The sequence below is a fragment of the Musca autumnalis genome, unplaced genomic scaffold, assembly GCF_047663935.1.
Source record: "Musca autumnalis isolate F117 unplaced genomic scaffold, ASM4766393v1 scaffold_4, whole genome shotgun sequence".
Classification (NCBI taxonomy): Eukaryota; Metazoa; Arthropoda; class Insecta; order Diptera; family Muscidae; genus Musca; species Musca autumnalis.
In genome coordinates, this window is record NW_027411977.1 from 221,746,981 (window position 1) to 221,819,069 (window position 72,089).

The following is a 72,089-nucleotide window of genomic DNA, read 5'->3' on the forward strand; positions in this document are numbered from 1 at the left end:
GAATCGGTTCATCCGTTCGAGAGTCATCGTGCGCTCCAGCCAGCCAGACAGACAGACGGACGGACATTGCTCATTCGACTCCAAATTGTCTGAAACACATTTCGTCCAAACATACTTGGGGTCTAAAACCGTTATTTCGATGAGGCAAATTTTGCCCGTATGAAAATGTATATACCCTCGTTAGCATAAATGCTGAGGGTATAAAAATGAGTCAACAGAGTTATTAGAAAACGGTAGAAACTTAATTATCTTGCCAATATTATCCAAGAGGGAATTCGGAAAGTTTCTTTTTCAGATGAAAATAAAATGTGGAGGATACAATGCTTATTTTTATCTAAATTTATGTTGTATAAGTGTATATTTTATAAATTACTATTTTTGTTGCATACGAACGATATTAAAACATGTACCGGAGAAAGAAAGGTTTGGGGAATTATTTCATTTTTAAATTGGGGAATTGTTTCATAATGAAATAAGTCCCCAACTTTGTTGAGTTATTTCATTTTCAGTTTGGGGACTTATTTCGTAACGCCGGCAAAACTACTTTACCCGTTACTAAGTAATGAGTACGGTGGCACAGAGCGAGTGTCCGACTACAAAACAGAGTGTTGTGTGGTCAACGCTAACCGCCAGCAGGGGAGTTGAAGCAACCACCAAATGCTTGACTGGGCGATAAAAATAGAATAGGGCTGTACGCTTTGATATGAAAGAAGTCACCCTTTGTCATAAGTTATGCATTGCTGATATACTCGAGAAAATTCAATGCTTAAAATACGAGGTTGTGTGTATTTGGAAGAACTATTCACTAATTCAGAATTTAAAGACCGATTGGGACTCTTCGGTCATTATGGCCACTTAAGTTCCCTTGAATACTTTTACTTCATTCATATTATCTTTAGCAATTTTATTATATACATGTTTTTAAAATTAAATAAATTACATCTGTTTGCTTATTTTTTTCTTTTCACAACAGATATAATTTCATACCCAACTTGTAAAGTTATGCTCTTACTCTAAAAAACCCAGCCGTGTTCATGGGCGTATAATGGTGTTGTCAACAAAGTAGAATTTATGGGATATCTGCATGTATGTAGGCAAACAAAGGATAACGCAATATCAACATCATTCGGCATAGATACACTGAACAATTCACGTTTACGCAATTGTTCCCAAACTACCTCTTATTGAGTCAATTTTTTCATTGGGTGCATTGGTTTTAGCTCTATGAATCTACGGGCGGGTGTAAAGCATTCATGTTAATGTGTGTGTTTTTGGAGGTAAAGTCAAAAGAAAAAAACACCTAAAATTTATCACAACCTATAGGCAAATCCCAGTAACTGTAGAACGATGAAAAAAAATTTGTTTTCTCTGTGTATGTTTTATAGGAACCGTTCTCAGTATATGGGCATATATCCGCTTTAAACAACATCGGACATGTTTAATGCATGTTCTGTCAAAATTGTAAATTAAAATTAACCACATATACCGCTACTAACAACAGCACCCCCACTAGTATCATTATGTACTGCAGACAGAAACATTTTCATACACCTTCCAGCTTTAGCAAATGACCAAAACCAGCCACGCGTTTGGCTGTTGCGGCAGAAAATGCATTTTGTAATTTTGTATTGGAAATATAGCATTGAGTGCTATGGATTATCTTTCTCTCTTTCCGGCAGTTGAACAAGAGGGTTGTAGTTGGCAAAGAAGTAAATCAACATGCAGTAGAAAATAAATTCAAAAAAATTTTGAGAGAATTTGAACATCAAATATATGCGACGAAATGACTAAAGATGCAACAATATTGCTATTATGCAGCACAAAATCAATATAGACAATTTCAATTTTCTTTCAAATGTCAAGTTGAGTAACAAAACCATAGAATCCTATTTTGTGCTATAAATACATGAAAAAAGCTGACCTAGAATAACAAATAAAAAATAAAATTGATAAAATGTATAAAATATGAACAGCATTTCTAAACATTGTTATAAAAAGAGAAGAGGTCAAGCCTTGATAAAGAAGACTTTTCACTGTAGATGTAGATTTTTCCTTGAAAGATGCAGAAAGGCCATACGAGGTATATTTTAAAAAAATTTTCTGTCTATAGAAACATCTTAAAAGCTCGTTGGTCTATCTGTTTGCAAAAGCTTTTTAAGTAAGGCTTTCTGACTGGCTGCCAGGAAAAACTTTTTAAAAGACATTGCAAGATTTTCAAATGTAAATAATTTTCTTCTATATATAACATTTCAAAGGTTTATCGGTAACTTTTAACAATTCTTCTGCACAAAGGAGACCTTCAAAAACTTTTAAAAATTATCTATCTATAGAAGATCTCCAAAAGATCCATTGATTATCTGTAAATAAATAAGGGTTTTCTTTATATAGAGGACCCTTAAACAGTTTCCTGTCTATAGATTACCTTTAATATTCTTTTGTCTTTGGTCAATATGTCTTTTGTCTTCAGAAGACCTTTAACAGTTCTTCCATTTATGGAAGACCGTAAAAAGGAAGCAGGTCTTTTGTCTAAAGAAGATATTCAAAGGCGTTAAAAAGGTTTTCTGTCTATAGAAGGGATTTAAAAAGTATTCTGTCTGTAGAAGATCTTTAAAAAGTTTTCTGTCTATAAACGATATTTAGGAAGCCTTAAAAAGGTCACGTGCCTTTAGAGTATATATAAAAAGAATTTTATCTCTTTTCTGTCCTTTATTAAATTGATCAATATTGAAAATGTGTAATCAAAATAATCTAATTTTAGTTAAGAACATAGTGTGTCTAACCGCCGTAGCCGGTCCCGGTTGAGAAAGGATGAGGGAACAACCGATGTCCTGAATAGATGGATACATCTACCAGGGAGTAGAGGGCACAAGACAGAAATAATTTATCATTATTTATTCTCCTCTCGTAGTTAGCGTTCCATGTTTGTGGGTATGAATCCGTGAGTAAGTTTTCATAACAATCCAAAACCTTTTTTACATATTATTTCAATATGGATGTTCTTTTTTCGTAAACTTTTCTCATACTGGGTTGTTACACAATATGTAGTTCACTCTACTGTCCATTGCTGTGAACTCATTGCCGTTTGTTTGAGTATCGTATTGCCGTTGTGTGAGTACTGTAATTGTTGCCGTTGTAAATTGCAATCGTTTTGTTAACAATGGCTATGAGATTTTTGCTTCGGTATTTTTTTGCTCCTGGTTGTGCCTTCGTCAAATATGGCTTTTTGTTTTTTTATTGATATTATCGTGGGGCTCAGTACTTTTTATGTTTACACTCAATTTTTGGGGAGATTCCAATAGTTTTTTGGTCCCCGACTCTTGTGCCGTTTTCGTTATTTTTTGGCATGCTATTAACAGATAAATTTGAGGTTTGTTTTTCCCTTTTCATTATTTTGAAAGGAAGTTTGAAAACCATTAAAATTCGTTAACAACCAAATAAATACGTGAAATAAACAACAAAAATGTTCATACACTACTTTGGAAAAAGAAAAAAAGAAAACAAATGGTGTCCAAGTGTTTTTATAGTAAAGAACTGGTAATAAATTATGTTATTTTTTTATTTGTTGGTGACACGTAGTGAGTGCCACCAAGCAAGCACTCGCTTTGTATGGAGGGTGTGCACGATGTGGTGATAACAAATGACCACAACGGGGATCACAAGAAGGAGGAATAAGAAGATGGGAAGATGTTGTACAAGGATAACACGAATAATAAAAGACAAGCTAATTAACAGTTTGAGTAATTTGTTACTCCTGAAATATATTTTAAAGAATTTGAAACCAAAAATTATAGCAATTTTATATGAAGAAAATTATAGGCAGGAAATATGTCAGTAAAAATGTTATTTTAAAAATCCACGTTTCGAAGTTTGCCTAAAAGCATATATATTTAAGAAAATGAATATTAAGTGCTCCCAAATTCTTACAAATCTTTCCAAAATCCAGTACATATTCGCGACCGCATTCACTTTCAAAATAATTCCCAAGGAATCCACCATTAGTTGTGCTAAAGACATTTTATATTTTTCCAAAACAATTACACGGTTAGCAAAGCGACAAACTTAAGAAACATATCCTTTGTTCCCCCTTTCCATCGCCACATTTCATTAGTACCCTTATATGTGTGTCTTCGTACTTGACATTGGCATTAATTTTGTTTGTTTGCATGACCAACTAGCGGTATTGCTGGCAGGACGAATAAATATTTAGTTGGTTGACTGACAGACTTTCTTTTCTCCCCTTACAAATGGTTGGTTCACGTATTTACCTTGTTCTTTTTTCATCTCTCCCTATATACATTGGTTTTTCTAGCTTCCCAGCAAACCAAATGTCGGATGTCCGACACATCTGAACAATTTCGGAAGCAACGTCGTACAGATTTCGTTCCGATTTCTAAACGATTTTTCGGTGCGGAAATAGTTCAGATTTTGTACCGATTTCGTTCCGATTTCGGAATGAATGTCGGAAAGAAATTTCCTTTCCGAATTTCCCAAGGATTTTCTTCAGATTTCGTTACGAAATCGGATCGAAATCGATACGATGTCGCTCCGACATTTCGTTCCGAAATTATGTCAACCACTTCATACAACTTTCGTTAAGATATCGTTACGATTTCGGATCAGACATCGGACGTATCGTCCGAATTTTGTTCCGATTTCGTTAAGATGTCGGTACGATTGGTTTGCTGGGTTGTTTAAAAATGTATTAAATTTCTGTCCAAATATTAGTGATTAAATGGTCGTAACAGTTACGTTCTTAGATTTTTGTTTATGTCATTGATCCACTGATTATTGGCTTCTCCTATGTGATTCTATGTTTATCTAACTGGTCTGTAAAGGATTTGTGCGCATAACAAATCTTGAACAAGTTCTACACCTTTGTCAGATGTAATTCGAAACATTTTAGTTGTAATTCGTAACATTTCATTTGTAATTCGAGAATTCTATTTGTAATTCGTAACTTTCCATTTGTAATTCGAATTATTCCATTTGTAATTCGAATTATTCTATTTGAAATTCGAATCATTCCATTTGTAATTTGAATTATTCCATTTGAAATTCGAATTATTCCATTTGTAATTCGAATTATTTCATTTGTAATTCGAATTATTCCATTTGTAATTCGAATTATTTTATTTAAAATTACAAAGGAAATCATTCGAATTACAAATGGAATAATTCGAATTACAAATGGAATAATTCGAATTTCAAATGGAATAATTCGAATTACAAATGGAATAATTCGAATTACAAATGGAATAATTCGAATTACATATGCAATAATTCAAATTTCAAATGGAATAATTCGAATTACAAATGGAATATTTCGAATTACAAATGGAATAATTCGAATTATAAATGGAATAATTCGAATTACAAATGGAATTCTCGAATTACAAATGAAATGTTACGAATTACTAATAGAATTCTCGAATTACAATTAAAATAATTCGAATTACATCTGAAAAAGGTGTAGTTACATGTTTGTATTTAAATTGAAATTCAATTAATTTTGCACTCCAGTTTCGTTTTTTTGTTTAATTTTATAAACGTTAGCTTGAAATGTCAGCGTGAACGACGACGACGTTGTTGACTTCTTATTATGACTTCAAAGAAATCTTTTACGGATTTTTTTTTTCTTTTCGTGTTTCGTACTGATGTCTTAACATGGTCTATTTTACCCCAGCAAAATGTTTGTAGCCAAAGAAGTAGTTAAATCATGAGTGCAAGTGATTCCGGACTACATCTTTTTATGTGAAAGAAGTCATGATTTTTACAAGGGCATGGTGCAGTGAGGATACTGTCTAATTTACTTCTTAAGCACACATTTTGCATTAGTTCTTTGTAGTGAATAAATCAGAACAACATATGATTCAACTACTTCTTTGGCTACAAACAAAGATATAGTTCGAAATCACTTTTATTATTTTTTGTATACAAATTACTTTTTATGGATGCAAACATATTGCTGTTATTATAATTAACAAGAAACAAATTATGTTCTTTGTCTTTTTAAGTTTTTTTTGAAAAATTTTGAAATTTTTAAAATGTGAAAATTTTATGAAATGGATTCAAATCGGACATTGTCATAATGTGAAGAACGGACTGCATTTTTCATGACTCTGCGTGGACTGCTTCAAAAAAAGCTATTCAATCACTACTTCAAAAGGAACAACTTCAAATAAATTTTGCTGGGACTTTATATCCTTCGCCATTTGAGTTGTATAGTTAATATAGTATTTTGTTTATTGTCAATTGGATTTCTACAAAAGTTTTTACAAGTCACCCTTTATGGTCGGTAACGGTCAGCCTGGATAGTTCTGTCAATCAAGTGTTTGACTTATTTTCCTGTAAGATGATGTGAAATAATCTTATTCGTTTTTTTTGTTTGTTTCACTAAGGTGTTTAACAAAAACAACAATCAAGAAATTACTAAACAAATATTAATTGAAGATTACTAAACAATTATTAAGCTGTTAATATTGGATGTAGTACAGAAAGGTTTAAGGGATTATGGCACGAAAAAATAAATTTCTCTAGACTTTTTTACATGAAATCCACCAAGCTTTTATGGAAAATTTTGTTTTCATCTGAAATGTCACACCTTAAGCTACTTTCGAAATTTTATTTGTTGACAAATATTGCACAGTGTTTTGACAAATAGCCGCCTACGAAATGTTGTTTTTACTAAAGCAGTTTGCGGTTCCTACTGTAGCTCGAAAACGAATAAACCGATCAGCATATATTTTTGTGGTATCATTTAAAATCGAACTATCTTGTTCTTAAGACTGTTAGCCAAATTTTTGTCCGTTCGACTCGAAATTTTCTACAACATATTCTCTTCCACCTATACTTTAAAATGAGCCAATAAACAATTTTTCGATTTTGTAAATTTTGCAAGAGGCCATAACCCTGTAATTTACAATTACTTGTTTCTACACTCTTAGAACTAACCACCACGTCTACCTGTTACTATTGGTCCTCAAGACATGGAAAAATTCTTATTAAACAAGTAAGAACGGCGTTTCGGCCGGGCCGAACTTGTTATACCCTCCACCACAAGTTGTATTGAAGTGAAATGGAATAATTAGTTTCCTTTCGTGTATGAAGAAGGCTTAATACTAAATTTCAGCAATTTCGGTAAAACAATGTGAGGCACCATTCTATGGGGGCTATTTCAAAACGTCGATCTATACCGACAAATTTCTGACGAAAAGTTTTTAAGCTCAAAGAAGACTAAATACTAAATTTCCTCTATTTCGGTAAGAGAATGTGGCTAAAACTTAAAAAATACCGAAAATCAAGATGTACGATTCTATGGGGATATAGGAAGACGTGAACATATACTGATAATACTCTTCTGGAATATTTTATAACTCTTGGAAGACGAAATAAGGAATTTCAGCCATTTCGGTTGGATATTGACGTCAAAATCTTCAGTATTACGAAAATCGGAAGGTACCTTTCTTTGGGGGCTATTTCGAAACGTGGACCTATACCGACGAATTTTAGTCAGAAATTGGGCAATATGAAAGCGTGGACCTGTACAGACATATTTCTGGCGAACAGTTTTATATCACATTGAAGACTAAATACCAAATTTCAGCCATTTTGGTGGAATATTGAAGACACAACCTTCAAAATACGAAAAATCGGGAGGTACCTTTCCATGGGGGCTATATGAAGGCGTGGACCTATACCGACAAATTTAAAGGGGAAGTTTGAGTACCCCCAACGAAGTCTAAATACCAAATTTCAGCCATTTCGGTGGAATATTGAGGCCACAACGTTCAAAATACCGAAAATCGGGAGGTACCGTTCTATGGGGGCTATATGAAGGCATGGACCGATACCGACAAAGTTCTGGGGGAAAGTTTTATACCACCAATGTAGACTAAGTACCAAATTTCAGCCATTTCGGTGCGATAATGAAGCTAAAACCTTCAAAATACCGAAAATCGGGAGGTGCCGTTCTATGGGGGCTATATGAAGGTGTGAACCGATACCAACAAAATTCTGGGGGAAAATTGTATACCCCTAAAGAAGACTACGTACCAAATTTCAGTCATTTTGGTAGGATAATGAAGCTAAAACCTTAAAAATACCGAAAATCGGGAGGTACCGTTCTATGGGGGCTATATGAAGGTGTGGACCGATACCAACAAAATTCTGGGGGAAAATTGTATACCCCTAAAGAAGACTACGTACCAAATTTCAGCCATTTTGGTAGGATAATGAAGCTAAAACCTTAAAAATACCGAAAATCGGAAGGTACGTTCTATGGGGGCTATATCAAAACGTGGACCGATATATCCCATTTTCAATACCAACCATCCTGCAAGTAATAAAAACTTCTGTACCAAATTTTGACTCTCTGTCTTTAAAATTGCGAGCTGTATCTTGATTTCAACAGACAGACGGACATGGTCAAATCGACATAGAATTCTATGCTGATCAAATATATATAGACTTTTAAGGGTCTCCGACGAATATTTCGATGTGTTACAAACGGAATGACAAATATAATTATACCCTCCATATGGTGGAGGGTATAAAAATCCCTGTTCAATGGTGTGATAATTCTTAAATATTTCCTTTCATAAGTCCCCATTTGTTTGTACAACCAACCTGGAAAATGTTTCTGTATAACTCCGAGATTAAAGCTTTTAGGCCTCATACACATAAGACAATATTTTCGCCGTTCTGGTAAAAAATAAGGGACTACAAGAACTGTAATTAAACTAGTCCGTACTTGTCCTTTCCTTCCCAAAAATATTCTTTAAATATTGGTGGTTTGATCTACTAGACTTTGGATAATATTATAATAATTTATTAGAAATCTCGATTAAGGCTATTTTACACCTCGAAAGTTAGGTAAACCAATTTTCCTTATTTAACGCAAAATCAGAAAGATTACATTGGTACATAATGGCTTAATAGCCTTCATTTAATTATACGGCAATCTGCTTATCATGTTGTTCATGGCTGTCCTATGCCATTGCACAGAATAAAATAGAGCAAAGAAGAAAATCTTCGCACCATAACATTGCCTGAAATTTTAGTTAAGCACTTGATTAGCAAACCTAACAAAGACGGCCTTTACGAGCCATAAAGGATGGACGACAAGTGAAGTATGGCCCTTCCGAAAAAATAAAGCAACTTGTTTAAAATAAATTAACAAAATAACTCAAACGGCGAAGGGTAGAAACGAAGAAAATATAGATACCTCTAAGAGGACTGACAAAAAATTAAATTCTTATAAGATTTCTTTGAATCGCTAAATGAGAAATCTACAACGTCGTTGCTGATGACGACGATTATATTTCTAGCTATTGCAACATGAACAAATTGAAACTTCCAATTTAATTGGATTTCAATTTAATTCCATAAATGTAATTGAAACTTGTTTGTGTTTCGTTTTTTTAAACTGTAGATTTTATGCATACAAATCCTTAAGCAGACCAGACGGATAAACAACCAAATATGTGAAGCCAGTGTAGACCTTCAGCGGATGAATAACAGAGGCAAACCCAAAAACTGCAACTTTTACGTTGCCTGTGTGTTCACAATATTTGGAAAGAAATTTAATACATTTTTTATGTAAGCAACAACAGCTAGAGGAGGACTGCAAAAAAAAACTAAATCATTCCAATCCAAGCAGAAACACATTGCGGAATGATTTACATTGAGGGGAGTAAGTAAAAACAAGTAAGGATATGCTCAAAAAACGAAAATAGGACAGTAGCTCTTGTTGACTGCAATGTCAGTCAGTCTGTGGGATTTGCAACCATTTATTCAGTTATGCCGCTTCCAGCCCCCTTTAGACAGTATGACAGCCAGTCAGCAAACAAATAAATAAAATTATACTTCCAAAGTCAAATATGCACACATTTTTTGGTTTCCAATGCAAGAGGGTGTACAGAAGGGGGGAGGGAACATCATATTACGGATTTTGTTTGGCCAGGGAATATGGAACATTCAGGTTACTATTGTTGTTAACTAGCTTTGCTGGCGATAAAAAGCAAAGCAATCCAAAACCAGACAATAAACTGAAGTATGTATTTTGCAATTTGTGGGGGAGTTTCCAGAAACAGTGACCTTAATTATTCTATTAAAAATCCCAATTATTCAAACAATTGCGCATAATCAATGTTTCATTCGTTTTTACAATTATTACTTTCGATAAAAATTCCAAAACGATAGTCGAACAGCACTGAACTTCTGCTACAGCAAAAATATTTGAACACATATGTATGGGAGAGCTACTCGAAGGTGTTGTACGATATAGACCTGCTAGGAACTTGATGTACGCTTGGAAAACATTTACAACGCGCAAGGTTTGGGGCAATATACGTGATTGTCCTTGTCATAAACTTCATTTGATACTGAATCGTTAGTTAAAGCCGAAAAATTGTCCTGTTTGACATCGAGACTTTGGGTTCGTTATCTAGGGAAGTAAGCCCTTCTCAATAAACATCAGCGGGGATTGACCCTAAATATTCATCTAACATATCGAACAGCGTTAATGTAGAAACCTTTTTTTTACATTTCGTTTCTTAGCATTACATATTTCGTCCTTTTGCTGCTGAAAATATGAAAACTTAAATAAAAAATTAACAAGTAAAAACATTAAGTTCGTCCTGGCCGAATTTTTTATACTCTCCACCATAAAATATTCTGAATTAAAATGGAATAATTCGTTTCTTGTTAGGTGCAAAAATCGTTCGATAACCCAAATACTTAATTTCTATCTAAAATTTGTTCAATCTGTTGGTACCTTTGTATGGGGGATATACCAAAAGATGGAGCGTTATGAACGATTTTTGGTCGAGGAGCTTCGAGAACTTCAAATGTCAAATTACAGCTAGTTCGTTTAAAAATTGTAGCTAAAATCCTCAAAATACGGAAAATTGAGAGGTTCTATAGGGGCTATACAAAAAATATAGATTTTGGGACGACTTTTGGTGGAGAAGTTGCGGGACAACTGGGAACCTCAAATGTCAATTTTCAGCTAGTTCTGTCAAAAATTGTTGCTAAAATCTTAAAAATACTGAAAATCTGGAAGTGCTGTTATATTGGGGTTATTCCAAAACATAGACCTATGAAAAACTCAAGTATCAAATGCAGCAAGTTCAGTAAAATTTGTACCTAAAAACCGCAAAATACCGAAAATTGGGATATTGTTACATGGGGGCTATACTAGAGTTGGGCAATCTCGTTCAATTGAACGATCCGGATCACTATCTCGTTAAATGGACACCAGTAATTTCTTTGGCAAAAGTGCGCATACTTAATTTCACACGTTGGTTTTTAAGATGTTACTCATCCGACTTTGAATGAGGACAGTGGCCCGGATCGTTCAATTGAACGAGATTGCCCAACTCTAGGCTATACCTACACGTGGTACTATGTTAACGATTGATTTTTGGTGGAGAAGTTTCGTGACCACTGAAAACTTCAAATGTCAGCTAGTTTGGTTAAAAATTTTAGCTAAAATCCTCAAAATACCGACAATTGGAAGGTACCCTTATATGAGAGCTACTCTAAAACGAGGTTTCTAAAAAGTGGACCTATCTTCGCAATTTTTAGTGTAGAAGTTTTTTGGTCATCGAGAACCTCAAATATAAAATTGCAGCTAATGTAGTCAAAAATGTAGCTAAAAGCCTCAAAATAATTTAAATCGGGGGCTATACCAAAACATAAACCTACCTTGATAATTTTTAGTGAATAAATTTCTTGGCAATTGGAAACCTCAAATGTAAAATTTCAGCTAGTTCGGTTTAAAAATATAGCTAAAATCCTCAAAATACCTTAAATCGGGTGGTACCGTTATATGGGGCACTATACCAAAACGTGGACCTATAAAGCTTATCTTCAAACTTGATTTGCCTATGAAAAAAAAACACGCGGGTTAAACATTTTAGCATTCTATCTCAATTATTGCGAACGCTAGAGTGATTACAACAGACGGACGGACAGATCATCTTAGAAGTTTACCCTGATCATGTATATATGGGGATTTCTGAGTGAAATCGTACACTTATTCAAAATGAGGTTTTTGATTTCTTTATTTTTGATTTTTTTCAGATTTTTTGACGAAAGGCTCCAGAGATATAGCGCCTTGAAAAAGTCGAATTCTGTAAAAGAATAACTTCTCTAATATTGATCCAATTTGAAAAATCTTTTTTGCATGTTTTGTTGTTTTATCAGCTATTTAATAAAAATTAAAAAAATGCACAATAAGCTTGGATGCAATTTTTGCGATTAATGGCATGTTTCTCTAAGACGATTCGAATTCAAATTCGTTCGAATTACTACCAAACTCGTGTTGTTGTAGAAAATATTTGTTTGATTGAAAATAAAAACAATTGAAATATTTTTCAAAAAACAGAAGTTTGGTAGCAGTTTGAACGAATTTGTATTCGTTTGAATCGTTTTAGAGAAACAGACCATAAATGTTTAAAATCAATTTTTAACAACGATTGACCCTGAAATTTTCCTGTGTTACAATTATTATCAATTACAAAAATTTTAAGTCCTATTTGGTAGTGGGATTCGAATGATTACTATTTTTGCTTAATTTTGTAAAATTTGTCAATACAATTTTTCTTTTAATAAATGTGAAACATTTGTTATTTTACCAAAAAAAAATTAAAAATGACTTTTTATACCCTCCACCATAGTATGGAGGGTATATTAAGTTTGTCATTCTGTTTGTAACGCATCGAACTAATTATTTGCGACCCTATAAAGTATATATATTCTTGATCAGGATAAAATTCTAAGACGATCTAGCCATGTCCGTCTGTCCGTCTGTCCGTCTGTTGTAATCAATCTAGCGTCCGCAATAATTGAGATAGAGTGCTGAAATTTTGCACCCGAGGGTCTTTTTTCCATAGGCAGGTCAAGTTCGAAGATGGGCTATATCGGTCCACTTTTTGGTATAGCCCCCATATAACGGTACCTCCGGATTTGAGGTATTTTGACGTTCTTCGCCACATTTTCAGACCGAATAGGGCATAGGATATGGGCATAGGTCCATTTTTTGGTATAGCTCCCATAAAACAGTACCTCCCGATCTTCGGTATTTTGAGAACTTTAGCCACAATTTGTAACCGAAATATCTGCAATTTGACATTTGAGGTTCTCAGTGGTCATGAAACATCTCCACCAAACATCGTCAACATAGGTCCATGTTTTGGTATAGCCCCCATATAACGGTACCTCCCGATTTTCGGTATTTTGAGAATTTTACTAAAATTTTTAACCGAACTAGCTGTAATTTGCCACTTGAGGTTCTCAGTGGTCATGAAATATATCCACCAAGCATTGTCAACATAGGTCCATGTTTTGGTATAGCCCCCATATAACGGTACCTCCCGATTTTCGGTATTTTGAGAATTTTAGCTAAAATTTTTAACCGAACTAGCTGTAATTTGCCACTTGAGGTTCTCAGTGGTCATGAAATATATCCACCAAGCATTGTCAACATAGGTCCATGTTTTCGTATAGCTCCCATATAACGGTACCTTCCGATTTTCGGTATTTTGAGAATTTTACCCACAATTTGTAACCGAAATAACTGCAATTTGACATTTGAGGTTCTCAGTGGTCATGAAATATCTCCACCAAACATCGTCAACATATGTTCATGTTTTGGTATAGCCCCCATATAACGGTACCTCCCGATTTTCGGTATTTTGTAAATTTTAGCTAAAATTTTAACCGAACTAGCTGTAATTTGCCACTTGAGGTTCTCAGTGGTCATGAAATATATCCACCAAGCATTGTCAACATAGGTCCATGTTTTGGTATAGCTCCCATATAACGGTACCTCCCGATTTTCGGTATTTTGAGAATTTTAGCCACAATTTGTAACCGAAATATGTGCAATTTGACATTTGAGGTTCTCAGTGGTCATGAAACATCTCCACCAAACATCGTCAACATAGGTCCATGTTTTGGTATAGCCCCCATATAACGGTACCTCCCGATTTTCGGTATTTTGAGAATTTTAGCTAAAATTTTTAACCGAACTAGCTGTAATTTGCCATTTGAGGTTCTCAGTAGTCATGAAATATCTCCACCAAGCATCGTCAACATAGGCAGCTGTAATGATCGGTATTTTGAGAATTTTAGCTACAATTTTGTCTATTCAAAAATAATCGTCAATATAGGTCCATGTTTTGGTATATCCCCCCATATAACGGTACCTCCCGTCAAGTTCGAAGATGGGCTATATCGGTCCACTTTTTGGTATAGCCCCCATATAACGGTACCTCCGGATTTGAGGTATTTTGACGTTCTTCGCCACATTTTCAGACCGAATTAGCTATAATTTGGCACTTAGGGTTCCTAGTGATCAACAAACTTATATCCCAAAGGATATGGGCATAGGTCCATCTTTTGGTATAGCTCCCATATAACGGTACCTCCCGATTTTCGGTATTTTGAGAATTTTAGCCACAATTTGTAACCGAAATATCTGCAATTTGACATTTGAGGTTCTCAGTGGTCATGAAATATATCCACCTAGCATTGTCAACATAGGTCCATGTTTTGGTATAGCTCCCATATAACGGTACCTCCCCATTTTCTGTATTTTGAGAATTTTAGCCACAATTTGTAACCGAAATATCTGCAATTTGACATTTGAGGTTCTCAGTGGTCATGAAACATCTCCACCAAACATCGTCAACATAGGTCCATGTTTTGGTATAGCCCCCATATAACGGTACCTCCCGATTTTCGGTATTTTGAGAATTTTAGCTAAAATTTTTAACCGAACTAGCTGTAATTTGCCATTTGAGGTTCTCAGTAGTCATGAAATATCTCCACCAAGCATCGTCAACATAAGTAGCTGTAATGATCGGTATTTTGAGAATTTTAGCTACAATTTTGTCTATTCAAAAATAATCGTCAATATAGGACCATGTTTTGGTATATCCCCCCATATAACTGTACCTCCCGTTTTTCGGGAATTTTCAGTGGTCACGAAATTTCTTCACTAAAATTCGTCAACATGGGTCCATTTTTGAGGGTCTACATTGTTTTGATGAAACTACCCTCTATTTGACTCTTGATGTTCCCTGCAGCTATAAAACTTTTCCGCCAAAAAATTTAATGATAGGTTGGCTCTTTGATATAGCCCCGTAGGTGGTGCCTTTCACCTAGCTGAACACATTTTTTTAGATTAGGTCAGACAACACTGTGCAACAAAATGGAGGTGAAAGGCTGGTGCACGGAAAATTCCTCTTGGGGAAGAAAGGCCTTGGTGAGTATATTATGAACCCCGAAGGACAGATCCGCCGTGAGTCGAACTTCCGCCTTATGGCGTGATGACATTTTTGTTAGAGACCCTGTGGGCCATCAGGAATTAGCGTTATATCTTTGTTTACTGTTGCTTAAGTGCTCTACAAAAACAACAAACAAAGATATAATGCTAATTCATGATAGCTTACAGGGTCTCTTGCAAAAACTTCATCACGCCATAACGCGGAAGTTCGAATCACGGCGCATTTGTCCTTCGGGGTTTTTAATATACACAAACCAAGGGCTTTCATCTCCAAAAGGAATTATCTCTGTCCCAACATTTGTGTTCACAGTGTAATTTAAGCAATAGCGGAGGCCCGGCCGAACTTAACGACTTTTTACTTGTTTAACATTTGTTTTGTTGTTTTATTTAGGAATTTATCTTAACATTGTAAAAGCGGAATTATTTTTCGATTTTGAAAATGAATTAGCAATTATTGTGGCAGCCGGACAATAAACTAACTAAACTGATGATCAAATAACTACATCTCGAGAATTGTATGACTGAGCATCCGAGCCAAATAATTTACCAAATATTAAAGGGATATTTTCGTCAGAAGATGATTATTTAAATACGAAAAAGGATTTGAATATGAAATATGTAATGTTTAAACCTATCGCGGTCACAAAAAAAAAACTTCATCGGTAATACAAACCAATGTTGGTACACTAATTTCTAAACCATTCTTAAAATCGCAAAATAAAGAAGTTTTTAAGACGATTAAGTTGAATTCATAAATGAAACAACAAAACAAATATAAATAAATTAAAAGTATTATGTTTTTGGTAAAATAACATATTTTGCACAGTGGTATATAGGAAAAACATTTTAAATTAACTTTAAAAAATTTTTAATTGTTCGTAGTTCATCAAAGAAAACTTTCAAGAAAATCGAAGGGGTCAATAATTGTTAAAAAATTGATTTTAAATATTTAATCGCGAAAACTGCATCCAAGCCCTCTGTTCAAAATTTTGTTTTATTTTTGATTAGATAGCTGATAAAACAACAAAACATACAAAAAAGTTTTTTTTTTTCAAATTGGACCAATATTAAAGAAGTTATTAGAATTTCTTTTCACATAATTTGTACAGAATTTGACTTTTTCAAGTCGCGATATCTCTGGAACCGTTAGTCAAAAAAAAAAAATCTGAAGATATACTAAAATGTTTTGCTGATGAGCAGCATCGCCAAAGCAAAAATAAAGGAAATCAAAAACCTAATTTTGAAAAATGTCCGATTTCACTCAGAAGTCCCCATATATACTTTACATGCTTTCAAATGATTAGTTCGATGTGTTACAAACAGGAAATCCAACTTAATTTCTTATCCATACTATGGTGAAAGGTATAAAAATTTAATGAGTCTTGGAACCGCTATACCCTGGACATATGGCGAAGTCAAACAAATCTGCCTAATGAAAGGACTTATCCTAATTTATTCAAAAAAACGAAAAAAAATATACTAACGTTCGCATAGTCTATGAAAAAAAAACTGAAAGAACATGTTGAAAACAACATGTCCTAACGGGCATACACTTAAGCTTTAGACATATTTCTGTGTGAAGGCTTCCTGGACATGGGGTGTATTTCCCTTGAAGTTGGTTTTAATATATCGGAGGTCTCTAAGTGGTGCTTACTTTTAATAGAACACTTAGTTGTCTTTTATACTCACTCTTTGAAGGAGTCATCGGTTTGTAGAGTATCTTTGGAAAGGATGTTCTGTCTAAAGCAATGTTTAATATAGGCAGGAGGCGTCTTTTACCATACGAATATCTCTTAAAAAGGTATTTTTTCAAAAGAAGACCTCTTCCAGGGGTTCATCTGTCCGCAAAACTCCATTTGAAGGGGTCTTCTGTCTAAAAGGTGGTCTTCTATAGATAAAAGATATTTTAAAAGTGTTCATATCTTGAAGGGGTCTTCTACATATTTATGATAGACCTCTTGATAGGGTCTTCGTATATAGAAAACCTTTTGAAGGGTTATCTGTTCTATATATAGAGGACTTCTTGAAGGTTGGTGTCTCCCATCTATAGAAGGCTTCTTGGAGAAGTATTCTATCCTCAGAAGATCACCTAAAGGGGTTTTTTATAAAAAATTTTTCTTTTCCGAGTCTTCTATCTGTTAAAGACCTCTTGAAGGTTGTCTTCCCTCTGTATGACATACTTTGAAGCGGTCTTCTGTCTATGGTTTAGATTTTTTTACATTTTCAAGTTTTTGTTTGTTGCTTTGTATATCTTGTGAAACTAAATCTCTTCATTTTGCTGCTGGCTGAGAACGGAAATTACTATAAAATTAATAAATAAAAAAGCTTGATAGAAAAAAAATACGGAAAATATCAACGGAAACAGCGGATGCTTGTGAAAAATTAAAATAATAAAATACAATCGTTGCGAATTCAATTTCCATTTTTTCTTTGGTTTTGTATGCTATGTGCATAGAAACATTTAATAAAAGGATATTTATTCCATTTTCCGCTTGTGCCAAAAACTGATGTTTTCCTCTTCTCTTCTACTTTGTTCTTTGCAGATATGATGCTGCGTTTTTTTGTGTGTTCAACTCGTTGACATGTTGCCGTAACATTTCCTGAATTAAATAAATAGCTCAGAACTGTCAAATGGAAACATGAGAAACAAACAACCAACCGAACGGAAACATAAAGAAATTCAATCGCTACAAATGCATTCGACCCAACAACCATTCAAGCACTTCAAAGCCATGCAATTGGACGTTAGTACCATGAGTTAAAATCACATTAACTCAGCTACCGAAAGACATAAAAAACAATGCCACAAAAAAGTTAAAGAATAAAAAACATAAAATCTTAAAATCATCCCACATTCTATGGAACGTTATTGTACTTTTAATGATTAAATGCAATTCGAATTGGAGAAGAAATTGACTAAAATACGAAATACTCCTAGAGCAAGTCCTTGAATGAGCGCGAGAGCGAACAACTGAAAGAAAAGATAGAGTGAGAGAAATATAATTAATATATTAATAAATATCCACGATGATTAAGAGAAAATCAACATCAAAATTGGAACAAGTTTGAGAATAGAAAACAGAGAACCACCTTGAACATTATCACTCTCACAAACACCCTAATAATAACAAAACAAAAACAAAGATAACACTTCCGGAAAAACACTGCCCTATACTTTAGGCAAAGACAATAGCCGGCCTTTAGTAGATTTTTGTTTTCTTAACAACAAGATTGGTTGGGTGCCACCGTAGTGCAATGGTATGCACACCCGCCTTGCACGCAGAAGGTCGTGGGTTCGATGCCCCGACCAGGCAACATCAAAAATTTTCAACGGTGACAAAATACCCCTCAGTAATGTTGGCGACATTTCCTGAGTATTTCAGCCATGTAAAACTTCTCTAAAAAGTGGTGTCGTAAGACACGCCGTTCGGACTCGGCAATAAAGAGTAGGTCCCCTATCATTGAGCTAATATGAATCGGGGTGCACTCATTGATATGAGAGAAGTCTCCCTTGGTGATCGAGAAAATGTGGAATAGCAACAAAAATAGCATAAATTTTGTTTTCAAATGTCACTAAAAGGTAAAATTGAAAGGCATATTGTTCCGAAAAGTACGCGCTGCGTTTTGAAATGTGCGATTATATGCTAAACAATAGCACATTCATCGCAATATTAAAAGCTTCTTCAATAAGAACAACAAAAGTAAAATCAGGACAATTATTATCAACGGCCTCAGTATCATCACAATCACCCAACTTATCAACTGCTGCTAACTATTACTGTAATGTGCCAACAATTCATCCTACACAGTTATCGACATCAAGTACATCATCAACAATAACAATAGTTTGTAATTGTTATCCTTCCACGGAATATAGTGCCACCTACCCACCAAAAACAACATCTCCTTCGCAGCCATGGCTTAAGGAGAATGTTTCAACTTAATCATCACCAGTGTTGTCGTTAATGCTTTTTGACAAGTGGCATATTGTTGTCGATTGGATAATTATTTTATTATCGAATGTCAATATTTACTAAAACTAATTGTTCTACAAACATCCCATGAGGGACAAGGGAGACTTCTCTCATATCAATGAGTGCACCCCGATTCATATTAGCTCAATGATATGGGACCTACAGTTTATCGCCGAGTCCGAACGGCGTGTCTAAGACACCACTTTTGTGGAGAAGTTTTACATGGCTGAAATACTCAGGAAATGTCGCCAACATTACTGAGGGGTATTTTGCCACCGTTGAAAAGTGTTTTGATGTTGCCTGGCCGGGGAATGGAACCCACGACCTTATGTGTGCAAGGAGGGTGTGCATACCATTGCACCACGGTGGTATAAATATTTATTTCTGTTAAATATAGTCACTGAAATGGAATTAAAATAGTACATCATGAGATAACTTCAACACTTTGCATAACGGCCATTAGAGAGTCAATATTTGGTACAGAAGTTTTTACTACTTGCAGGATGGTAGGTATTGAAAATGGGATATATCGGTCCACGTTTTGATATAGCCCCCATAGAATGGTGCCTCACATTGTTTTACCGAAATTGCTGAAATTTAGTATTAAGTCTTCTTCATACACGAAAGGAAACTAATTATTCCATTTTACTTCAATAGAACTCGTGGTGGAGGGCATAACAAGTTCGGCCCGGCCCGGTACCTTCCGATTTTCGGTATTTTTAAGGCTTTAGCTTCATTATCCTACCAAAATGGCTGAAATTTGGTACATAGTCTTCTTCGGTATCGGTTCACACCTTCATATAGCCCCCATAGAACGGTACCTCCCGATTTTCTGTATTTTGAAGGTTTTAGCTTCATTATCACACCGAAATGGCTGAAATTTGGTACTTAGTCTACGTTGGTCGTATAAAACTTTCCCCCAGAACTTTGTCGGTATTGGTCCATGCCTTCATATAGCCCCCATAGAACGGTACTTCCCGATTCTCGGTATTTTGAACGTTGTGGCCTCAACATTCCACCGAAATGGCTGAAATTTGGTATTTAGACTTAGTTGCGGGTACTCAAACTTCCCCTTTAAATTTGTCGGTATAGGTCCACGCCTTCATATAGCCCCCCATGGAAAGGTACCTCCCGATTTTCCGTATTTTGAAGGTTATGGCTTCAATATTCCACCAAAATGGCTGAAATTTGGTATTTAGTCTTCAATGTCATATAAAACTGTTCGCCAGAAATTTGTCTGTACAAGTCCACGCTTTCATATTGCCCCATTTCCGACTAAAATTCGTCGGTATAGGTCCACGTTTCGATATAGCCCCCTTAGAACGGTACCTCCCGATTTTCATAATACTGAAGATTGTGACTTCAATATCCCACCGAAATGGCTGAAATTCGTTATTTAGTCTTCCAAGAGTTATAAAATATTCCAGAAGAGTATTATCAGTATAGGTCCACGTCTTCCTATATCCCCATAGAAGCGTACTTCTTGATTTTGATTATTTTTTAAGTTTAAGCCACATTCTCTTACCGAAATATAGGAAATTTGATATTTAGTCTTCTTTGAGTCTAAAAACTTTCCGTCAGAAATTTGTCGGTATAGATCGACGTTTTGAAATAGCCCCCATAGAATGGTTTCTCACATTGTTTTACCGAAATTGCTGAAATTTAGTATTAAGTCTTCTTCATACACGAAAGGAAACTAATTATTCCATTTTACTTCAATAGAACTCGTGGTGGAGGGTATATACTTGCTTATTTTGCTTTCGGGAAAGGCAGAGAAGATTTAGGATTTTATGATCTTAGCCCACTAAACCTGAATTTTTATTTTAGAAAAATTTTCAAGAGCAATTTTTCAATTCAATTCAATTCAAGTTTATTGAGTCTTTTTTTTTTAATCTCATACAAGTTTAAAATGAACATAATATGAAATACTTAAAGCTATTATGTTTTGTTTCAATGACATATTTATAAATTCAGCATCTGGCTTGTTTTGACGTGTAAGATATGTTGTTATTGTACCGTGAAAGTAAATCGTGTTTGCAAAGGATTGATAAAACCTAAGTCATCCGCCATTTTGTAGAGGCCGCCATCTTGGATTTTAATTTTATATAGTACATTGTATTCTACTGGTTGAGCCCTTTCATTTGATACCCATATTGTTGAGATTGATAAAACCTACGTTATCCGCCATTTTGTAGCGGCGGCCATGTTGAATTTATAATGATAATGAATAAACATAATTGTATTGTCACCAAAATCCAAAGTGTATACAAAATTTCAGGTTAATCGGTTGACAGGAAGAGGGTGAAATTTGAGTTACTAAATTTGACCCAAGAATAAATAATAAAACAAACAAACCTGAATTTTTATTTTAGAAAAATTTTCAAGAGCAACATACTAATAAATGTGACAGTTTAAAAAAAAAAAATTTGATGAATAATATCATGGATTCTTTAATAATATATTTTAATAAGCTATTGGAATTCACACTTGGACGCCTCCATAAGTAACTAACCACATAATGAATTAATTTATCTGCAATTCAGCCATGCACTCACACTGACATCTTTTGTCACACATGCCATACGTTTAAACGCCTTTCAATATTCCGTGACATATTATCGGCTTCATTTTGATTAAATTTCTTCACAATTGTTTACATACTCTCTTGTGCTTATGTTGCTATTGTTGTAATTTTCTTTGAATTCAATTGATTTGACTTGTATTGTACATCCTAGCGAAAGAAGAAGATAAATCTTTAAATAACGATTTTTAATTAAACGCAATTTTGCTCTAATTGCGAAAGTTCTTTATTGGCAGCTGTCACTTGTAATATATTAAATGAATACGTGAAATGGAGGGAGGGAAGGAAGGATGTATATAAATAATATCCACAAAATTATTGATTTCGGACAATAATGTGCTCAAGGATTCCAGTGACATAAGAGCTTGTAATTAATAAGCGGGAATTCCGAGGATATTAATACGACTTAAAGGCAATGGAATATTCGAACAACGAAATTTTGAGCGTGTGTGTGTTCTTGCATCTTGGAATAATATAGGTCTTTATGTTCGGTAATCAATAATATTATTTGAGGGGAGAATGTGATTGATGGCTCAAGGACACAGATACATAAATATGTATGTATGTATGTATACGTATACATAAAATTAAAACAATTACAATAGGTATTTAAATTTAAGTTAAATCGTAATGCTTTCGAGCAAGTTATTAAATTTGAACAATAACAATTGAAATCTTAATAAGCGATGCGCAAAGTTTGGATCACTCAAAAACTCCCTGCGAGAATTATATTGCGAATTTGCTATTTTAGTTGTTGCCGTCTAGTTTTCTTGGAGCTTTTTGGTCATTATCTCAGAAAGTATGAACTTATCCCCCGAAAAAAATTGCCGTCGTAAAGGGTGCCGCGAGGACAACAAGCTAAACAGAACGATCCGAGAGAAGCTCTTAAGATAAACTTTCTTTGTGAGGGAGTTACCAGAAGCAGTGTACCGATGTAGTCTATATTCGAACCCTGGAAGAAATATTACCATATGCAAAGTATGACCAATTCGGTTACTCCCGTCAAGAGTTATCGTGTGCACAATTTCTCCGATCATTTTTTTAACTTTGGTGGCGGAGGTGCGTGAAAGAGTGGACCATATGGCTCATCCTAGTACTTAAACTGAGTTTGGACAAAATATAACGAAGGTCAAATTTTGGACCAAATCATATGTTCGAGGGTTATTGTGCGCTCCAGCCATATATGTATGTATATTGGACCGATTCTCACCAAAACCAATAACGTTCGTTCTTTGAATAAGACATGACCGTCATCAATTCTCGGTACTTTGATTACAGAAATACATGGACAAACATCCGTCAGTACATATATAAATCGGCTCAGAATGTTAAGTTATTTGGATCATCAAAAATAACAATAATAATAAAATAAAAAAAAATCAATAAAAGTCTTCATCGATCTCATGTGTACAAAAAAGTTTCACTTTATTGGATTTTTGAGTTTTTCGATTTTTCTGCAAAATTAAAAATCTTAACAAGAAGTGACTGAAGTAAAGCGCAATGTCTCATCAAACATCAACCACATTTTTTATGGACTATTAAAACTTGATCAGTGTGATTTCTGGTAAAAGATGACCTGCGCATACAACAATCTTGCCACTTGTTGTTTTATTTTTCGGCAAATCATAGCTCTACAGACTAATTTCATTATAATGTAGTGCCTCCATATAATAGCCTTCTCTCTTTAACTTTTCCGACATGTGTCATTAGACCCCTTGATCCCTTTCCTTTATGTTTGTCGTATTCACCTTCTGATTTTCCTCAGATCTCCAATCGTTATTGTTTCTTCCTTAAAAAATATATTAGATTACAAATTGTCTGATTTATAACTCAATATAATGACCTTAATTCAACCTTTAGGAAAGGGTTGCATGTTAGCTTCAAGTCATCAATTTATTGCACCATTCATCTTAGGAACATCCTCAACAGTTGACATAGATTTGTTGATTAACTTTCTCACACTCAATGAGAAATGAAATGTATGTTGTTGTTACTTTGTTGTGAGTTTTAAGGATACTTTTATCTCAATACCAACATTTTATTCTTAGAAAAATAATAAAGATATTAAATTACAGTTGCAAAAATTGCATTAAAGATTTATCTAAATTACCTCTTTTCTGTTTATTGGAAAGAAGGCAAGGTAAACCGAAAACTGAGATTAAATTAATTATTTCACAACCCTTTTTTGTTGGTGTTGTTTAGGGTGGATGAAGTAGATTGGGTATCGCAAATGTATTGTTTCTTTTTGTTCGTTCTCGTCGCAAAAGTTATATCCTCTCATGTTTTAATCCTCTTTTTATACTATTCGCAGTTTTTATGACTCCGTTATGCAGTGTGTAAGTATATCTCAATAATTTTAACCTAACATTTTTTGGTTTCTCTTCTGTCTCCTTTCATGCTCCTCCTCCTCTGTGGCTTACCAACACTTTAATATTGACAATGGAAAATGTCCATTTCATCAATGAATTCTGCCACTATGAAATCTTTACAAAACCAAAACAACAAAAAGGTCACGTGTTGGCAATACGATAGGGTCGTCTTATGACTCCAAGCACTTTACGGCGTTGAGTGGAGATCTACACATACAGATACAATTCTCGTCAGATGCCACTATAAGAGGCAAATCTAAGAATAAAACAAGGCAGCAGGATGGAATATCCACAACATCACGTAGCACCAATAACGAGGTAGCATCTAGCGAAGTTCATTCTGAAGTCGGAGAATTTCATTACAAATACCCTAGTCATTAGTAAATACATTGACGAAGATGATGCAGTGACACCAACGATTACGGTAACAGATGCCACAACCCCCACAGCCACAATTTCTTCTACTCATGCAACACCTACCAATGACACCATAGTTATACAACGCAAACGTAAAGAAATTGTGCAAAATATACGAGTCTATCCCGATCCACGGCATAATGTTACGCAGGTGGCTGTACCATGTCAGGCCTTTATGTGGGGTGGCCTATATGAAATGCAATTAATGTCCAATATTAAAATTATAATAAAACTCCCTCCAATACTACGAGCGAAATTTCATCCACCATGTCATCGACGACAACAACCAAAACTCTGGATGTACGATGGCCCAGTGTTGAAATGATTGTTAGTCCAGTACGTTTGACAACATATCCCGAACTTATCTATTGCGGAAAGGAACGTCATTGCTCTCAACTTATGCCTGAGAACATCACTAAATCAAGTATTCTCTTTGCCGAACAAGTGCGGGGGTTTCCAAAGCAAAAGTCGTTTAAATTATCATCTGACCTCTTCGGCTTGGCTGGAAAATAAGCGGTGGAGTTAAGGCCGATGATACCAGTACCTAGGAGATTTCTCTCCGTCGATTAGACTGAGAAATATGTTTTCAATGTTATTGCCCGCAGCATATTTCCATGTGATCCTCACACGGGAATTGGAGTGCTTTATGAATATCCAAGCTGAGAGCAAATATGACCTCTTTAAAGCCACCAACTTCGCTGCATTATATTGCCGAGCAAAGAGTGGTGAAAAATCAATATTCCCTTTATTTTAATTGTGAGCTGTTTACAGAGAAATATGTGGAATATTGTTTTGTCTATGTCACCCAGGCCATATCGGGAGCGCACTATGTCGCGAGTCCATATTAACTGTGGCCAAAAATAGAAGGAGTTGTTGTAGGTGCATCAATTTTGGTACACGTACCTATTATTGACTTACAATCTTCAGGACAAAAATTTGGGTTGGTCGGTCCACGTTTTGATATAGCCCCCATAGAACCGTACCTCCCGATTTTCGGTATTTTGAATGTTTAAGACACAATGACCAACCGAAAGTATTACATTTTTGTGGTTAGTCTTCGGCAGAGGTATCAAACATTCCAACAGAGAATTGTGGGCTAAGGTCCACGTTTTGATATAGCTCCCATATAACGGTACCTCCCGATTATCGGTATTTTGAAGATTTTAGCCTCATTATTACACCGAAATTGCTGAAATTTGGTATTTAGTCTTCGCAGGGGGCATTATACCTTCACCATGAAATTTGTCTGCATAGGTCCACGCCTTCATATAGCCCCCATAGGACGGTACCTCCCGATTTTCGGTATTTTGGAGGTTTTAGCCTGATTATCACACCGAAATGGCTGAAAATTGGTATTAAGTCTCCGTTGGGGGACTTATAACCTTCCACCAGAAATATGTCGGTATAGGTCCTCGTCTTCCTATAGCCCCCATAGAACCGTGTCTCCTCATTTTCGGTGTTTTGAGTGTTGTGGCCTCAATATCCACCCGATATGACTGAAATTTGGTGTTTAGTCTTCATATTGTTTGTGAGCATATTGAATATATCAAACTCTTGTCTTTATATATGAGAAATTTCCTTTAAAAAATTTTTTAACCGATTAGTGGTCAAAAAACGGTCAATTTTTTGTAAAAAAATCGAATTTTGATTTTCGCTGTTCACAATTTTTTTTAAAAAGTTATATTTTTAAAAATTCTCTCGTTTTAAAGCAAGACTATTAGGTACTTAATAAGCCCACAGAAATATATGATGATCGGTTCATTCGTTTTCGGGCTATAGCCAACACCGCAAAACGATTTGTTAAAAAAGGGGGTATCCTCTCAGTGAGGTGGTCGCTGAAAAAGAGAAGTGACACATTCGTCTGCAAACCTCTGCAGCTGGGACCTTTATATATTTGAAGTACTCACTTTTTTCTACTCATACAGCAAAAAATATCGATATACACTTTTGTACAATTTTTTTCCCACTCCACTCAATTTAAAATTTGCTTCAGAAAATTAATAAACTTAGTAATACATGTTTGGGTAAATGTAAACACCATATGATTAATATTTACATGCAAACAAAGGTGTAGCCAAGTTTATTACATCCCAAGAGAACTTAGGAACCATTTCTGCAGCGACCGTTACTTTTAAATTTTAAATATTAACGCATAATATAATTTATTAGTTTTAGAAAAAAAACACACAAAAATACGTATTAACTAAAATTGTTGGATTTAAATCCTCATATAGCAAAAACTACTTCACGTATCAGTATCAAAATTCAGATTCTTCTTAATTAATATGTTTTCTATCACTCCCCATCAATAAATTTGTTCAACGAAGTATTTAGTTTTTACCATTTTTGGCCACGGTCGTGACACTGTGGAGCGGTGGCTGATGTCCAAATGGATTGCGTACCCACTTTGCCCGTGAAAGGTAAATTAATTTTAATGAATTTAATTTTGAAAAATACAAATATTTTTGAAGAATTTTGTTAGATTAAAATTACTTTTTGGATGGTCGTGGATTACACTGTGCAACATTTTTAAGGTGATCTTGTGCAAACAATTCGAACTGAGGATTTTTTGAAAGTACAGACCCAAGCGACAAGAAATCCTAGTTGGGTTTTGTTGTGTCATATCCAGTTCGGATTTTATGGCCCCATCTAAACATGGTTAAATATTGAGTTTTTAAAGAAATTCAGGGCTGTATCTCTGAAACCAATGCGAATCTTCTTCTGACCTCTGAAGCAAATTTGTAGATAAGGACAAGAATAAAATATTTGGATAAATAATGAACTCGAAAAACTACATTTATCGCCTCAAATTTCAAAATATATGCAAAAATTCTACAATTTTTATAAATTTCGCACCGTATCTCCAAAACCGTTAATTTTTTCTGAATATTTTCCTTTGGAAAAATATTCCCTGGAATGTAATACATAACTCTTGAACATGTCATTGTTGTAAAATGCCTCTATGCCGTTGTTTTCAGTAAATTTTTCAACGACTATTTAATAAAAATTTCAATAATGTAGTGAATTCCGAAATGCGAGAAAAAACTGTTGGTGTGAACTGTATTTGAAATACATGTTCTAAAATATATGATACAAAATACCGCTGAAACAACATGAAGTAAGCATTTTAGAGTTTCAGAATGTTCTGAAGAATTGTTGAGAACATTATTTGGAAGATTTTTGCAAACGGCGACTTGGTTCAACTCCCAATAGCTTAGCCGATACTGACCAGAATTTCAGCAATTATGTAAAATTTTCTATATTTTATAGATTTTGATGCCCTAGATGGAGTTTTTCTTATGTGGTTTTTTTAAAAGATAAGTTCTAATAGTTTAGGGCTACAATATTGCTAAAGACAGCAAGGCAAAATTCCTATTCCTTTCTGAGATAAAGGCCTGATAAATTCAAAAAAGTGTAGATTTAGCCCGGTTTAGATGAGGCCATAAATCCGAACTGGATCTGACAGGACAAAACTCTACTAGGGTTTTTGTAGTCTAAATATGTACTTTCAAAAAATGCATACTAGAAGTTGTTTGCATTTTCAGTGTTGCATAGTGTTATCAACAAACTTTTCAGAAAATGCTATTTTAAATGCCGTCTAATTTTCATGTCATTATCGGTTTAGATTACCTGGGAAATATTTTTCATATTTAAAGATATATAACTTCATTATGGGCGCATATATTGACAAAATTCGTTCAGATTCGTTGTATCGGATGTGTTTACTGTAAGAAAAGAACATAAACATATGTAAAAGTTAACATCACATTTTTTGATTTTTGTCCACGCGGCAACACTGTGCGCCGTTCGGACTCGGCAATAAAAAGTAGGTCCCATATCATTGAGCCAATATGAATCGGCGTGCACTCATTGATATGAGATAAGTCTCCCTTGTCCATTCAGGGATGTTGTGGGAACATATCCACACCTCCAAATAATAGTATGCTAAGTCTAAATAGTGAGTTTTGCAGGAGAAGCTCTCAAAGTTTGGAAATTTTTTTGAACTTCAGTGCTATGCTAAGGAAAGATTCGAATAGCTGATCTTCACCGTATCTCCGCAGTGTTCTTCAGGCGGAGATACTTGTACAGCATCGCATGTCAATAGGAATTTTTTCCATTGTGAACATAAAAAGAACACTGTCACATAAAAAGCAGACGAACTAACCAGATAAGTACAGACTTCCGATGGCGTCAGTAGCAATAATAATGACAGTAGTTAAAGGAAAATTTTTAGGGATTTTTTAGGTTTTCAGGATTTTACTTGAAAAAGACAAGTTCTATCGAAATGAGACTGGAGAAAATGTTGTAGCTGTCAGAATTCTTTACATGATTGGTTTATGACTTTTTTTTAGATTTTACCATTTTTGAGATATAGAAGTTCACATTGGGACAATGCACTGACTCCATCGCCTGCTTCTTGAAGATTCTAGTCATTGTTTTTTAAGCAGGCGATGGAGTCAGTGTATGCTACCAATTTGAACTTCTATATGTCAAAACTGGTAAAACCTTGGAAAAGGTCATAAAGATCTATGAGTGGCTATATCGTTCAACTCCTTCAGGACTTCTCACACAAAAGTTTAAATAAATATGTTCGCTAAAGTGCTTCAGGACTATTCAAACGGATATAGTGCTTGAGGTCCTGTGCCGACTGTTTTGGTTGAATCGTCCTAAAAATGTAAGCCTTGGTCAGTCTACTGCCTGGTTTCAGACCGTTTTATCAAACTTTTCACAGACATGTGCTGAGTGTGCATAGATCTAGGCAAACCCGATTGAACCTTTTTTTAATTTTTGTTTTTAAATATGAGTTATTAAAGATTTGCAATGGAGAATAGTCACGTCCTCTCATTCTGCCTTAAATAAACATTAGTATCGTTTAAACGTTATTGACTCATAGGCTCTGGATATATACCTGATTTATTACTTGTTTCATTTAACTTTAGTTGCCACCTATGTTGGCATAATAAACACCAACACTTGCACACATTAAACTCTTTCGCACCAAAACACTTATTCGATTCATGAATTGTTGATGTCTGTTTCGCTGTTGCAATCGGAATTAAAATTCATCATAATAGAGCAGATGTATGTTAATCGTCATAACATCTGCGTATTTCCCACCTGTATTTCAGGGGAATATTGTGTTTAACGCATGTGTGGTTGAATGTCACTTAAATCGATTTAAACCCAAACACACAAAACTCTGGAGTTGCAAAATAAATTTCCGAACAAAAATCCACTAAATGGGGATTACGATGAATTTTAAAGTTACATCCGAGCGAGAACTACAATGAGAGCTTTCTATCGTGTTTCCGTACTGGAGCAATCTTTCTCCCTTCGTGCAGATGATGACATGCAGTTCTTGTAGCGGTATTCTGATAGTTTTGTATGTATTCCATCGCCCTTCATTTCTATACGAGGACTACATAGGAGCCGCATAGCTTACCATAAACCGTATTTGTATCTAAGATATCAACCCACCTTGGGGAACTCCCGGTTTCACTCTCTTCTGGTTCTAGTTTAGTCTAGTTAATATGTGTGTTATATTCTGTACTGTTTACGGAACCCTTGCTGACGGATAGTCATATCTGACACTAGGCAGGAGTAAAGACTGATACGTCTTAGGAAAATAGAGCTTGGGTTGAGGCGTCGAGTTAGTACACTTGAAGAAAATACTCTACAGTAATAGTTTGCACTAGTCCCTTAGGTACCTTTTTAGGAAAAAAAATTTTCAGAAATTTTAAGTTACTACTATTAATATTCATGGTATGTTTGGTTTTTCATTCGCATAAGGGTTAAGAATCAAATTCATTCGATTGTGGCTGTCCCAAACATTGAATATTCAAACAGTCAACGGAAGTTAACGCACACTATGAATGATGAATTCAATATTGAAATGTTATCGACTGCATAGACGAAAATAATAGTGGCACATAGCCTGCATTATCGCCAGCAGAAACCCATACGCACATTTCTGTTTTTCCCCACAGGTCTAGGCAATGTGAGTTGTCCATTGAGCAAGAACACAAAAAATAAATCTCCCACCTTTAACTAACACCCATCCGACATTCATGCGTTCACCATTTATCCTCTGTTCATTTCAGGTTGATGGTGAAGAGACAATCGCTTTTGCAGTTAAGCTTTCTACGTTTGCCGTGTGCCACACAATACATCAAAATACGTTATGGACCATCATTACACTGGTCAACAGGACTTTTGTTTCAACCGAAGTTGCGGTTGTTTCTAGATGAAATCGGCGAGTTATTTTCAAATCCGGTCCTGGTTTTTCTCCATCAGCTCTTGTTTTAGAGATATTGCTCAAAATCGGTTTTTACGAGTTAAACCCAGACTTTCGTTATTTTCGGATACAAACAAATATTTTTTGTGGGTTTTTCGACATTAGTATATTAAGGAGATGTTGTACGCTCGATACAAATCGTTTTTGAAATAGTTATGGTGAGTATATATCAAAAAAATATAGAAAATATACGACGGACCTTGTAAAAATTGCATATTTTGAGTACTTTAAGCTGTAATTACGTCATCGGGGGAAGTCATAGGATCTTCATATGGTACTCCGGATATGCTTAGGATGTCTACTATATAGTCCAGTATTCACATATATAATATAAAGTTCATAGCGCCCATGATTCGGCCATAACCTAAAAATCGCCATGAAGACTGCTAAAGGGAAATAATTTACCAGCGATATCATTACCACATAAGCCACTTACTTTTCAATGGCAGTCTTCATGATGATTTTTAGGTTATGGCCGAATCATGGGCGCTATGAACTTTATATTATATATGTGAATACTGGACTATATAGTAGACATCCTAAGCATATCCGGAGTACCATATGAAGATCCTATGACTTCCCCCGATGACGTAATTACAGCTTAAAGTACTCAAAATATGCAATTTTTACAAGGTCCGTCGTATATTTTCTATATTTTTTTGATATGTACTCACCATAACTATTTCAAAAACGATTTGTATCGAGCGTACAACATCTCCTTAATATATAAATGTCGAAAAACCCACAAAAAATATTTGTTTGAATCCGAAAATAACGAAAGTCTGGGTTAAACTCGTAAAAACCGATTTTGAGCTATATCTCAAAAACAAGAGCTGATGGAGAAAAACCGGGACCGGATTTGAAAATAACTCGCCGATTTCATCTAGAAACAACTGCAACTTCGTCTGAAACATTCAACATTTTCAATTTTGTTGAGCAGTGTTATCATCAACATTACTTATGGAGTTACAGGGTGGTGGAGGAGGGATTGGGGTTGTTGGTAGCACCAGCTATACTGTGGGAGCAACTGCATCGCAGACTAATGGTAATTCACCTATTATTGTGGAATCCAGCGGAGCTCAATTGTTATTGGAATTCTTTGCCGGTGATGATGGTAGCGGTGGCAGCATTGCAAACATGTACTGGTGGTTTTTTAGCTAACTAGTTGCTAAGTGTTTTTGTCTCTGTATATGGTGGGGGAGAGCGATGAATTAGTTAAACCTTATTTGGGGATTATTTGTTTCAATGTTCTAAGGAAATTTGCAAGCGCCTCGTCGAAACCTGTTATGGCAGTCACAGATTTGACTGCGAAAAATAGAACAATTTTACCAAAACCTAAATTAAAGATCAAAGTTAAATTGGTCCACTTAGTTGCCATTACTTTTGCCAGTATTATTATTCTGAAAAGTGCTTTGTTGGGTAAGTTTCAAGACTCCGAATCCCCTTTCACTTTATCATAAAATGATGTTTTCTTCATGGGGGCCAATATGTGATACGCCATCGCAAATATCACCTGACCAAAACTAAGCGTAGTGATGAGGGCTCTCGTCTGCATACATCCCGTGCTTCAATGAATTCACTGGCCAGATCACCTTTAAGAGCCATGTCTACTATGATGCTCATATCGGAGGTTATTTATATGGTAAAAATGCGCACCAAACATCAGTTAAGGCATTCGATAAATGCTGAGAATTTGGCAAGGGAGACAGAAATCAATGAGATGAACATTAAGGCAACCACAACCATAAGGTGAGCAGCCCCGCTCTTAGGGACTGGTTGGACCATATTCGTTAAAAGAGGACGGTCGGTCCTTTAAAAAATATTCTTTAAAAAATCCACGTTTTTATCTATTGTTGGTCCTTTAAAAAATATTCTTTAAAAAATCTACGTTTTTATTCTTTTAAAAAATATTCTTTAAAAAATCCACGTTTTTATGTATTGTTGGTCCTTTAAAAATATTCTTTAAAAAATCCACGTTTTTATGTATTGTTGGTCCCTTAAAAAATATTCTTTAAAAAATCCACGTTTTTATGTATTGTTGGTCCTTTAAAAAATATTCTTTAAAAAATCCACGTTTTCAGGGACTGTTGGTCCTTAAACAAATATTCCTTAAAAATCCAGGTTTTCAAGTACGGCAGGTCCTTGAGAAAATATTCTTTTTAAAAAAATTACGACTCCAATTACAGTTGGTCCTTGAAAAAATTCTCTTCTATAAAAATTAGAGTTTCAAGGACTCTTGGTCCTTGAAAAAAATTATTTTCAAAAAAATCAGCGTTATCAAGGACCACCTGTATTCTCAAAGACTGTTGGTCCTTAAAAAATATTCTTTAAAAAATCCACGCATTCATGGAAAGTTGGTCCTTGAAAAAAATATTCTTTTAAAAAATGAACGTTTTCAACGTCAGTTGGTCCATTAAAAAATATTCTTAAAAAATCCACGTTTTCTATGATTGTTGGTCCTTGAATAAGTGTTCTTTAAAAAATCCACGATTTCAAGGACTGTGGGGCCTTGAAAAAACAATCTTTTAATAAATGTACGCCTTCAAGGACTGTTGGTCCTTGAAAAAATTTTTTAAAACAATTAGGGTTTCAAGGAATCTTAGTTCTTGAAAAAAGATTCTTTAAAAAAATCAGCATTTTCAAAGACAACCAGTATTCTTTAAAAAAATCATAATGTTCAAAGACGATTGGTATTGAAACAAGTAAAAAAGTGTCAGTCGGCTTTGCCGACAGATATATACCATCAGCCAATGTAAAGCGAAACTTTTACCTCCAGACAGATCGAATGTACTTGCCGACAAAAATGTGGATAAGGAATTAACTGCACTAAGACACAAATGTTGAACTTTTGTAGGGCTAGTACCCTTAGGGAGGACCGATATGGGCCATTTTAGAAGTTAAACTAAATTTTGATAAAATATTAGGAGATCTAAAGTTTGGACCAAATTGGTTACCCATTCAAGCGATATCGTGCTAGCATTGTAGTGACATTTTTTAAATATTGGGAAGAAGTACCGAAAGTTGTTGGCCGGTATTGCCCGGTATTTGGATATAATATGACGAAGAAGAAATGTTGGACCAAATCGGTTGAACACTTCGAGAGTTATAGTGGGGGTTTTTTACACCTTTTAGGCTGTTTTCCCAAGAAATATGAACTTGCCCCTGAACAAACTTTTACCGTCGTAATGGAGGTAGCGAATTCAAATCGCTTCAACAAAAATCAAAGTGATTCGAGCGTAGGTCTTAAAGTGAACTTATCCGAAATTTTGTGTGAGATGTACCAGAAGGAGTAGACAAATATAGTCCATATTCGAACCTGATCTATATCTGGCAGATATATTAGGATGTGCAAAGTATAGATTACATCGGTCACTCCCTTCAAGAGTTATCGTGCGCAAAATTTTTCCGAACGTTTTTGAAGTTTTGTGGGGGAGGTACCTGAAGGAGTGAACCGATATAGCCCATCTTCGAATTTAAACTATGTTTTGATAAAATATTACGAAGTCCAAATTTTGGACCGCATCGACAGATCTGTTCGAGAGTTATCTTGCGCTCCAACCACTACACAAGGTGTCATAGGGGCTTTTTGCAAATTTCTGGCGATTTTCTGAGGAAGTATGGACTTGCCCCTGAGGAAACTTGTACCTTCGTATAGGGGACAGTGAATACAAGATGTTACAACAAAAACCAAGGCGATTCGTGAGCAGGTCCTAAACTGAACTTTTCCGAAATTTTGTGTGGGAGGTACTCGAAGGAGTTTACCGATTGAGTCCATATTGGAACTTCACCTAAGTCTGGTAGAAATTTCGTAATGTGCAAAGTAATGACCAAATCGGTCACTTCCTTCAAGAGTTATCGTGCGCACAAATTTTCCGAACATTTTCGAACTTTTGTGGGGGAGGTACCGGAAGGAGTGGACCGATATAATCCATCTTTGAACTTGAACTAAGTTTGGACAAAATATTACGAAAGCCAAATTTTGGACCGAATCGGCAGATCCGTTCGAAAGTTATCTTGCGCTCCAACCACAACACATGGTGTCATAGGGTTTTTTTTGTAATTTTCAGGCTATTTCCTCAGGAAGTATGGACTTGCCCCTAATGAAACTTACAGCGTCGTATAGAGGACAGCGAATACAACGTGCGTAAACAAAAACCAAGGCGATTCGAGACCAGGTCCTAAACTGAACTTTTCCGAAATTTTGTGTGGGAGGTACCCGAAGGAGTGGACCGATTGAGTCCATATTGGAACCTCATCTAAGTTTGGTAGAAATTACACGATGTGCAAAGTATGGACCAAATCGGTTATTCCCTGCAAGGGTTATAGTGCGCACAAATTTTGCGACAATTTTTGAACATTTGTGGGGGAGGTGCCTGAAGGAGTGGACCTATATGGCCCATCTTCGAACTTAAATCGAATATGGACAAAATATTTCGATACCCAAAATTTGAACGGAATCGATTGATCCGTTCGAGAGTTATCGTGCGCCCCAGCCAGCCAGACAGACCGACAGACAGACAGACAGACAGACGGACGGACATTGCTAGATCTACTCAAAATTGTATGAAACGGATATCGTACAAACATACTTGGGGTCTAAAACCATTATTTCGATGAGGCACATTTTTGGTCGTATCAAAGTGTAAATACCCTCTTTAGCCTAAAGGCTGAGGGTATAAAAATATTCTTTAAAAAAACACGTTTTAAAAAACTGTTGGTCCTTGAAAAATTATTCTTTAAAAAAGTCCACGTTCTCAAGGAATGTTGGTCCTTGAAAAATATTCTTTAAAAAAGACCACGTTCTGTTGGTGCTTGAAAAGATATTCTTTAAAACATCCGCATTTTTAAGGACTGTAGGTAATTAAAAAATACTCTTTTAAAAACAATTTAGGGTTCTAAGGCCTTGCTAAAAATATTATTTTTAAAAAATCAGCGTTTTCAAGGACTACCAGTATTCTTTAAAAAATCATACTTTTCAAAGACGATTGTTTCTTGACAAAAAATTCTTTAAAAAATCCAGGTTTTCAAAGACTGTTGGTCCTTGAAAAATTATTGTTTAAAAAAGTCCACGTTCTCAAGGGCTGTTGGTCCATGATTTTTTTAATCCAAGTTTTTACGGACTGTTTGTCCTTGAAAAAATATTCTTCCTTGAAAAAATCACAAAGATATTTGGATCTCACTTTCAAATAAAAAGAAAAAACTTACATTCTTCTTTGTTGTGTTGATGAACTTGGTAGCACTGACTCCATAGCTACACTGCAGAATGAAATCATTTCGCACACCACCGGTCGTACTCCATCTACGGAAGAAGGTTTGACAAATCATCTAACCAGTGATGTTTCAAATTGTAAGGAAGAGGAAAATTATCCGAAAAATACCGGTATGAAAAGCAAGGATAGTGACAAGGATTCGGTAATACTTTCCGTCAGGAATGTCCTCGATATGTGCTCGTAAAAGCCCACCAATGAATATCAAGCGAAGTAGTAAATATTCGGAGCGTTATGATGCAGCCACTTTGAAGATGACTAATTCATATATGGGAGAGAAACTCGACTGTCAATCTCTGAAGTCTGTAATTGTTCACAAGGAGCAGGAGCGACAAATTGTAAGTTGTAACTTGTTCGGGAGGTTGGGTGGAGGGACTTATGCTAATATTTGTTGTTTTGGTTTCCTTTGTTTCGTTTCTATTTTCCTTCTTCTTTTCTTTATAGACCTGCTGTTCTAATGCCTCAACTGATGCCAGTTTAACTACGATATGCAGCACAAATGCCTAGGAAAGGTGGTGGACTTAGGAAATCAAGAGGAGTTTGAGCTGTATTATTATGACTATAATGTTACAAATGCTAGTGCAGCGCCTGGGTCATTTTTAGTTATGGATCCAGCGCATTATATATGGGTACCACCTTTCGATGATATACCCGACACTACAGACAAAAATGATAATAAAACCCCAGAACCGATGTTTAATGAAAATTGTTATTTAAATTCTCAAAAGCCCTCCGCACAATCTACACCATATCTGAGCCAAAGGAAACCGAAAGCCGCAAGGCAACAATCAAAATCTTTAATGTCTTTAGGTGGACACAATGATGAAGAATCTATACTCCTCAATGAGTACGAAAAGAAAACCACCAAGAAGTGGAGGGTGAAACCACCTTAGGGACCGCTTCCATGTATGGTTCTTATATTTGAAAAGAAAACATTAGTTGTTAAATCTCCAAGTAACTTACACAAATATTCCTCATTAGCAATGGACGATATACAATTTGCTGATGACAGTGATGGAAGTGATCCAGAGATGTCACCGATAGAACAAAGAGAGAAAGAACAGTTATCGCCTAAAGAGATTTTAAGACATGTAAAATTGTGCAAAATATGAAAAGAGTTAACGGGACACTGTTACATGAAGATCATAGACGAACAATGAAAATAACCGAGGTTTAATACGAGGGGACTACTGATTGATGTCGGAGACGTAAGGTATTTTAAGAATTTTAGCTGCATTTTGTACCGAACTACCTGCAATTTGAGATTTGAGGTTCTTAGTGGTCACAAAACAAAAATGATCAAAATAGGTTCATAGTTTGGTATAGCCTACATATAACGATATCTTCCGATTTTCTGTATTTTAAGGTTTTTAGCTAAATTTTTTGACCGAATTACCTGTATTTTGACATTTGAGATTGCCAGTGGTCATAAAACATCTCAACCAAAAACTGTCACAATAGGTGCATATTTTGGTTTTGGCTCATATTTTGTAATGAACTATCCATAATTTGGCATTGGAGGTTCCCAGTGATCAGGATCGGTTGGTTGAGGATTTTAGCTACATTTTTTAACCGATCTACCGGTTACTTGACATTTGAGATTCCTAGCGGTCGCAACACCTCTCCACTAAAAATGTTCCATAGAGGTGCATGTTTTAATATGGCCCTCCTGATTTTCGGTATTTGGAGGATTTTAGCTAACTTTTTGACCGAACTATATGTAATTTAAAGTTTGACGTTTCCAGAGATCACAAAACATCCTCACCAAAAATTGTTAACATAGATCCGGTTAACATAGATAACGGTACCTCCCGATGTTAGGTTTTATGTGTAGTTTTTAGCTACAAATTTTAAACGAACCACCTGTAATTGTTTTTTAAAGATCCCCCTCGTCACAAAGCTTTTGCATCAAAAATTGTCAACATAGATCCATTTTTTGTCAACATACTCGTAGATCCCCATATAACAGTATCTCCCGATTTTTGGTATTTTGGGGATTTTAGAGGTTCCCCGTGGTTACAAAATTTCTCTTCCAAAATAGTCAATATTGATCCATGGTTTTTACGGTACTTCCCGATCTTTTGGTATTTTGAGGATTTTAGCTACATTTGTTGCCCGACCTGCCAGTTGTCACAAAATTCTCCATCAAAAAGTGCCAAACTTTAATCTTGTGCTACAGTTACTACGGTTCAAGAAAAAAGGACGAATAGGATATGCAATGAATTAATTTAAAAAAAAATAAAATGTTCTACAAAAAGATTCGGCATTTGATTTGATTTATGACAAGGAATCTCAAAACAAATCTGCAGTAATGTTCAACAGAGAGATAAAGCTGTTTTTTCAATCATTATCAGGAGACAATCCAAAAATTCATCACGTCTTAACTCAGAAACTTGACGTATGGCGAAAATTTAAGTTTATTGTATACCCACCGCAAAAACCCCGTTGCACAGTGTAATCATTATAAAGAATGAATCACTCATAGTTACGCTACAACGATACTCACGGTCTTATTAACTTTAAGGACAATCAATGTATGTAGACGCACAATACGCAAAAAGAAATGTGCTAAAACAAAGCGAAACGAATAAAACCTCTACCATTTATCCACAAATGTTTCAGCGATATGCATTCATATTGCAACACCAGTTACAACCACCTTTATTGTTGAACTTCACAACATAAGGTAGGCAAGAATACACCTCACCCATACCCCATAAAAATGTTTAAAAACAACATCAAAACACCCCATTGATGATGCACATGGAGGGTCGCAAAAACAACTCCTAACGGTAAATTCGCACGTTATTTTATTTGGGGAGTGAAATTGGCTTTAGTTCTCCTGTTAACTTCCTGTTAATTAAACCGTTGCCGGTTGTGTGAGAACACTTAACAGTTATTCATTGCAATTCCATTGAGATTTTCAGAGAGGCAGCTCTCTTTCTTATCTCATGTTCCTTTCGTTTCTTGTTTATGTGCACTTGCACACATGTTGATGCCTGTTTTGTTTTGCTGTTATTGAAGTATTTCCGAGAGAGTTAGTAATAGCGATGCTCACCACTTGACGGAATGTGTTTGTGTTTGAGCAACCACATTAAATACAATTCAGTGATTTTATGAAAGGCAAAGAGAAGAGGTATTCTCATTCAAGAATATCAAATAAGAATATTGTTAAACTACCCTCTGTTAAATTTCAATGTATTTTACTTTTTTAAACATAAGTATGTATATCTGGCTGTGTAAATAAAGCATATCTAGGGAAACTTTAATGTTGTGTTTCATTCATAAGTAAATTTAACAAAGACACGTACTAATAATTCTACAACTTATTTTTTCAACATCGTTGCTGTAAGCTTATTCTTCCCTCCCCATAAACATTTTTTGCACTTACACAATCTGGCAATATTTTGTATAGCTTTGTTTTGATTTTAGCCCGCTTTTTTGCTAGATACCATATCCTCAGTGGAAGCATACGCAACAGAAGCCGACTCAGTAACAGCTGAAGCAAGGATAGCAGTCGCGACGGCTATGAGCAGCTGTTGTATTCTACCAAAACATTGTATATCCACCACAAAGCACCGTTGTAGTCGACTGAGTCACTGCTTACGTTCCATGTTTGTCTGCCATCATTTTTGTTCTTACTGTCTGCTGTTATCCTTTCGAATCGAGACGAATACGTCTACGTGCGCCTTCAGTTTACAACTGGATGTCGCGTGAGTTGGTTCATTGACAGCGGTTGAATACAGTGCCAAACGAGACAATTTTTTTCACGAAAATAAGAAACAGACGTGGAGTACCACGCGTCGTAATAGTAGATTCTTGCAGTACTGGAACACACCAAATAATAATAAAAAAATGAGAATTGCAAACAAAAGCAAAGACGTCAAACTTTTAAGAATGCAGTTTTATTATTTTGTGTATAACAGAGACAAAACGGAACACAATAACGGAACACAATATGTATGTTAATCGAAAATCGCTATTAAAATCAGAAAATTAGAAAAAAATAATACCTGGAATGAAATGCATACAAAATAGGATCTATTCACGAACATTGGGTGGCTAAATTTTGTAAAAATACAAATAAAACTCTTAAAAATAACATAATGTTAGATAACCATGCTGTTGACTAAGAATACTAACAGGGAATGTTAGTAAACCATGTAATTCACTACAGAAAAGCCACATCTTATAATGTTATATATCTTTGACAAAAGAAATAAAATGAAAAGGGTAAAAAGTCAACAGTTTTGTCGAAAAAAAAAGAAAGAAAAAAATAAAACAAGTAAAAAGTCGTTAAGTTCGGCCGGGCCGAACTTTTTATACCCTCCACCATAAAATAGTCTTAAGTAAAATGGAATAATTAGGGTCCTTTAAAAATTTTAGGTGGAACAACTTTTCGACAATGGATAGATTCCCACTATTGCTTAAATTACACTGTGAACACAAATGTTGGGGCAGAGATAATTCCTTTTGGAGATGAAAGCCCTTTGGTGTGTGTATATTAAAAACCCCGAAGGACAGATGCGCCGTGAGTTGAACTTCCGCTTTATGGCGTGATGAAGTTTTTGCTGTTTTTTCTGTTTTAGTTAAATTCTTCTGTTTAGTTAAAATCACGTTCTTTATTCTAATCACTTCTCGAATACACGCTAACATCTAGCAGAAGATATGGGTATCGTACAAATAAAGTTTGGGTTCCTTTAAATGGGGTATAATCTTAAAATAAAACTGTATCGGGTAATATTCATTTTGAAATGCGTTTAAATTGCGAAATCCTGAAAATAACTTGATGCGCACGCGTTTTACCAATATAGCGAATTCTTCTCTATTAATTTGTACACATTTTCCAGGATTTACTTTGGCCTCTAAGATGTAGCCTCGTCTGCAGTTTAGTATGCGACAAACTGTATAACTCTTATAATTTGCACAAAGTGCATACACTTTTTATGCGCATCCGATTTCACTATCATCCATGAAAAAATACATCGACCGTGGATGTAGCATCACACACACTATTTTTGGGATAAATCGGATACAGCTCCTATGTCACTAAATTTTTTATACCGCTATTTTTGCAAAAAGGCGAATGATGTGTCAGTTTCTTCATTGAAAAGAAAACGATCCACAAAAAACGCGATTAAATCCGCGATATTTTCAAAAACATCTTTTGTAAATTTTTCGGTTTTTGCAGTTGCTGTTTTCGCCGTTCTAGTGGATGGATTTTCACGATGTGCGATTCATATGATCCGGACAGTCAAAAAAACTAAAATATCTTGGGGTCCCATTGTCAGTTTTGAATGTCGATATTTCTCAAGTATCGACAACCGTCCAACCATCCAGCAACCACAAAACATTTTGCGGTTGCATGATGAATGATAAAAATGAACGGCCACACTAGCAAGCAACAACAAAGCTGTCATTCAGTACTGACAATGTGTATCCAGCTTTTGGCAGTGGATTACTGTGATGCTGTGTGGGCTACATAGTCAATATACATATCAAATTATACGTAATCGCGGGGTACTTTGATACTATTATATGTTTTCTAAAATACCCGAATGTGGTCGCAGTTAGATCAAAAATACAAAAAACAACTAAAATGTCAGCATCGATAAAAGGTGGATGTAGTAGAGATTTTGAATTGTGATACATTAGAAGTTTAATCTTCATTTTGTATTCTTCCATTTTTACTTTTGACAGATATCCCTAATTTAAACGGTTTAACCGCCAATCGAATAACAACGTAAAAAAACTCGTTTGCTTCAACGTGTTTTTCCTTTTTTTATTCATTTACGCGATCATAGCTTCCGTGCAAATTAATTTTTATAGCAACATTTTTGAGCTTTGATCAAAAGCACTTCGTTTGATCTAACATTGGTCATATTTCGTGGTACACTGCAATATTTCGCGAATTGTAACAGTGTAAACCTTGGCTTCATTAATGTTAAATTTTTTGAATTTTCGTCATATAAATTTCTCTTCCGGAAATCATTGTAAGATTTATCGGTTTAAGCAAAGACAACAACAAAAGGTGTCTGTGTCGTAGCAAGTTCATGATAATGCTAAATTGCTTTAAAAAAGAATCCAATTCCGTTTGCATTCTACATTAGCCTGATTGCAATCATTTATTCGCTCTTTACAGTGTTGTCCTTCGCTTTGTTCTGATGACAAGATTTACTCCTTTATCTCTATTTCAGCATCAATATGTTTCCCGTGCATGTAATTTTTGTAACAGCTTCCATCATTACACAGAACGTCGTCTTTCAAACATGGAATGACATTGAAGGACTAGCTGCTAGCTAAGATTGTCTCATTTAAATTTTTCAGTAGCATTAGGAGCAGCATCTCATCATATTCAGCCTCATTCATCATGAACAGCATCATCTCGTCATTAGTATGGTCATTGCTTTACATTCTGTTGTTTGTCTTGCCATTCATCCCTCTTTTCATCATTGTACAGCATTAAGAATGTAATTTTCTTTTGGTGGAAATTTCTATAAAATTTAAATATTATTAAGCTCTAAGCATTACGCAAAACATAAACGGTATTCTATTTAGGTTATTCTGTTGTAGTTTTTCTATTGCCTCGCTTTAATTCCGATCATTTTAATGGAAAGCTCCACAAATAAATGGCTGATGTGATTTTCCTAGAACTAAGTCAAACAGTGTAGAAATTATATTATCCTGTCAATTACTCTTATAACACAGACTCATGGATTCTAAGAGATTTTTCTTATCTTTCACTGGAACCGATGGTAGAGAGCAAGAAAGGATTTTTTTCGATTTTAGTGATTTTAAGATAACGATGCTTCTCAACGGTCACCTGTTACTTTTCAGAAGACCTTGTGTTGCTTTAAAGAACAATTCAAAGACCTTCTGTTGCTATACAGAACACTTCATAGGCCTTTTGTTGCTATGCAGAGGTCACCAGAGGGATTTTCTGTGGGTCGGCAAAAGGTCTCATAGATCTCCTTTCATTTGTTATATCACTTGGCGTTTTCTACAGCAAACATAGTCCTGTGTATAGAAGCAAATGGCCCTCGAATGCTTTCTTTTAAGCAATGAAATACCTTTATAATTTTCCCCAGTAGAAGCCATCAGACTCCAGCTATCTGTTGACAACAAAAATAAAGCCTATGAAGCATTCTCTATAACGTCATGGTCTCACAATTTTAAAAACTGCTAATAAATGTAAATTAAGTTATATTCTATTGTAAGAAACATATTTTATTTAATCTTCTCGTTAAAAGTTTTACTACAGATGACTTTAGTTTTTGCTGTTCCAAAATTTTGGTTAAAAGAAAAAACGTTACTTTTTTTGCTACAAATTAATTTACTCTTACACTTGTTGTCTATTCTGCTAAAAAGCAAACAAACAAATGAAGAAAACAAAGTCCTTCGTGTTTTAAGTAAAACACCAGGATATTGCAGGAAATAACATACAAAAAAATTCCAATCCTTATCAAGATCATGAAATCTTATTCTTGTTTTTATCAAACTCGGACGATACTTCCTCCAAAACCACAACCACAGAGAGAATATTCGAGGAAATAACATAAAAAATTTTTATAAAGATAATTAAAATGATTTTCATTTCATCATGAATATTCACACGCAAAGAAAAAGTTAGTTTCTAGATCGCACACATGACTACAAATGGCTAAGAAAGGAAAGTTCTCAGTAACGATAGAAGGAGATGAGTGTCAAAGAACCTCTTGTGGGGAGCCCACATGAATAAGAAAATTCTAGCAGTTGGTTCTATACAAAACTTACACTCTGCAACACTGAAAATGCAAACAACTTCTAGTGGGCATTTTCTAAAAGTACATATTAAGACTACAAAACTCCTAGTTGGGTTTCGTGTTTTTAGATCGGGTTTCGATTTTATGGCCACATCTATACCGGGCTTTATCTCAGAAACTAATAAGAATTTTGCTTTGCGGTCTTCAGCAATATTGTAGTCCTAAAGTAGTAGAACTTATATGTCAAACAGACGAATAACGAAAAAGCGCATCAAAATTGATAAAATATAGGAAGATTACATAATTTCTGGAATTATGGTCATTAACTGCAAAACTATTGAGAGTTGAACCAAATAGCCTTTCGCAAAAATGTTCCAAATAATGTCCTCAGCAATTCTTCAGAACATTCTGAAACTATAAAACACTTATTTCATGTTATTTAGGCGGTATTTCATATCATACTTTCTACAGAATATATTTCAAACAACGTTCACACAGGCTGTTTATTCTCATATTTGAAATTTCAATGTATCAACAATATTTATCAAATTTGGCGTTGAAAAATGTGATAGAAACAACGCGATAGAGGAACTTTTCAACAATGATATTTTCTTAAGAATTGTGTATTACATTCCAGCGAATATATTTCCTAAAGATAACATTAAGAAAAATTTGACGCTTTTGGAGATACGCTGCGAAATATATACAAATCACGGAAATTTTAGATACATTATAAAATTTGAGGCAATAAATGAGTTTATTCGTGTTCATTATGTTTCCAATACATTCTTATTTTTCTTATCTACAAATTTGCAGCGGATGTCATGAAAAGATTCGTATTGGCTTCAAAGATATAGCTCCGATTTTCTTTAAAAAGTCAATATTTAGGCATGTTTAGATAGGGCCATAAAATCCGAACCCGATCTAACAAAACAAACCCCAAAGAGAGTTTTTGTCTGTTGCGTCCGTACTTTCATAAAAACCGCATCTGAAATTGTTTGAACAAAATTACCTTAAAAATGTTGCACAGTGTTATTGTTGTGATTGTCGAAAGTTTCAACAAAAAATCTGTTGTCAATTATATGACAGCCGTAAAATCTCACAAACACAAAATAACAATTTTAACGCCATATTTTCCCCTTTTAGGATGCCAAAGGAACCATGCAAGACAATAAATAGAACCGGCACAACAAAAGGACTTAAAATTGTTTCCCTTTGTTGGATTTTTTACGCTTGACATTGCAGACATAATAGCCGTCAGTGATAAATGTCATTATCTGTCTCGCGTTCTGTCCCTCATTCGCACTTTACGAGCGTAAAATATGTTTTAGGGATTTAATGAAGAAATAATGCCTACAACTATTTACATTTTGACATATTGTCGTAAAGCTTTTGAATTCAGTGTGACTGCCCACCAACCATCCTTATCCACTGTAGAAGGTAGTATATTTTCCATAAAATCTGTGTGTTCGAGCCTGTGGTTGTTCTTATTTTTCTGTGTTCTGGGATTAGGAGTCTAAAGAATAAACCGCAAGCACACAAACACCTTAAATACTTGACATCTTCTTGTGGTTTTATAATCGACATTCTCTTAACCCACTTAAAGCCACTTGTCATTTAAACGCCACCAAAAATGGTTGCAAAAATTGACATAAAACTCGGGTATTTTTGAATATTTTTTTGGGGTTTTTTGCATTTTGTTATAGTATTGGCTGTTATCTGTTATTCCACGCCTATAAAGTTTCATTTTTCCTACGCACTACCACGCATTTGGTGTAAAACGAAAACAATTCAAAAAAATCGACCTCGATTTTTGATGAAAAATTTAAATATGCCATACAAATTTTATCAAAATGTTACATTTATATAACTTCAGGGATTTGTTGGGAATGTAGTAAGATCATTTTCTTAATCAAAAACAAAGGGATTGTTATGTAAGAATACACCTGTATTACCCTTTAAATTTTTCGTCACTTTTAAAACAAGACCCTATTGCAGGAAAACTATTAGTTTTGGATAAAAAATTTATTTTTTTAAGAAATGTTAAATAAGTATCAAAAGTATAATTTTCATAAAAAAATTTAAGTTTTCTCGCAAAAAAATTCTCGGCGCTAAGTGGGTTAATTGTGGTCGTTGAGTAAAGGGTTATGTCCAAAAACGATAAATCAGTTTTAACCGGAGATTTACTTCAGGGAATATTGTTAGTAAATGGAGTGTTCTATAAATAAGTTTGGTTAAACGACATGGAGTACTGTCGGCAACATTTACATACAATATATAAATGATAGCAGATATACTCATGGTGTTCTGCATTGTAACATAAGGTCTCGGAGGCCTTTTGTATATTTCTAAGGGCTTTTCGTATGTTAACAGAAAGCCTGCAGGCCTTCTCAATAACACCATAATACCTTACAGGACTTCTGTAGGCATCGAAGATCATCGACTTAACAACAGAAGGTTGTAGACATATTCTATTCATGCTCTACAGAAGTCTGCCGTGGTGTTTGGTTGGCCCACAGGAAACCTGAGACGTCTTCCGTTGCATTACCGATGGCCTCATGGGTCTTCGATGTTCATCAGGAGAACACAGAACCATTCTGATGTTCTACAGAAGACCTTAGAAGGCTTCTACTGCTCTACAGATGAACGTAGAGACCTCTTGATGTTCTAAAGAATATCTCAATGGCCTTCTGTTGCTCTACAGAAGACCTCAGAGGTGATCGGTTGGCCAACTGGTACTCTACATAAGACCTTAGAAGTTTTCTGCTGCTCTACGAATAACCTTAGATTTTTTTTTGTTGTTCTAAAGAAACCCTCAGATCCAGGGACGTAGTCGGACTTCAAAGGCAGCACAAAAAAGCGTTTGTCATGAAAAAATACAATTCAACGGACAACTATCCGTTATTGTATAAAAACACAATTGCATTTGAAAAACCAAAAGTTCTAGGACTGAGAAGCCATTCCACAGTCGATATGTCTAAAGAGTTGCCCAACTAACAGCGAAACCGGCCACATAATTTGGTGGTTGTGTGGGTTCGAGACCTTTGCTTTCCTTTTTCACTTGAAAAAAATTTCGATCATCAAGCTTAACTATAAACGAGAAAATTAATAAAAATCATTAAAAATGATTTTCGCCCTAACAGTCAAAATTTCAAAGAAGAGACCATTGCGGGGGGTGCAGGGTGGCAACAGGCAAAAAATTTATAAAAAACTACAAATACGGCGGGTATCTGGGCTCCCTGGCCACGTCGGTGCTCAGATACATCTGTTGCTCTACAGAGGTCTTCATAGGCCTATAGACACACTATTTTTACTTGCGAAATGCCGACTATGAGCCAAAACTTCGAACTAAGTTCAAATTCTGTTTCTCAAAATAAAAAAAAGTACATTACATAGAATTTTACATGTTTCCCTCCATAACTCCTCCGGAAATCCTTTCAGCTAACAATCTCCTGATAAGGGATTTTTTTCTAAAAAGTAAGTCAATCCTTTTTGCCTTCGACATAATCCTCATTGCAATAATATAGTCGACCATTACAATGTGACCTGAATAAGGCTTCTATTTCTCTATCTGTCTTCCAAATACAGTCTTCTCGTATTGTGTGGCACTTTTTCTTACATTTGCTTCTTGATGATGCTATGATTTGCTTCTTTATCTCTATTTAAACACCAATTTCTTGAAGGTGCATGTCATTTTAGTAACAGCTTCCCTTGTTTTACTAAACGTCGCCTTTCAGACACAGAGTGGCATTGTAGCACTAGCTAGAATTATAGACGACATTAATGTCTCATTTAATTTTTTTCTGGAGTATTACCAGCAGCATCATATCAAATTCTTTGTCATTCATCATGAACAGCATCATCTCTTCATTATAATGGTCATTGCTTCGCTTTCTTTTTCTTTTGTTTCGTCATCCATTCATTCATTGCACTGTCCTTGCAATCTCATTTTCTTTCAGTAGAAAATTCTATGAAATTTAAATCTTATTTAGCCCTAAATATTACGCAAATAGTCTTTTCTATTAAGTTTGTGAACATGGATTTCTTTTGCTTTACCTTTCTTTTTAATATGTGAAATAGAAAGGGAGATGATGGAAAACTCCACATCAGAATGTCTGATTAGAAGAAGCTGCATTGTTTATTATACCTTCAGCATTTATTCTAACGAGGGTATATACACTTTCATACGGGCAAAATGTGCATCACCGAAATAATGGTTTAAGACCCCAAATATGTTTGGACGAAATCCGTTTCAGGCAATTTGGAGTTAATTTAGACATGTCCGTCCGCCTGTCTGGCTGGATGGAGCGCACAATAACTCTCGAACGGATCAACCGATTCAGTCCAAAATTTGACTTTCGTAATATTTTGTCCAAACTTAGTTTAAGTTCGAAGATGGGTTACATTGGCTAACTCCTTTGGTCCATACTTTGCTCATCGTGAAGCTTCTACCAGATTTAGATTAGGTTCCAATATGGACTCGATCGGTCCACTCCTTCGGGTACCACACAAATTTCGGAAAAGTTCAGTTTTTATTGTAACAACTTGTAATCACTGCCCTCCATACGACGGTACAAGTTTTATCAAGGGCAAGTCCATACTTCCTGAGAAAATAGCCTAAAGGTAAAAAAACCTATAACACCTTGTGTAGTGGTTGGAGCGCAGTATAACTCTCGAACGGATCTGCCGATTCTGTCCAAAATTTGGCCTTTGTAATATTTTGTCCAAACTTAGTTTAAGTTCGAAGATAAGCCATATCGGTCCACTCCTTCAGGTACCTCTCCCACAAAAGTTCAAAAATGTTCTAAAACAATATGCGCACTATAACACGATAACTCTTGAAGGGAGTGACCGATTCGGTCCACACTTTACACGTCATAATATATCTACCAGATATAGATCAGGTTCGAATATGGACAATATTTTTCTTCTCCTTCCGGTACCTCCCACACAAAACTTCGGATAAGTTCACTTTAAGACCTGCTCTCGAATCACTTCGATTTTTGTTGAAGCAACTTGCATTCACTGCCTCTATTACGACAGTAAAAGTTTTCTCAGGGGCAAATCCATACGAGTCCACGAACTGATCAACCGATTTGGTCTAATTTATCCAAACTTAGTTTCAGTTCGGATATAGGCAACTTCCGGTACTTCCCCCAATATTTAAAAAAAATCGCTAAAATGCTATGCACGACATCTCTCGAACAGGCTGTGGGTTAGGCCGGGGCGATTTGTATGGAAGGAAAAAAGTGTTATCGGGCGCCTGGAGATTCTGATTTTTGGGATTGTACTGAGCAAAAAAGTCAACTAGACCATATGTCTACGGTGAAAATCGAGCCCCCGGATTTTGACTTGAAGTTTTTTTTCAAGGATTTTTGGATATTTTGGCATATAACAACCAAACCACTGAGATTTTCGATCCAAGACAAAGACAACAATTGTAGCCAAGACAATAATAAAGAACTCTCTAGTACATCGCAAAAGCATTGGAATGCTCCTTCAGGTAGTTATGACCTCGAGAAGGTGCACATTTTTCGGAAAATATCGATAAACGACACTGTGCTACAAAATGGAACTTAAAGTCAGTAGGTGGAAAATTTCTTTTGGAGATGAAAGCCCTTGGTGAGTATACTGAGAACCCAAAAGGACATTTTCACCATAGGTCAAGTTTCCGAGATATTGCGTGATTAATGGTTTAATTTTGGCCCCTTAATTTGCGAGAAAATAGCTTTATATCTCTGATAAGCGTTATTGTAGCTTAATTTTGAGATTACATGTCTTCAGTCAAATCGAGTGGTGAATCTTTTTGTAGAATATTTCATCCCTCTAACACAATTCCTTCCATGTCCTTTTCGTCCTTTATTTTTTGAACCGTAGTAAAAGTACCACAAGATGAGATTTTACAGCATCCAAATGTTCTACAAAAATGTTGTTCAGAAGATTTTAGGTACGGTTCTCATTGATGACCAATCGATATTTCCCCGATTTCATGGTCCTTTTTGACATTTACCCGGTTTTTGTTCAGAAAACTATGCTTTGTTTTTATGCATATTCGTTATTGGTTTGTGGTGCTTCTGAAATAATTACCATAAATAGCTCTTGTAATGACGGACACGTTAATAACAAATTTGATTGGATGATAGATCCGGTTATCTAAATTTTTGAACCGGATATTCTGATATTGAAACCGATTTTAAGTAACCGATTAACCGTATATGTATATCATTAGAAAGCTAATAAAATGGTGAATCAAATGACAGCAAGTAGCTGATTACAACTTTGTTGGTTCCGAAGCTAGAACAAAAAAAACGCTAACTCAGAGGTTTGAACCACGACAATAACCGTCCGTCCTTACCATTTTCATTTTTTCATAGCGCAAAATTTTAAAAATGTTCTATGTCTTATAATTGTTATGTTCCAAAACCTGCAAGAAGCTACTGTTTTTTACTACGATAGCATTTTTCCCTCTATGTTATCGGAAAAAATAGTATAAGTTAGTAGATTCTTGCAGTACTGGAACAGACCAATTATTTAGATTTATATCGTCAACCGAAAGTCGACTAATCGATTAATTGAAAGACGACTTACGTATCCCTATTGTATACCCTAACGGTTAACGGGATTTTAATTGTTTATTATTTTATTGATTTCAGTTCATTTGACGAATTTTTGTTAGTTTATTGTAAACGATCGTAGCATCAAATAAACTGTGAATAAACTGTGTAGTGCTAATAAAAAAAATTAAGATAAAATATACAAAATATGGATAATCCAATGGATTGTAATAATACAGTGAATGAGGAGCGGGAATCATCAGTATCATCATTAAATCTAGAACATATGCGTCCGCAAAACATTCGGTTTAGAGTCTGAATTAGAAAATATTTCGCTTCCAACTATGGGCGAAATTTTGAAACATTATTTTTTCTTGGCTGCTCATTACAAACACGAAAATAAAATGTTTTCATACGACACTTTCACCCCACAAGTTTGCGACAAATTGATACAAATTTGGAAACAATTAAATATTGAACAAAACAAAAAACATTATATTTTTGGATAAAATGTAGGAAAAATAAGACATAGAACATTTTTAAAATTTTGCGCTATGAAAAAAATGAAAATGGTTAGCGGTTTTTTTTTTTGTTCTAGCTTCGGAACCAACAAAGTTGTAATCAGCTACTTGCTGTCATTTGATTCACCATTTTATTAGCTTTCTAATGATATACATATACGGTTAATCGGTTACTTAAAATCGGTTTCAATATCAGAATATCCGGTTCAAAAATTTAGATAACCGGATCTATCCTCCAATCAAATTTGTTATTAACGTGTTCGTCATTACAAGAGCTATTTATGGTAATTATTTCAGAAGCACCACAAACCAATAACGAATATGCATAAAAACAAAGCATAGTTTTCTGAACAAAAACCGGGTAAATGTCAAAAAGGACCATGAAATCGGGGAAATATCGATTGGTCATCAATGAGAACCGTACCTAAAATCTTCTGAACAACATTTTTGTAGAACATTTGGATGCTGTAAAATCTCATCTTGTGGTACTTTTACTACGGTTCAAAAAATAAAGGACGAAAAGGACATGGAAGGAATTGTGTTAGAGGGATGAAATATTCTACAAAAAGATTCACCACTCGATTTGACTGAAGACATGTAATCTCAAAATTAAGCTACAATAACGCTTATCAGAGATATAAAGCTATTTTCTCGCAAATTAAGGGGCCAAAATTAAACCATTAATCACGCAATATCTCGGAAACTTGACCTATGGTGAAAATGTCCTTTTGGGTTCTCAGTATACTCACCAAGGGCTTTCATCTCCAAAAGAAATTTTCCACCCACTGACTTTAAGTTCCATTTTGTAGCACAGTGTCGTTTATCGATATTTTCCGAAAAATGTGCACCTTCTCGAGGTCATAACTACCTGAAGGAGCATTCCAATGCTTTTGCGATGTAGTAGAGAGTTCTTTATTATTGTCTTGGCTACAATTGTTGTCTTTGTCTTGGATCGAAAATCTCAGTGGTTTGGTTGTTATATGCCAAAATATCCAAAAATCCTTGAAAAAAAACTTCAAGTCAAAATCCGGGGGCTCGATTTTCACCGTAGACATATGGTCTAGTTGACTTTTTTGCTCAGTACAATCCCAAAAATCAGAATCTCCAGGCGCCCGAGATGATGTTCAAATCGCCCCACTCTACTGTGGGTATATCTCTGTCGGCAAAGCCGACTGACACTTTTTTACTTGTTAAGATTTCAACCAATTGCAACTACTTTATTATATAGAATTATATCGTTCAAATAATAGAAATTCGACGTCATATTGAAAATAATCAATATTACGTACAAAGCTCCAGCTTCTGTTGTTTAATAAATGAATTATTTGCATTATAATTTTCAATATGCAAAAATCTGATATTTGACTACTCCTGAATTATTTCAATGTCTCATAGACATTTTTTTTATTTTCTCTATTGCTATTCATAAGATTTTCGAAACGTTTTGTAAATTTCAAGATATTCATTATTCATATTATATTCATTATTTTTCTATCGACAATTAATTATGAGAACCGATTTTTTTATAAAATCAACATTCATCGTTTTATATAAAAAATAACAGTTCTCATATTATTTTGTTGTTTTCTATCTCTTTCTATGTAAATAATAGGCATTGAAGCGACAATATTGTATATCCTCATCAAATCTTCATCGCAGCACTCCACTTAAAGATATTCTTATCGAATTACAGTTAAATATCATATACAATTAAATTTTATAATTCAATTTTCTTTACACCATAAAATCAATTTAATACCTAAAACATAATGCTGTTTTACGCTACATAAATAATTTAATTAATTTCAAAAAGCAAAATACGTAGAAAGATGTCACTCTTATTTTTTATTGCTAATGGATTATGACAAAGTTCTATGTAATCTCTTTTTTATTCTGTTTTCTGGGAAAACTTATTTCTGCCGGGGAGATTTCAATGGAATATCATCCATCTACCACCTCAGGGCTTGACTTCTTCTTTATAATCAAATAAAGAAATAATTATAAATCGCAAATAAGCAAATAAATATTTACATTCTGGCTGTCTCATGCCTACAAGAAGTCTTCTTTATTCCTTTTGTGCGGGGAAATTCCTTTGAGTTAGAGAAGAAATAGCATTCTTTGATTCATTTTCTAAAAGCGGCGCAACTAACAGGCCTCACAGCATTTATTTACCCCACACCGTTTTCTTTGTTCCTCCACAAAAACTGCTGTACTTTCACTTTTGGATTGGATTTTAATAAATTATGTCGTAAATATTTTTTGCCACATAGATGTGTGAGTGTAGAGAAAAAACCTTAATGAAAAGAAGAGTGAACTTCATCTCTGTTAGACCTTTGAAACCTAGAAATCACTTCTGATGGGTTGAACAAAATGTTCAACAATAAGTTCCACCGCTTTGTAAATTTAATGTTTGGCGACATATAGGCTTTATAATGTTATTTTTATTGTGTGAGAGCGTTTGTCTAAAATACTATACTCTCTGTGTAGTTTGTGGGGTAAATAAGGGAACATTTTCGCAATCAAAATGTTAAGCCTGCTCCCTTATTCGTGTTATGTTTTGGGTGGCATTTAAATAAACAAAACAATTGTCTATTTAAATTTTGTTGTTGCTTACGTTGCTTTCAGTCAGTCAACCGTAACAGTTCGCCCACACTATAATATTAACTCAAACGCACAAATCGTCTACTCACAGACTTTGTCTGATACAAGTTTTGCAATGATTTTGAAAGTGGTAGCATTATTTTGATGTCAGTGTTTTTTTTACAATTACTTGGTCTGGAAGACCAATACACAAAAACGTTGAAAAATGGGGTTGAAAAAATGCAGACACACAGTTAATCCAGAACTTTTCACATCTAAAAGAGATTAACTCAACCCACAGTTTTTGCAGCTACACAAATAATAACATTAGGCAAACGGCAGTACCAGCAACGACGGTAGTATTAGACAGTTCTGACATTCAAGCCGCTAATAACATTCTACACAGATTGAATTAATGAAAAAGGCTAGCATAGGATTGTAGAAAAAATTAATAAAGTGAAATGGTTTTTTAATCTATGAAGAAAATCAAACAGAAGAGGTACAAGTCTTACAGATAATAGAAATCAAATACGTGGTAGAACAATATAAGGTAACAACAATACCCAGCTAACTGAATTGGGCTTTAACATTATTGTCAAATTCCGATGTACATTAGCGATATATTTTTGAGAAAAAAATGTATCATTCCGAAAAAAACTATTTCCCATAAAGACTTCTTCATATCAATGACATGCAACCTCCTCCAAGTCCGAACGACATGCCGCACATTTGTTAATATGTGTGATGTTTTGTTAAATTAGAAAAAAAAAACAAGTAAAAAAGTATCAGTCGGCTTTGCCGACAGAGACATACCCTCAGCCTGTGTGGATTGAAATACTTTTTTTCCCAAAAAAAAAAAAAAATATGTATTTGGGGTTTCAAAATATTGGGCGTATTCACCGACAAAAGTATAGATAGGGTTAAAGCTCAAAATTTTCCGGGGATATCACACGAGCCTACGAAAAACATAATATCGCTGTAAACAGGGCCACTAGGAAAACCTTCGGTAAAAATGTCCAAAGCATTCTAGAACAGACCCTTAACCAAACAAAAATGTTGAACATTTGTGTTGGCGGTAACACAAGGATTGGCCCAAATTGAAACATAAACTAAGTTTCGACAATATTTAGAGATCAAAAGTTTGGACCAAATCGGTTGCTACGTCCATGAGAAATAGCGCGCACCATTTTAGCAAATATTTTCGAACTTTTGTGGGGGAGGTACCGGAAGGAGTGGACCTATAAGCACCACCTTCGAATTTCATCTAATATTCGAAGAAATATTGCAATATCCAAAGTGTGAACGAACGCAGTATTCGGTTCGAGCCCTCCAGCCACTACGTACAACTTTCTGGCTCTGTTCTCAAGAAGTATGGACTTGCCCCTGAAAAAACTTTTACTGCCTTAATTGAGGCAGCGAATGCAAGTTTCTTCAACAAAAATCAAAGTGATTCGAGAGCAGGTCTTAAAGTGAAGTTATCCAAAATGTTGTGTGGGAGGTACCCGAAGCTGTGGACAAATAAAGTCCGTATTCGAACCTGATCGTTGGTATGGACCAAATCGATTACTCCCATCAAGAGTTATCGTGCGCACTATTTTGTCTTGCAGATATATACAGATTTTAGTTGATTCAGAATGTAAGTTTATAATATAGGGCGAGTTCCTGGAGTGTACATAAAATATATGTATTCTGAGACCTATCGTATTTCTGGAGTTTGATAGAAATAAAGTTTTTATATATTGAAGGACCTATATTAACATTTTATGGCGAACAAATTTGTAGAATATTTGATCTGATAGGATCGCATTTTATAGAAAATTTTAATAATGTTTGGAAAAAGGTACCAAAAAGATACTTTTAATGACCCGGTCAAATAAGTATCGGCAACGCAAAAACATAATTACCAAACTTTTGGTCAAAATCCATTAATTTTCAGATTTTTGGCCAGGTTGTTCGGGAATTTCGCCACTGTGCACTGTTTTAAATGTTATGCTTCCCCATTCTCCATATAGTCTGATAGCAACATGCTATTTTTGCGCTTCCTATCATACTTTTACGTTTTACCGTCTAGTCATGTCTGATAATCGGTTTGTTGCGCGCCATGATTGTAGAAAGTGTGTGAGTTTAAGGTAGAATATTGGAAGTGAAATTAGTAGTAACATTGCTGTGTGGCGTAATTGCGTTGCTGAACAGAGGATATAAATTGCAAACGAAAAAAGAAAAAAATATAGGGATAAGAATTGAAGGTGGATTTCCAAAGGGTTGAACAGCAGTTGCTAAATAAAACATTGTACGTTCTTGTAGTTTTATTCATAGTCGAAGTGTTCAATGGCTTTAAGTTGTATTTTAAAAAATATGCGGGAAAGGTAATTTTTTTTTAAGAGAGTGAATTAGGGTGTATGTAATGGCGAGGTAAGCGTGTGCGGGATTCGGGGCCCTTTAATATTGATGTTGTTTTTTTTTTTTTTTGACAAAAGGGTAAAGGCAGGGCGGGCAATGTGTGGGAACAGAAACACCAAGTTCCCTTGTCATGGTTGTATGTCGTGTTGTGTTTTGATTTTTGGTTTGTTTGTTTTCGTGTCTCATTTTTCAATTGTTCGACCCCTAGGGCTGACGGTGGAAGGGTTGAGAACCCCCTAAAAGGGAAAGCGTAGTTGGAACCCCACCGTAGCGCCGCATTAGGCGGTACGCAACAACACCGTTTTTATACCCTCAGCCTTTAGGCTAAAGAGGGTATTTACACTTTGATACGACCAAAAATGTGCCTCATCGAAATAATGGTTTTAGACCCCAAGTATGTTTGGACGAAATGTGTTTCAGACAATTTGGAGTTGATTTGGCAATGTCCGTCCGTCTGTCTGTCTGTCTGTCTGTCCGTCTGTCTGTCTGGCTGGCTGGTGCGCACGATAACTCTCGAACGGATCAATCGATTCGGTTCAAATTTTGGGTATCGAAATATTTTGTCCAGATTCGATTTAAGTTCGAAGATGGGCCATAAAGGTCCACTCCTTCAGGTACCTCCCCCACAAATGTTCAAAAATTGTCGCAAAACTTGTGCGCACGATAACTCTTGTAGGGAATTACCGATTTGGTCCATACTTTACACATCGTGTAATTTTTACCAAACTTAGATGAGGTTCCAATATGGACTCAATCGGTCCACTCCTTCGGGTACCTCCCACACAAAATTTCGGAAAAGTTCAGTTTAGGACCTGATCTCAAATCGCTTTGATTTTTGTTTACGCTGTCCTCTATATGACGCTGTAAGTTTCATTAGGGGCAAGTCCATACTTCCTGAGAAAATAGCCTGAAAGTTACAAAAAACCCTATGACACCGTGTGTAGTGGTTGGAGCGCAAGATAACTATCGAACGGATCTGCCGATTCGGTCCAAAATTTGGCTTTCGTAATATTTTGTCCAAACTTAGTTCAAGTTCAAAGATGGATTATATCGGTCCACTCCTTCCGGTACCTCCCCCACAAAAGTTCGAAAATGTTCGGAAAATTTGTGCGTACGATAACTCTTGAAGGGAGTAACCGATTTGGTCCATACTTTGCACGTTATGAAATTTCTACCAGACTTAGATGAGGTTTCAATATGGACTCAATCGGACCACTTCTTCGGGTACCTCCCACACAAAATTTGGGATAAGTTCAGTTTAGTACCTGCTCTCAAATCCCTTTGATTTTTGTTTCGGCAACTTGTATTCACTGCCCCCTATACGACGGTACACGTTTCATCAGGGACAAGTCCACACTTCCTGAGGAAATATCCTGAAAGTTGCAAAAAAACCCTATGACGCCGTGTGAGGTGGTTGGAGCGCAAGATAACTCTCGAACGGATCTGCCGATTCGATTCAAAATGTGGCCTTAGTAATATTTTGTCCAAACATAGTTTAAGTTCGAAGATAAGCCACATCGGTCCACTCCTTCAGGTACCTCCCCCACAAAAGTTCAAAAATGTTCGGAAAAATTGTTCGCACGGTAACTTTTGAAGGGAGTGGCCGAATTGGTCCATACTTTACACATCCTAATATATCTACCAGATATAGATCAAGTTCAACTATGGACTATATTTGTCCACTCCATCTGGTACCTCCCACACAAAATTTCGGATAAGTTCACTTTAAGACCTGCAATCGAATCACGTTGATTTTTGTTGAAGCAACTTGCATTCGCTGCATCAATTACGATGGTAAAATTTTTTCAGGGGCAAGTCCATACTTCTTGAGCAAACAGCGCGAAGGGTTTTAAAACCCCCTATGGCACCATATGTAGTGGCCGGAGATCCACTTCCATAATGGTCGATGTCGATCCATTTCTTTAAGTATCTCCTCCGCAAAACTTTTGATCTCTAATCCTAATGAACGTTTTTGTCGGTTCAAATTCCCAATATTTTTAAAAACCCCTAAATACATACGTTTTTTGGGAAAAATTATTTCAATATATACAGGCTGAGGGTATATCTCTGTCGGCAAAGCCGACTGACACTTTTTTACTTGTTTTTGTTTTAAAACTGTCCATAAAATTAACTCCTTTAAATTCACCAGCTTAATATACTTAATAAGCCCACAAAGGTATAGGAAGACCGATCCATTCTTTTTCGAGTTAGAATGAACAGAGTTTTATAAATGTCATTTCGTGAAAACCACATTAAAAGCTTTTATTTCAAACACAAAACACAACGCATTTTTCATTGTGAGCACCAATATCCCAAATAATTTTGCTTTGATCGAGATGATATTTGTACCATATATTCTTTGGTATTTGTACGTAGAAAAGGGCAGTAAATATGTCGATGTTTTGAAATTCGCCAGTGGTTGTGACCCTTTACTTGCATTGCTTTGTTGCATATGACTATTGACGTTACTTTTACGCAAACTGGTTTGTTAGATTCATGTGGGTGGAATTTTTTGAACAATATTCATACTAAATATATTTATATCAAAAGAAAAAATGTTGCCAACATCAGCTAAAAATTAAACCATTTTAAGAACAATGTTGTCTGTGCAAAATAATATTCACATAATTTCCAAAATACATCCTTTAGCAATTTAACACACAATTATTACCACAGAATCTTTACCTCCTCAAAACCAAATCTTTTAACGCAGAAAGTAAACAAACAACCACAAGATAACCAAGGAAATATTCACACTTAATAAACTGGGAAATGTTAATTAAAAGCTGCAAAAAATCAGAAACTCTACGTAAAATTTTCACTCATTTATCTAGCCAAACTACCAACCAACCAGACAGTCAACAAGTATTTATGGAATATTTATAGAGAAGAAAAAGAAGCTGAAAATACTTTAAGACAGAAAACTTCATTTGCAACAAACCACAATATTTTTTACTTCTTCTTTTCGGGTTTTCTTTGTTCTGTACAAACTTATGCCATACTAAATTTTCCATATAAAGAGAAAAGAAAAAACTTGGTCCACAAAACCACAAAATGTTATAAAAAGTTTGTCTCATTTACTTTTTCTAAAGTAACAAAATAAGTCATATATTCTTCGAAAATTTTTAAATACTTTAAAAACAACGAAAGCCTTAAAATGTATACTTATTTTTAGCATCGTAACAACTTGCTTAGAATGAGAAAATAATGGAGTCAATATTAGAAGGAGAATATTTTTTCGTATATACACTCTACGTCAGTAGAAAAGAACACCTAAATTTTTGTTAATGTGAGCTTATTTATCCCAAAACGAATGAATCTGCGTTTTTAATCTTGTGGGCATTTAAAGTCTATGATGTTCCGTATCAAACACAAAAAAAATTAAGCTTCTAGTTCTTCGCGAAATGATTTTCTGATCATTTTTCCGATAGTACTATGAAAAAAAGGCATTTATTTTTGGTCATCAGGATAGAACAGTCATTTTATTTTCCCGAATTTTTGAGATATTTACGCCGAATTTCCTTTCAGTCGATAAAGCAAGGCTTTCTAATAATTTTTCATCAAAGAAAACCTATAAATAATTCCGCGAACAGCAAAATAACAGCATTAAGGGGTTTAAATTGACAGATATTTGAAAAATCTTGGAATATCAATAGGAGTCGCGCAGTTTTGTCATATTTCTTTACAATAAGATAGAATATGACACAGACAACCTCGACGGATACAATCGAGTGCTTCGGATGCTGATGAGATAGAACATTTTCAAAATAATTATGAAAAACCTCAAAATTTCTTATAAAAACCCTGATGTTTTGTTCAATAAAACGGGTTTTCCGCGAACAAGTCTGCCGTTCAAGGGTTTAGAATTATGCTCCAGATTTGGAGGAAGATAATCTGATACGAAAACAACCGTTATTTTAATACACAGAGAGAAATGTAAGTACTTTTTAAAACAACATACGAAACCCTTAACCTCAAATTCCATGACTGTGTTTTTCCGCAAAAACGGGGCTTTTACATTTGCGAGTTCAGTTAAAAAAACTACTAATTCGTAAAATCTGGTATGGAGAGCATAACCTGGTCCATTTATATTGGAGCATAACACTGTTGAGAACAGTGGCGGACACCGAAATAAGAACACATATAAAACTCAAAGTCCAAAGGGGGTGTTCAATTTGAAAATGTGCTAAAATTTCCCCCAGTGTATTTAAATAGGTTGTTTTCGTATCTGATTATTTTCCTCTAAATGTGGAGCATATTTCCAAACCTTTAAACGGCAGACTTGTTCGCGGAAAACCCATTTTATTGAACACAACATCATGGTTTTTATAAGAAATATTGACGTTTTTCATAATTATTTTGAAAATGTTCCATCTTATCAGCATCCGAAGCACTAGATTATATCCATCGAGGTTGTCTGTGTCATATTCTATCTTATTGTAAAGAAATATGACAAAACTGCGCGACTTCTATTGATATTCCGAAATGTTTCAATTATCTGTCAATTTAAGCCCTTTTACGCTGTAATTTCGGCTTCCGCGGAATTATTTATATGTTTTTATTGGTGAAAAATGATTCAAAAGCCCCCCTTTATCGACTGACAGAAAATTCTTCGTTAATATCTCCACTATTCGCGAAAATAAAATGACTGTTCTATCCTGATGACCGAAAATAAATGTCTATTTTTCATAGTACTATCTGAAAATTTATCAGAAAATCATTTCGCGAAGAGCTAGAAACTTAATTTTTTCTGTGTTTGATACGGAACATCATAGACTTTAAATCCCCACAAGATTAAAAACGCAGATTCATTCGTTTTGGGATAAATAAGCTAACATTAACAAAAATTTAGGTGTTCTATTCTACGTGGAGTGTATGTATATATTTTTGCACCGACCTTAAGAGTAATTTGTTGAGCTTACAAAAGAAAACAAAAAGTTTCATTTTATGTCATGTTCTTTTTTCGGGGGCCATGATAAGTGGCTTAACGTTTATTTTTTCTTTTTTCGTTTGAAGTGAAAATCTAAAAGAGTTTATATATTACCCCTCTATTTCGTTTATGGCAGACAGTGTATTACTTGAAACGGATGTGTCATAAATGAGGATTTCTTAAGTGGATTATCATAACTTGAAATAGTTTTGCTTTGGATGTGCAGCAACTCTAAAAAGGGGATTAAATGTCGAGTATACCAGAGATTAGCATTAGAAAAATATTTGAAATTCATTGAAAACGCGGTACGAAAACTTTAAAAGAAATTGCTAAAAATAAGGAATATATGTATACATGAACCTCCGGTGAGTATGATTACCACCGCTACTTATACGTCACAATTTCCTATTTGAAATGTGATATTGAAATCCTCAATAGGACATCAAATAAATAAGTTCACATAGCATTTTCAAAATTCTCAGACAGAGGAAGTAATATTGGACTCAGTTAATAAGGGTTGTGTATAGGAAACAGAAAAGGTTAAGCGATGTGTTGATTTTTGACTATACTCATAAGTCTTTTGACATTTTTTCCGGAAATCTTGCAAAAACGTACATGTGTTCATAAAAATATTCCAGCGCACATAGGTTTCAATCAGGAAATTTTTTGCCAAAACCCAATTTTTGAAGTTTCGAAATTTTAATTTTTTTGCACAGAATAATAAAAACACTTCAAGTCATCTGAAAATAATTAGGTTTTGTAAATAACGTTAGTATTCGTTGATTGGCGCAGTACCAAAGTTGACACTTTTTTATGTAAAAATAAAACAGATTTTGTGCTGTAAAATATACAATTTTTGTTGTATTGCGTCGCTGCATAAATATACAGAAGTGAGACCAAAGTTATTATGAATCGGAAAGCTGTTAATGAGTACTTTCATAATATTTACAAAAAGAACGATGAAATTTGTAAAATTAGCGTGATAAAATCAACGTTTTTATATGTATTAAAAATTATTTTTTACAAATATTTTTTAAATATACTTAAACTTTTAAAAAAATGTCCAAATATGTCCACCTCCAAATCGAATTTGAAAGATAGCATACTAATAAATTCAGAAGTCAAATAGTACTCAAATTTGCCACAGTTAAAATAAAGTGGATTTTTCTATTTTAAGATGGGAGAATTTTTTGTAAATATCTATTGTGACTGTACGTAGCATCCAATTGAAATAGAACGGTAATACCCACATCTATCAACCGATTTTCCTTAAAATTAATATTTAAGGGTTTCAGGGTGTAGAAAACAAGAATGTATAATTTTTCGGAAAATAGGTCCATTTTTTGTACCGTCCGATTTTAGATATTTTGTGGATTTTAGCGACACTTTATGACCGATTCGGCTGAAATTTGGTATTTTGACCTCTTGGAATATATGAATCCTTCGTACCAAAAATTATTAACATAGGTCAATGTTCTGGTTTAGACCCCACACAACGGGACCACCCTGTTCAAAAAATTTTGGCAGTTTTTAGTCATTTTGGTCGATAAAACGTAAGAATTGCTGTTTGTACACATTTATTATAAATAATAATTAATTTCAATACAAAATGGACGTTGAAATAGTGTTGGCCAGAAAATTTGGATTTGGGACCATAGTGCAGCGGTGACGAGGGAAATTTTTCTCATATTAATAAGTGCACATTTGTATACCCTCAGCATTTATGCTAACGAGGGTATATACACTTTCATACGGGCAAAATGTGCCTCATCGGAGTAATGATTTTAACCCACAAGTATGTTTGGACGAAATGTGTTTCAGACAATTTGGAGTCGATTGAGCAATGTCAGGCCGTCTGTCTGTCTGGCTGGAGCGCACGATAACTCTCGAGGGGATGAACCGATTCGGTTCAAATTATGGCTTTCGTAATATTTTACCCAAACTTAGTTTAAGTTCGAAGATGGGCTATATCGTTCCACTCCTTCCGGTAACTCCCACACAAAGGTTGGAAAATGTTCGGAAAATTCGTGCGCACGATAACTCTTGAATGGAGTAACCGATTTGGTCCATACTTTGCACATCGTGAAATTTGTACCTGACTTAGATAAGGTTTTAATATGGATTCAATCGGTCCACTCCTTCGGGTACCTCCCACACAAAATTTCGGAAAAGTTCAGTTTAGGGCCATCTCTCGAATCGCTTTGATTCACTGTTCCCTATACGACGGTACAAGTTTCATTAGCGGCAAGTACATACTTTCTGAGAAATTAGCATGAAAGTTGCAAAAAACCCCTATGACACCGTGTGAGGTGGTTGAAGCGACTTGCATTCGTTGCCTCAATTACGATGGTAAAAGTATTTTTCAGGGGCAAGTCCATACTTCTGGAGCAAACAGCCCGAAGGGTATAAAAACCCCTATGGCACCATATGTAGTGGCTGGAGATCCACCTCCATAAAGGTCAATGTCGATCCATTCCTTTTAGTACCTCCTCCGCAAAACTTTTTATCTATAATCCTAATCAACATTTTTGTCGGTTTAAACGCCCAAAATTTTTAAAACCCCCTTAATACATAAGTTTTTGGGAAAAATTGTTCCAATGTACACAGGCTGAGAGTATATCTCGGTCGGCAAAGCCGACTGACACTTTTTTACTTGTTATATCCGAGTCCGAACGGCGTGTCTTAAGACACCACTTGTAGAGAACTTAATTAAATATTTATTCGAAATTCTACATATTGATCATATCTTACATTTAGTCCCTTGATTTTAGCCAATGAAAAATTAAATTGTCACAACTCGATTTAGGGTTTGGCCTAAGACTCAATCAATGTGAAATGAATCATTTGAAAAAAATGCAAATGTTCTCTTTGTAAAACTATTTTCTATCTCCTTTCGTCCATTCATTACTCATTGGCTAGAGCTTAGTGCTGTTAATAAACACAACTTCAATACAGTAGTCTCGGTTTGCAATTACTTCCTGTTTGAAAAGTGTACATTATTGCAATTACCATTGGAGTAAGTTTTCAAACCCCAAAAACCAAATGTAAACTTATTAATAATAGTGTTTAGTACCAAGGCTAAGTTGCAGGATTTTTAGTTTCATTTCATTATGATGACGGCAAAAGAGACGGGAAATTTGGTTAGAAAGGAAAGGGAGGGAAATAGAGGGAAACAGTATGAAAACCCGACTTAAAAATAAACACATAAATGGAGTTGCAGGGAATACTTGAAGTGCTCTTCTGGTCATTTACAGTATATGTTGGAAAATAACAAGTTATATGCCGAGCAAAATAGTGCAGACACACCAAAGGGTGAGAGAGTTAGAAAGGGAATGGAACAGTTTGGCATGCTTAACCAGCTTCATAGCATGTTTATTTTATTTTTTTGACTGTTGAACATTCTGAGTGCCTAATGTTTTTGCACTTTGTCCAAAAATAAATACTTTCCATTTTCTTTACTTAATATCTGTATATGTTATTCTTCCAGTATATTTTTAGTTCTGATAGATTTATGCATTTTGCATCTGTGACAAAATATGTCTCTGGCATTTTTGGTTGTGGTTTTTATGTTGGTTTTGCTTTGTGGTGTATTTCTTAAAATATACTAGTGCGTATTTTTCCTTTAGATTCTGTATGTATTCTCCTTCAAAAGTTCCTTGAGGATATTTACATCTGCAATGAAGAATTGTGAGTCTGTGAGTCGCTACTTGCTTAAATCGCAAAACAAACTTATTTTTGTTCATCTTTTTGTTGTATTTTAGTTTAACTAAATACGACGTCGTGGTAAACAACGTATAAAACGGACAAAAAGTCTAAAAATACATTTGAAAGAAATATCAAATGACGATATGGTTAGACACAGAGACCGACATACATAAAAAATGACAAACTGCATGCAATTGTTTATAATGAAATGCAGTCAAGTAGTGTGGGCATATGAATCCCATTGGGATAGAAAATTAGAAATGAGGTTAGGTCAGTGACTTCAAGGATTTGACTTACATTCACGACTTAAATACATTATTTTTTTTAATTTATAAAAAGACGCCAAGAACAATATTATGTAACATATAGAGGCTTTCAAGCACCCAATACAAAACACTTGTACGCACCGAGGTCATTTACCCACACAATTCTGGAAAGACCCTATATACATTCGATCTGTCCGTAGGTGAAAGTTTCACATAGGCTGAGGATATATCTCTGTCGGTAAAGCCTATTTATACTTTTCTACTTGTTATACAGTAGTGTCCGCTTATATGCCCATCAAAAAAGCATGAGATTATGTACACGCATAACAAAAATGCATTAATCTTCAATATTATTGCTCTAAAACAGCTAAATTGTTCCGTGCACAGAAAAATTAATTTGGGCTGATATTTATATCCAAAAGACATCTAAAAATAATCCTTGTAATCGAAATCTAAATTAATTAAACAAGATATGTATACATAGATTGCTGTAACATCTTAGCTCTCATTGGGTCGTTAATTTCGAAATAAAAGAATTCCGAACGAAATGAAGGGAATAAAGGGAAACATTAGGTGAAATTGTCAATTTAGTCCTTGTTAGTAACCGTAACGGTATATCGCAAAAAAAAAAACAATTAATGTCACGGAATGTGTATAATGGCACATTGACACCTTTAACCAGAGATGGAAAGTTTAAAATATAAAAAGTTAATGAAAATATTAATATTGATGTTCATGACGACATTGCCTAAATAATTAACTCCCATCCCTGCCTTACATTGTCTTCACGCACAACAGTTCATTGACTTTATCACACAGCACAAAGGCATTGTATATTGAACGAAAAAGTTTTGTGTTAATGCAGTGTGGGTACGTGTTGTTATTTTTGTATTACACATACGCTTCGATTCCTCGTCAGTTAGTTAAGTTCCTCATTAGCTTCCCTCGTGGAACTTTTGTTTGCATCTCACTATGCTATGGTGTGTGTTGTAAGTTTATATGCACTTACACTTTGCTTCTCCCTCTGTCACTCGACGCTCTGTCATATTACTCCGGCTTTTGACGGAGTAAATTGGTTGCATTGTTTCCCTTTAGTGGTATTTTGCTTTGATTTTGTTTATTGCACCGCTGTGGTTTCGTATTTGCTGTCAGTTTTTTGTTCTATACATATTGAACAAAATGGTGTTTATGTTCTTTTGTGGTTTAACAGGTTTGCAAAATTAAAACACACACATTTTAAAATACAAAAACTGATTTACTAACTTGTTAGCATTTTGTTAGTTAAACATAAAGAGAATAGCAGCAGCCAGTCGATGTACCGTGTCTGGTACTAGCAAATCTATTTCAGCAGAAGTTTTTAATTGAAATTATCATGAACGTGTATCAGTATGTGAATGTTATTAAAAGGTAAATACCTAGTTGTTCAATAAATAGCAATTATCTGCTTTGGCATAGTTATGTAATTAGTTACTCTTTGATCCTAGTTACTTTACACCCAAAAATGGCATACAAAATCACTGTAAAATGGCTTCCATTCCTATAGAATAATGTTTTGAATGTTTTGTCATTTTTTTGTGATTTTGTTAAAAATTTATTTTTTATTCGGAATTTATAAAAAAAATATTTTGTTGTGTTTATATTTTTTTGGACAATACACTTTTTCATTGCATTATTATCTTTTGTACGTTTTATTTCAGGTACTTCTGAAGGACGCGTGAGATGAACATTCCCAGGACTAAATAAACATAAGCTCTAGTATCAAGGATTCACACAGAAGTTTCAATATCAAGGAAGATGTCAAGGATGAACATTAAATTGTGATTTCTAATATATGTATGTGTGTATATATACGTCATGTAATTAAATAAAGTGGTTAGCGCATATATAAAATATACAGAATAACTGTTATAATTATGTTGTTTAAACTGGTATACTGATTGCAACTTACTAGTGATTTAGGTTATCATTTGTGGCTACCAAATTTACTGGTTACTTATAATGCAATTAAGGGACATGTGGCTTTCTCAAGACTATCAAATGGCTATTTACTGGTAATTCAATGAAAAGACAATTGAGTTTGATGGGTGATGGGTGACTTTATTTGCCAAATAGGTGTAGACAGTAGTTTGGTCAAGTTATATTGAAATCATGTTGGTGTGGTGTATTTCTTACTGGTTTATGTTGGTTTATATTGATTTTGTTGGTATTTTTACTGATTTATGTTGATTTTGTTTATATTACTTAATTAACTCTTCTGAATTTTAGAATGTCCAGTTCGGATAAAATAAACACGGCTCACAATAACACTTCTTGAATAAAAAATATAAAAACTGTTGTGTTCGTCAAAATTCATCCCTTTTGCCAATGACAACAACAACACCCCATTTTGTGTTGGAACAACAAAACCACATACGTGCTGACACCGCTAAAAACATATCAAAAATAATGTACTTCTCCAAGAAAAGTTCGCAGTCAACTTATTATACCACACACATGGATAACCCATTCTCCCAAAAGCAATCACATTCAGTCACTGTTGCGTATACGTACGAGTATAATTCTGCGGCGTATACTCTATATGTGAGTGATTATTACGTTTGCGTCACATGATGTAAAGAGTAGATAAGTATATATTTTTCCACCACTTTACAACCTTCTCTTTCTGTAAATGTACATAAAAGCGTGTTTTTATCTTCCTTTCGCACATTCTTTCTATTTAAGTTTCATCTGGGCCTTCTTGGGTATATTTATTTTAAACAAATTCAAACGAACATATGAGTGTAATAATCATCATCCTCATTATCATCTAAGACGACAACAGACTTTTTTAATACAAAAAAAAAAACAAGAGACAAAATGTGCAGCAAGAAATTATTTTTAGGCATAATAAATCATTCATTATTGCTTTACCTAATCATTTGTTTATTTTACTCGAACAAATATAGTCCATATTTATAAATGAATTTGACAGTTTTTCATAAAAAACTAGGCCAAAGCTATTCAAACAGTTGGGGGGAGAGAGAGTAAAAGAGTTAATCAGAAAACATTAAAGTCTATATTAATTTCCAGGGTGGTTCGGAAACTTCTTAGCCTATCTATGAAAGAGAATAGTTAGTTTTTCAAAAATATTTTAATTTTTCAATATAATCTCCTGAAACTTCAATACACTTAGTCCAACGCTTTTCTAGCAATTCTATCCCTTGATTAAAATAGTTTTCCTCAAGGTCTTCAAAATAGTGGTTTTCAACTGTAATTGCATCTTTATTTGAGGTAAAACGCTTGCCAGCAAGGAATTTTTTTTAAATTTGGGAACAAGTAAAATTCACTTGGAGCTAAATCAGGAGAATAAGGTTGGTGGTCAAGCAACTCGTACTTTAATTCGTTGATTTTGTGCGTTGTCTTGCTGAAAAGTTATTTTTTGTGTTGTAAGCCAGGACGATTTTCTCGAATTTGTACATTTAATTGATCCAAAAGGTTGCAATAGTACTCTGAATTTATTGTTTTACCCTTTTGCAGATAGTCAATCAATAAAATACCTTTGAAGTCCCAAAAAACCGTTGCCATAACCTTACCAGCCGATTGAATTGTTTTTGCCTTCTTTGGGGCACTTCCTCCAGCTTCAGTCCATTGTTTGGATTGTTCTTTTGTCTCTGGAGTATAGTGGTGGATACATGTCTCATCAACAGTTATGAAACGACGCTTAAAATCCATTTTATTTCGCTTAAAACGATCCAAACAAGCTTGAGAAATGTTCATTCTTATGCGTTTTTGATCGACTGTTAACAAATGCGGCACCCATCTTGCAGAAAGCTTTTTCATCTGTAGTTCTTCATGCAAAATTAAATGGACTCGATCATTTGAGATGCCCATGATATTAGCAATTTCGCGCACTTTTATTCGTCTTTCATTTAATACCATATCATGCACTTTGGCTACAATTTCTGTTGTTGTTGCTGCTTTGGACGTCCAATACGTGGTTCATTTTCAATGCTTGTACGACCACGTTTAGATTCAGCAATCCAATTTTTTACTGTTGCATATGAAGGAGCACTTTCGCCTAACACATTCACCATATCATTATGAATTTCTTGTCCCGATAAACCTTTTTTATGTAAATATTTAATGACAGCACGCATTTCTAATTTTTCCATTGTAAAAAAATTGCGGATGCGTCTTTTTTGAACACCTGTTTCTATATGAAAGAGTTGCCAGATCGAAACAAAATTTAACATGTGTTCATAACAGAGATGGAAGTTTCCAAAACACTTAACTTTTTTCTGTTTATACCTCGATTTTTGTGCTAGGCTAAGAAGTTTCCGAACTACCCTCGTAATGTTAAATGTACATACATACATACCGTCACCAAAAATGCCCGAAGACGAAACCCACAGGCATATCGAAATTGGTTTTTTGATGGGATCTGATACATACAGTTAAAATGCATGCTCTTGCAAAATTTCAAGCTTCTAATATTGCAGATTTTGTTGTAATGACGGATCCCAAATCCAACGGTTTCCGCTGCTTTTGGTTTCATTTTACTCCCATTCGTATAGGATTGATAATATCCCGAATACTCGCCCTCATAAGAATTATATTCCATAAAACAGTTTTTCATTTTATAACGTTTTTGGCTTCTCCTGTAAAGTTTTGATTTTGTCATGTCTTCGGGCATTTATGTTGATGATATATATAAATATAAACAAAAAAACAAACATTTTAATTTTTGGAACTCCTACCGATATATTAAAATTATTATGTATTTAAACAAATACAATATTTTTCTTTGTTAATTTTTCTTCTTTGTTATTTTTATACCCTCAGCCTTTAGGCTAAAGAGGGTATTTACACTTTGATACGGCCAAAAATGTGCCTCATCGAAATAATGGTTTTAGACCCCAAGTATGTTTGTACGATATCCGTTTCAGACAATTTTGAGTCGATCTAGCAATGTCCGTCCGTCTGTCTGTCTGTCGGTCTGTCTGGCTGGTGCGCACGATAACTCTCGAACGGATCAATCGATTCGGTTCAAATTTTGGGTATCGAAATATTTTGTCCAGATTTGATTTAAGTTCGAAGATGGGTCAAAAGTTCAAAAATGTTCGGAAAAATTGTCCGCACGATAACTCTTGAAGGGAGTAACCAAATTAGTCTATACTTTGCACATCGTGACATTTCTACCAGACATAGATGAGGTTCCAATATGGACCCTATTGGTCCACTACTTCGGGTACCTCCCACACAAAACTTTGCTTAAGTGCAGTTTAAGGCCTCCTCTCGAATCGCTTTGATTTTTGTTGCGGCCACTTGTATTCACTACCCCCATTACGACGGTGTAATTTTTTTTAGGAGCAAGTCAATACTTCCTCAGAAATCAGCACGAAAACTGCAAACAACCCATATAATACCATGTGTCGTAGTTGCAGCGCACGATAACTCTCGAACGGATCAACATATTTGGGTCAAATTTTGGGTCTTTCAATATTTTGTCCAAACTTAGTTTAAGTTCCAAGATAGACCATATTGGTCCACTCCTTCCGTACCTCCCCCACAAAGGTTTAACATTTTTCGCCAAGATTGTGGGCATGATAACTCTAGGAGGGAGTAACCGAATTGAGCCAAACTTTGCTATTGGTAATATTACTTTCAGGCATAGATCGGGTTCTAATATGGACTTTATCGGTCCACTCATTTGGGTACTTCCCACACAAAATTTGGAAAAAGTATAGTTGAACAACTCCTCTCTGATCTTATTAATTTGTGATGCAACAGGTTGCACTTGCGGCCCCTCCAGAAAATCCTGCCGGCACCACCTAAACTGGCTAATGTGAAAAATAATCCTTTAAGAGAGGAATCGATTTAGCTCAAACTTTGTAAATCGTATTATATCCTACAGATTTGTATTAGGTCCGAATATGTACCACATCGGACACTCCTACGGGTACACCCTACCCAAAGTTTGGAAAAAATGCAGTTTAAGGACTAGTCTTGGATCATTCTGAATTTTGTTGCAACATGTAGTTTTTTGCGGTCATTTTCATCCTGGAAAATTTTCCCAACATCTAAAAAAACCTTTTTTCTTCGGGTACGTGGCTGAGGGTATATCTCTGTCGGTTCATCTGACTGATACTTTCTTACTTGTTTCTTTGTTAATTCGAGTTGAGCTGGCTGATCGAAGATTTTTTGCAAAGATAACAGCGAAACTTGTCATATAATTTTGTGGTTGTGTGGGTTCAAATCTTCAGCTTTCCTTTTTCATTTGCAAATAAACTTCGATCATCCAGTTCAACTCCAAAGAGAAAAATTAATAAAAATTATTATTAAACTGATCTATGCCCTAACATGCAAAGTTTTTTTTATAAAACTATTCACTTCTTTTCCTAAAACAAGAATTAATCCACATATTTTTATTAAATTTGTATGTTCATGCTATCTTTATCAAAACTTCTCTTTTTAATCCCTACAGGCACCTTTTGATGTTGATTTTGTTCATATTATTTAATTAACCCTTCTGACTTTAAGATGTGCTATTTTGCATAAAATATTTACTGTTGACATTAAACATACATGAATGACAAACATAATAAATGCTGTAAACACATTACCACCATTCATCACTTCTTACAATGACAGTGACAACACCCCATTGTGTATTGGAAGTTTGCATAACAACAAAACCTCTTACTTGTCAACACTCCATCTTTAAAAAATATAATAACAATAATGCATAGTAGTGCACTCCTCCGAGAAAAGTTCACTCTCAACTTACCAAACATATTGCAAACCCTTTTCCCGGTTCCCAAGAAAACATAGCCCACAGCGTATGCGAACATGCTACGTATACTTCATGCCTGAGTGATCATGATGTTTTAAGCACATCATTGACAAAGTAGGTGAGTATCTCTTTGTATCACTTTTTTATTTCTCTTTCCCACCTCTTTTCTCTAAATACATAAGCTTTATTTTAATTTTCTTTTTGCACATTCTTTGTATTTAAATTTCATCTTGGCCTTCTTGGGTATGTTTATTTTCAGAAACTTCAAACAAACACATACAAGTGTAATAATCAGCATCATCATTATCTCAGTACACCAACAGAATTTATTTAGTAGATGAAGACAAGAAAAAAAACTGTAAAATGAAAAATAATAAATTGTTGTTGGCGTTTTTTTTATTGTTGGACTGCAGAATTTTACATC

General features: G+C 34.9%; 1 pseudogene; it reads left to right on the forward strand.

The window, feature by feature from the left end:
- Positions 1 to 17,931: 17,931 nt before the first annotated feature.
- Positions 17,932 to 36,702, forward strand: LOC141403254 (uncharacterized; annotated as a pseudogene).
- Positions 36,703 to 72,089: the final 35,387 nt, after the last annotated feature.